The 70,181-nt window shown below is 55.1% G+C and overlaps 1 protein-coding gene and 1 pseudogene across 1 annotated transcript; both read left to right on the forward strand.

Moving 5' to 3' along the window:
• Positions 1-893: 893 nt before the first annotated feature.
• LOC130024597 (CAP-Gly domain-containing linker protein 1-like) lies at positions 894-39,413 on the forward strand. Its single transcript, XM_056115305.1, is given in 15 exon segments — positions 894-997; positions 1,735-2,276; positions 3,229-3,353; positions 4,325-4,547; positions 8,050-8,224; positions 8,227-8,246; positions 8,601-8,704; positions 9,811-9,955; positions 10,161-10,970; positions 12,902-12,967; positions 13,191-13,406; positions 20,509-20,700; positions 38,315-38,441; positions 39,074-39,141; positions 39,393-39,413. Coding segments are annotated over 15 exon segments (2,919 nt in total). The 5' UTR covers positions 894-912.
• A 13,611-nt stretch (positions 39,414-53,024) lies between these two features.
• On the forward strand, positions 53,025-62,981 carry LOC130024598 (CAP-Gly domain-containing linker protein 1-like; annotated as a pseudogene).
• The last annotated feature ends 7,200 nt before the right edge of the window (positions 62,982-70,181 follow it).

Consider the following 70,181-nt stretch of genomic DNA (forward strand, 5'->3'; position numbering starts at 1 on the left):
TGTCTGCCTCAGTTCTGTGGGTTAAGAAATGGAGTTAATACTGGCTTGTGGTTATCCAACCTGGGCAGCGTCACAAGGAATGAAGGAAACGCCGAAAACTCCTTTGCTCCCCTTTGGCGCAATTTGTTTTTCTTTTTGGGTCACACCTGGTGATGCACAGTGTTTACTCCTGGGTCTGCACTCAGGAATCACTCCTGGCAGTGCTTAGAGGACCATATGGGATGCTGGGAATCGAACCTGGGTCGGCCGCGTGCAAGGCAAATGCCCTTCCCACTGTGCTATCGCTCTCCAGCCCCCCATGGTGCAGTCTTGCTGGGCCCATTTCCCTGGCAGTTCTCAGCCTATCGAAAAAAGTGTGCCTGTTGCTTGCCTTAGCTTCTGTGTGTAACCCCGGGCCTATCACACATACACATACGCGCACACACACACACAAGACCAGCCATCACTGCTGAGTCGCCTGCTGGCTCATCAGTGTCTGGACGGGGAGGAGGTCAGTGACACTCGCGGTGCTCAGGGATGATTTCTGGCTCCTGAATGTGTTTGGTGGTGGGAGTGATGGCAGGGAGGGCATGAGGTTCAGCTGCCCGCAGGGCAAGTACCTGTCCCCTCTGCTCTCTGGCCCTGAATCTGCAGTTGTTTGTTTGTCTGTTTTGGATTGAGTTTTTGCGCAGGAATGACACTTGGTGGGCCCAGGGGGCTGTGCGGGAGGCTGGGGGTCACACTCGGGGTGGTGAGTGCCAGACTGGCAGCTCTCTGGGCTCCGGAAGCTGCTGTGGTCGCTCCCCTGAGACAGACTCTCTCCTCTGCTCTTCAGAGATTTAGTCCTGAGAACGAGTGTGCCTCAGAAGGCCCCACAGTGGGCTCGATGGTCGGGGCCTGGTAGTGGCCGCGGCAGCGTCTGACCGCCTGACCATGAGTCTGCTGAGGCCCAGCGGGCTGAAGGCCCCCACCAAGATCCTCAAGCATGGGAGCTGGGCCCTGAAGGCACCCTCGGCCGGTAAGTGCGCTCAGACCAGGCCAGGGGAGACTCATTCCCACCCGGGAACCCCATCCCGAGTCCTCGCCCGGGAAGGGCTCCCTGAGCTGTAGACACGTTCGTGGCTCTGGGCACAGCTCTCACACACGAGTGTCACGTTCTGTGAGTTTAGTGTCATGGCAACCGGTGACAGCTGAGGCGACCAACACGCTCCCTCCTAACTGCTAGCTCCCTTGCCCGGGCTTGGGGACAGGCTTAGGGAGGTGGACTCACCTGGACTAGAGGGCCTCATTGCCGGCCAAAGCCACAGTACAGTGGGGATGGCAACTGGCACCCCATGTGACTCTCTACCCTCAACCTCACCATGAGGGACCCTGAGCGGAGAACCAGAAATAGGCCCTGAGCACTGGCTGGGGTGCTCCCCCCCAAAAAAAGAAAAAGAAGATGGGCCAGTGGACACAGCAGAAATAAGACACTGGGTTCGAGCTTTCACCTGGCTTGGTCTGTAGCATCACGGGGTGTGTCCAAAGATTTCCCCTGAGCTGCCCAAAGTATGACTGCGGCCTGGGATGCTGCGGTATGTGAGCACGTCCGCTTCACGGCTGGCCCGGCCAGGCTTCGCCACAAGCAGCCCCCGTCATTGGCTGGGAGTAGCCACGAGCACTGCTGGGTGTCCCTCCCCCCAACCACACTTTAACTGGACCTGCACAGGGCCTTCCTGTCCCTTCTGACCCTTCTGACCCTTTCTGTTGTTCCAGCGGCTGCTCCCGTTGAGAAGACCGTGCCTGGGGAGAAAACCCCCAGCGCCCCCTCCTCGGAGATGCAGGAGGAGTTTGTGGGCGACTTCCAGGTCGGGGAACGAGTCTGGGTGAACGGGAACAAGCCTGGATTCATTCAGTTCCTCGGGGAGACCCAGTTTGCCCCTGGTCAGTGGGCCGGGATTGTCTTGGACGAGCCCATCGGCAAGAACGACGGCTCGGTGGCGGGTGTGCGCTACTTCCAGTGCAAGCCGCTGAAGGGCATCTTCACCCGGCCGTCCAATCTGAGTAGGAGCTTACAGGCCCACGATGAGACCAACGACCAGCAGACAGCGCCTGCCGCCTGGGTCACACCGCCCCTGTCGGCCTTCCCGGTCCCTGCCGGCACCCAGAAGGTGCCCCAGGCCCCCGCGAAGGAATCACCGGCCACCCCTCACATCAGCAGCCTGACCAGGATGGCCAGCGAATCCATCTCCAACCTTTCTGAGGCCGGCTCCCTCAAGAAAGCCGAGCGGGAGCTGAAGCTCGGGGACCGGGTGCTGGTGAGTGCCGAGGGCCGCGGTCGCAGGTGGCTGTCCATTCGCCTGTCTGGTCCATCAGCTCCTCCAGACTCGCGGTTTGGGTGGAAGCACGAGCAGCCGGGATGCCTGGTCCTGCAGTTTCCAGCATGATGGATGCGTGCGGGGATGCTGCCAGTTTTACCAGTTTAGCCAAAACAGGGTGGAGGGGTCATGCCGTGGGGAGGGGTCATGCTTGGCACGCCTCTGACCCGGGGTTTAAGTCTTGGTCCCATGTACTGTCCCCCAAGCACATCCCGGAGTGATCCCTGAGCACCAAGCCAAGAGTAAGCCCCGAGCACTCTGACTGTGACTCAAAAACAAACCAATGAACAAAGTTGGAAATCGGTTCTATTTCTCTGGTTTCCGATATTTTTGCTTGGGGCGTCACAGGGTGGTCGCACACAAAGCCAGTGCCCTTCCCCCGGTGCTACAGCCCTGTTTGTCAGCATTCCCGTCAGTGTCCTGCGCTGTGATTCTGTTTTGCTCTGTGTCCCGGGACCCCAGCGTCAAGCCAAGGCATAGTGAAGGAGAACTGGAAGATCGAACTCTGCTAAGATACGAGAACAGTCATTTTCCTTTAGCTGGTTTCTGGCTTAATTGTTTTCCAGCGGTGGGGTTGCCACTGTTCCGCTCCCACACCCACAGGGCAGCGACCCCCTCGCCACACCAGGTGGCTGGCCTGGGTCAGAGATTCCCGGGGGTGTGGTCAGCCAGGCCACCGGTGACAGCGAGTGGGTGTGAATGCCGCTGCCTTGCATGGACACTGAGCAGCAGCGTCTGCTCACCCTGTAGGGGTTGCGGGGGGAAATGGCACTTTGACCTTTGGGGTTTCTTCAGGAAATCCCAACTCTGAAGCCAGAATGTTCGTTTGCGGGGGTGGGGCGCTGTGCGCAGTCCAGGGTGCCTGACCCACGTCCCTCCATCCCTCCGGCAGGTGGGAGGCATGGAGGCCGGTGTGGTGCGCTTCCTCGGGGAGACGGACTTCGGCAAGGGGGATTGGTGCGGCGTAGAGCTGGACAAGCCACTGGGCAAGAATGATGGTGCTGTGGCCGGAACGAGGTGGGTCCCTCTGCCCCCCCAGACAGCCTGGGGCAATGCACGGTGCCCGGGAGGCGCTGAGGGGACTGCAGGCCACTTCACTTGGTTCTTAGGCGGGGCCACTTCCGGTGGCACTCGGGGACCCTGCAGGGATGTGGGGACAGACTAGGGCTCCCACATGCAGCTGTGCTCGGGCCGCAGGAACCCCCGGGCCTGCTGTCGCCCTTCAGATGCCGGGGAGGCTGCTTGGAATCGCCCTTGGTTTGCGTGGTGGTGGTGGGCGGCATGCGAGCGAGTGTTGGTGTGAATGTATGAGGGAGTGTGTATGTGAGCGTGTGAGTGTGGGGCTGTGAGAGTGTTGGTGGGGGCGTGGGCATGAGAGTGTTGGTGGGGGTGTGAGCGTGTTTGTGGGGGAATGAGAGCGTGTCAGTGTTGGTTTGAGAGCGTGCAAGTGTTGGTTGGGGTGTGCGTGTGTGTGACTGTGGGGCTGTGGGTGTGTGGGAGTATTGGTTGGGGTGTGAGTGTGTGGGTGTGGGAGTGTCGGTGGGGTGCGAGTGTGAGTGTGTGTTTGTTTGGGTGTGAGTATGAGTGTTTCTGGGGAATGAGTGTGTGTGAGTGTGGGGCTGTGGACATGTGGGAGTGTTTGTTGGGGTGTGAGTGTGTGTGTTTGATGGGGTGGGAGTGTGAGAGTATGGGACTGTTGGTTGGGGTGTGAGTGTGTTTGTTGGGCTGTGAGAGTGTGGAAGTGTGGGAGTGTTGGTTGGGGTGTGAGTGTGAGTGTGTTTGTTGGGGTGGGAGTGTGAGAGTGTGGGAGTGTTGTTTGGGGTGCGTGTGTGAGTGTGTTTGTCGGGGTGTGAGTGTGTGGGCATGTGGGGCTGTGGGAGCGTGTTTGTTTGTGGGGGTGTGAGACTGTGGGACTCAGTGGACTTCTGGGTCGGCGCTTGTGTCTCTTGCCGAAGGTGTTTTTGTCCCCCCCTCCTCGTTGTCCGCAGGTACTTCCAGTGTCAGCCCAAGTATGGCTTGTTTGCTCCCATTCACAAAGTCACCAAGATTGGCTTCCCGTCCACCACGCCGGCCAAGGGCAAGGTGGCCACCGTGAGGCATGTGATGGCCACCACCCCCGCCAGCCTGAAGCGCAGCCCTTCGGCCTCCTCGCTCAGCTCCGTCAGCTCCGGGGCCTCATCCGTGAGCAGCAGGCCTAGCCGCACGGGACTAGTAAGCAGCCCCCCACCACTGCGGGGTGCTCGGGCCCCCACAGACTCCCACAGCCCCAGGGGCGAGAGGCGGAGCAGGAGCACGTGGGCTGAGCAGCTCCGGGTGGCAGGCAATTGGTTTCCCAGCCACCACCGGTGACAGGAGCAGGGAAGGGCCTTTCCTTGGGTGCTCAGGGTTCCTCTCTTGTCTCAGGCCGCCTTAGGGATGAAGTGGGGTAGCGGAAGGGGGCTCCTGAGGGTCAGAGCAGGGCCCAGAAACTCTGGGGAATGCTTGGCACTTCGTCTTGCTTCTTTGCTCTCTCCGTCTCTCCCTGCTCCCTCCTGTCCCTCTGCACCCCTGTCCGACATGCAGAGTGGCCTGGACTTCTGTCCATTGCGGGGCCACAAGTCAAAGCTGGGGCCTCGTGGCTTCTCCTCTCACGTCTATCTGAGTCATAAACACTAAAGTGTGTCCGAATATGCAAGGGTTCCTGAGATATTGTCCACAGGAAAATGGGCCGACAATGGAGAGGGTGTCCCGGGGGGTTGGCTTTGCTGGGGGCTGCGCTTCCTGCCGCCGCCTCTGCTCTGTGCATTGACCCTCGATGCGGAAGAGGAGGGAGTGAGTGTGTGTGCAACGGAAAATACAAAACAGATGACATGGGAACGGGAGCCAGGAGGCCACGCGCCGTGGGCACAGGCCTAGGGCCAGTCTTGTCTTGCTCGAACACCACCAGGTTTCCCTGCCCCACCTACATCCTCACGTCCGACTCCTCCTTCCCTTCGCCTCACCATTTAGGAGGGGAGCAGACTCAGAAGCCCCTCTCCTTCCCTCGCGAGCCAGCCCATTTGTGGAATTTGGTTTTGTTTTTCTGCTTGACTGTGGACCACACCCTATAGTGCTTCGAGGGGCCGTTTGCAGTGCTGGGGTTGTGCCGGGGCCTCCCACCTCCAAGCAAGAGCCCTACGCCTGAGACGTATCTCCAGCCTCCCCCCGCTATCTTGTTTTGTTCTGTTTTGGGGTCACACTTGGCAGAGCTCAGGGCTTTCTCCCACCTCTGTGCTCGGGATTATTCCTGGCGGGCCTCCGGGATTGAGCCTGGACAGCGCTGGGGCTTCGCTCTCCAGCTCTTTGGCCCCTGCCTTGCATATCTTTATGCAGGGTGGAGCTCACTCCTAAACTGAACATCACCGTTGGCGTCTATGACAGGAATATAGAAAGATTCTGTGTGACTTCACGGAAGTATACCTCGACAACATAATTCCATAAGTGCACACACAAGCGTTCATACACACAGTCACTCATACATGTACACGTAGTGCATACCGTATATACACAGGCTTATGGGTATACACACACAGGCACATACATGCATAAACACAACGCGCGCATGCACACAGGTGCGTGTAGATATGCCCACCGGAAAATACATGCACGCATACATACATGTACACGGGTCCATGCGTGCCCTGTGGAGGCCTCCCTGTTCGTCTGTTGGCTGAGTTGCTCTTCTGAGGTACCAGGCTCCCACAGAAGGCCTGGCCTTGCTGGGATCGAGCCTGGGGCCTCACAAACCACGCGCAGGGCAGAGGCTTTGGCATCAGCATCCTGAGTTCAGCTCATGGCCCCGACGTTGCCCAGCACCTCAGCACGTGCCTCCCCCCATGCTAGGGGTGCTGCTTTCTCCCTGCTCCGGCGCCTGAACCTCACAGTCTCGTCTCCATAGTTGGCTGAAAGAAGCCCATCGCTCCTGTGCTGGTTTCCTCAGGGAGCTGTCTCGGGCCCAGGAAGCGCGTGCGTCTGGCCTGCCCCACCCGCTCAGGCCAGGAGGCTCAGGGAACACCGCCGCCCGCCTTTCCTAGTTTTTATTTTTGCTCTTTGGGGTTCACCTGGCAGTGCTCAGGGACTCCAGGCATGGTGCTTGGCGGCTGCTCCCGGTGGAGGGGGGGTTGAGCCCGGGTCTTGGTGTTAGAACCCCAAGGCTGGCAAGCTCTTCCCAGCCACCCCTTGAAATCCGAGTTGACTGCAGTTCCCGAGAGCACTGCACATGGCTGGCCCGAGAGCTCGTGTGCTCCTAGAAATTTTAGTTATTATTTGGTTTTGGGGCCACACCCAGGGGTGCTCAGGGCTTATTCCTGGCTCTCTGCTTGGGGGGTGGGGTCACTCCTGATGGTGCTGGATCTTGAACCTCTGCAAGCACCTTCCCCCACCCCCCCAACAGACTCTTTGGCCCTGGGGAGGGCATTTAATCGGACCAGATATACTTTAAGTGTATCGGGAAATCACGGCCAGGTCCTTATGCACAGGCAAGGATGATCCCGCTCTCCGGACAGAACCAGGTGGCTCGAGAGCTCCCAGCAGGCAAAGCAGCAGTGGACAGCCTGGGCCCTGCTGGGCCCGTCGGTCAGGAGGCGTTTGGCAGCAGCTCAGATGATGCGGGGAAGCGGCAAGAGAACCTGCGGCTGGACCGCAGCAGGGCGATGGAACAGGGATGGCCGGGCAGAAGGAGCGGAAGTCCTGGCCATCGCCGCTGCAGCCCCCGCCACCATGTGCCCGAAGAATGAAGATCAGGTCCCGCCTTGTCCCCTCCTGCAGGGGCCGTTGTGCAGAGAGGGATCTGGGTCTGCAGAGCGACCATGAGCGACCACGAGCCCAGGATAGAACGGACAGGACCCCCGGTCCCCGCAGCCCTTCAGCCCACTCCCCTCCCCTCCTCACTGTCTTTGCCTCTTCTCTCCTTCCCTTTGTGCTTGGTCTTTCCCTGAGCTGCCCTTGCTGTCCTGCTCGCTGGGCGTGAGCCCTCACACATTCGAACCACTTTTTCCTTTTTTTCCCTGGACTTTGGCCATGCCCCAGCAATACTCAGGACTTACTCTGGACTCTGCACTCAGGAGTCACTCCTGGTGGGCTCGGGACCCTATGGGGTGGGTACCTGTTATCCAGCTCGGGTCAGCGGCGTGCAAGGCCAGCGCCTTTCCCCCAACTTTATCATTCTAGCCTCTCATCTCCCATTTTCGAAGGCAGATGGCACAGGGGTCTTTTATAGGGTCACACCCAGTGACCTCCGGGGGCACGGGGCCATTCCCAGAGACAAGAGTCTCTGGTTACTGCTATTCAGGCATGGGGCGGGTGCCCGGGAGAGCGAGGTGAGCTGGAAGGAAGAGGAAGAGAGAAGGGACAGGCTTCCCAGGGAGACCCTGACGGACCTGCAAGGCTGAAGATGCTGGAGCTGGCCTCAAGCTCAAGCCAAGGGCTCATCCTTAAGGAAGCTCAGGCCAGAGCGGGCTGTGGAGGGGGCTGCCTCCGGCTCTGCAGAAGAGTCTCTGGATTCCCACGAGGCCCGAGGTCAGTGGAGCCCAGGTCCCGTCCAAGGATCTTCGGGAAGGTTTCATGACGTTTCTGCTGAGAGTCGCTGGCCCATATGCAAGGATGCAGCACTGCTCCATGTGCTTTGCCGAGGATCACCGCGAGCATGCCCGTGTCGGCCGGCCCCATCCCCTTCACGTCTCTTTTTCCTTTGCAGTTGCCGGAAACCTCCTCCCGCTACGCCCACAAGATCTCTGGCACCACCGCCCTCCAGGAGGCGCTGAAGGAGAAGCAGCAGCACATTGAGAAGCTGCTGGCCGAGCGGGACCTAGAGCGGGCGGAGGTGGCCAAGGCCACGAGCCACATGGGGGAGATAGAGCAGGAGCTGGCCCTGGCCGGAACGGGCATGACCAGGTGACGTCTGTGCAGACGGCAGTGCCGGGGCCGAGAGACGCCTGCGATAGAGGCTGGGCGCGAGCTTGGTGCAGGCGGTGCAGGCAGAGGCCGTGGGTCCCCGTCTGCCGTCGTTGCGGTGGCGTCCGGCGCGTGGTTTGATCGCATGCGCCTTCTGCTCGCCCTCTGGGGGTTTAGGGAGTGCCGAGTTGTCCGCGCCGGTGCTTTTGTGGTGTGGTTCCCCTCTGGCCTTCCAGAAATGCCGTAGCTTAGGTGGGAGATGCATTCAGCTTGCAGTGGTGACAGGTGGCGATGCCAGCCCACAGAGGGCTGTTGGGGGCGGGCGAGGCCACTCACGCGCCGTTGCCTCTACAGCACATCCTGGAGCTGGAGGCCAAGAACGACGAGCTGCGGGCCATGCTGGAAGCGACCGACTGGGAGAAGGTGGAGCTGCTGAACCAGCTGGAGGAGGAGAAGAGGTGAGGCCGTGCCCGGAGCTGGGGGCTCCCTCTGGTGGGGCACTCCTGGCCTTCCAGGGTTGTGAGAACCAGAAACCAACGGGTGCCCAGTTCTGAGCGCGGCCTCACCGGGAGGGCTGGGGGGGAGCTCATTGGAGCCCAGCCACCCCCGGCCCTCCCTGCTGTGTCCACCTGGCCTGGTATTCAGGAGGCCTGTGCTGGGTGGCAAGGAACTGTCCTAACCCAGTGGGGCCCTGTGGGAGTCCCTGTGGTTAAGTCCCAGGCGGGAGGAAACCCACAGTACTCATGGGGCACGACAGCAGACAGATAGGGCTCAGGCTAGGCTGCAGACAGACGGACGTGGTGCTCAGGCCGGGGTGTAGACAGACAGACATGGGGCTCAGGCCAGGCTGCAGACAGACGGACGCGGGGCTGAGGCCTGGCTGCAGACAGATGGACACGGGGTGCTGGCCGAGACTGCCTTTTCAGATGGGCTCCCGGCAGTGTGGTGCCCAGGGGCACTGCCAGTGCCTGGCTCAGCCCCTCAGCTCCACATGCTGACTCGACAGTCACTGGGAGCCCCTCCCCCCCGCCCCCCGCCCCCGAGTCATTGGCTGCTTCTCCCCCAGGGGCTCAGTTGTTGTCCCAATGTGGAGACAGGCGCTGGCTGGGAGGGACTGGCAGGCACCGCGGGTCAGTTTTTAACCACCTCTGTTAGCTGCGAGGCAGAATGGGTTGATATGACACTGCACCTGGCGTTGGCTCGGCTTAGCTTCCTCCTGTAGCCTGCGGGTCCCACCCAGTGCTCGAAGGTGAGGGGACTCGCTGACTTTCTTTTTTTTCTTTTTGGGTCAACCCAGCGATGCTCAGGGGTTACTCCTGCCTCGGCACTCAGGAATTACTCCAGGCATTGCTCCGGGGTCCATAGTGGTATGCTGGGAATTGAACCCGGGTCGGCCACGTGCAAGACAAACGCCCTGCCTGCTGTACTCTCGCTCTGGCCCTCCCCGACTCTCTCAGCCCTCCTGTGTGTGGAGCCGGGGGCTGGGTCAGGCGCACCTACAAGATGGTGGCCCTCATGGGGGGCAGCAGTGACGCCCCTCACAACGTCTCCCTCTCCCCCACAGGAAAGTGGAAGACCTCCAGTTCCGAGTCGAGGAGGAGTCCATCACCAAAGGCGACCTGGAGGTAAAGCCCGGGCAGGTCCCGGAGGCTTGCAGGGTGCAGGCAAGGATGCGGGGCGGCCTGGCCGACCCCGCCGGGACCACTTCTGCTTGAGACTCCGAATCAGACAGGGATACCTGGGGTCATGCACCTGGCAGGGCCCGGCTGACACATCTCTGCTCCTTGGGGCTGGAGGCTGCTCTTGATGAGCGTTTTTCTCTCGTTCTGACAGTCGGGTCTATGCCTTTGCCTCAGCTTTGATTTTCAGTCGAGCAGCACAAATCAAATCCTTTAGAACCCCATTTTTGGGAAGCTTTTCCTTAAAACAAGAAGAAGCAAAGAGTCAGTTTGGAAAAGAAAAATTTCTATTTCTGCTTCTTTTCCTTCCTGTTTTAAGTTCATGGAAATTTTGTTTTCCCACCAGAAGGAGGTGAAGTCCCTGCAGGCGGCCTCTGAGAAGCTCGCCAAGGAGAACGAGTGCCTGAGGACCAAGCTAGACCATGCCAACAAGGAGAACGCGGACGTGATCGCCCTGAGGAAGTCCAAGCTGGAGACGGCCATCGCCCCGCACCAACAGGCCATGGGCGAGCCGAAGGCATCCGTGAGCCAGGTCGTGGGCGCCGAGGCGGCCGAGCTGGCCGAGCTCAAGATGCAGATCGAGAGGCTACAGTTCGAGTACCAGCAGGAGGTGGAGAGCCTGAAGGCCCAGCAGGCGGCTGAGCGTGCAGCGCACGCCTCCGAGCTGCAGACGCTCAGGTCGCGGCTGTTCAGGACGGCCCAGGAGCAGAAGAACAGCCTGGAGGCCGCACGGGCCAAGCTCGAGCAGATCGAGGACCAGCACCTGGTGGAGATGGAGGACGCCCTGAACAAGCTGCAGGAGGCGGAGACGAAGGTAAAGCACCTGGACGGGTTGCGGGCCGTGTGTAGTCAGCAAGCCCAGGCCCTGGCCAATGCCACGGCACAGCTGGAGGCCACCCAGCAGAAGCTCTTGCAGCTCGATGGGCTCTGGAAGGCCAGTTCCGAAGGTCAATTGGGAATGGAGAAGCTCAGGCAGCAGCTCCAGGTGGCTGAGCGGCAGATTCAGGAGTTAGAGAATGCAAAGCGGGCCGAGAGCTGCAGGTTGGTGCTCGGGCGCCCTCGCCCACTTCCACGCTCGCTCCCTGCATGCTGTGTGTCAGTCTGCTCGCCGCCGTGTTCCGGCTTGGTGCTGACAGGTCTCCCGGTCACGTCCCGTGCGGTTCCCTCTGAGGGGACTGAGAAGGTGTCGGCACGATTCTGGGGCTGTCATTGGTTCCCAGCACCTGGATGCCGTGCTAGCCTTGGCCCCGGCTAATCGGGCCCGTCTGGGGTCTTTCTGAAACAGAGAATTCTTCACGAGGCCAGTGAGAAAACAAGATAGGAGCCCCCAGAGCAAACTCTGCCCCCGCCCCTTGGGCCCGCTGCATACTCGCCGAGTTCGCCCAGACACTTGGACTCGAGTCAGGCCGCGAGGGTCTTTCCCTGACCTTGCTGACCACCTGCTCGTGTGACGGGCTTTGCCCTCCTCTCCCCGGAGCGCCTCAGTTCCCAGCTGGTGCTCGATGCCTCTGAGCCTCTGAGCTCCCTCAGGGCTGGTAACGTGGCCCATCTTGGTATTTCTCATTGCCAGCCCCTCCCTCCCTGCAGCACAAGCCCCCACCCAGCCCTGCAGAGATTTCATCCCTTTCAGCCTCTAAGGGGTGCTTGGGCCAAGTCCGCCTTCCCGCATGGCCCTCTGCTGGCCACGGGCATGGACTCTCATGGTAGCCCTGACCCTGGGGAAGGACGAGACAGTGAGATCTGGGCCAAGCCGAGGAAGCTGCAGTTCTCACCAAGGACCCTCGAGAAATGCCCTTTCCCTCCTATAGGATTGTCGTGGCAGGGACGCTCCCTCACCCCCAGCGCCCCCCGCGCTGGGCACTTTGTTGGAGAAACTTCTCTGTTGGCCAAGATGGAAGGGCTGTGGGCTTTGTAGACAGGACTGACAGACATAACAGAAGGGCCCCGAGATCCCTGGGAGTTCCCTTCAGGACTCAGGACTCCTTGGCTGGCATTCCAGAAATACCGGCTGAAACAAATGGAATCAATTCCTGGGACACAGCAGGGGATAGCTGACCCACTTGTTCGCATCAAGATGTAACAAACGTCAAGTTCTGGTGACTGCTGTCTAGTGGATTAGAGGGTCTTCATTTTAAATTTCATATTGAAACCCCTCAAACTTTTAAAGTCACAGAAAAGAAACTACAAGAAAGTAAATCTTGGGGGCCGGTATGATAGTACAATGGGAAGGGCATTTGCCTTGCACGCGGCCCACGTGGGTTCGATCTCCGTCATCCCATAGGGTCACTGTCATTGTCACTGTCCTTCCGTTGTTTATCGATTAGCTCGAGCGGACCCAGTAGCGTCTCCATTGTGACACTTGTTACTGTGTTTGTCATATCGAATACGTCACGGGGAGCTTGGCAGGCTTTGCCGTGCAGGCGAGATACTCTCAGTGAGCTGGCCGGGTTACTGCCAAGGAGAAATTCCTGAGCACTTAGGGTGACCTAAAAGGACAAAAGAGAAAAAAAAAAAGATAACCTTTTCTTCCCTTCCTCCCCTCCCTTTCCCTTTCTTCCCTGTTTCCTCCCTCCCTCTTTCCTATGCTTAGCCTCCCTCCTCCCTTGCTTACTTCCCCCATTGGTGCTGCAGTTCCTACTCGGGCCTGGTGTATACTCCAGCCCTTTGTGCCGTCTCCTCGCCCCTGGAAAGTCAGTCTTTCTCAAAGGCTTTCTTATTTTCTGGCCACTCCAAAGTTAGGTCTAGAAAACGCCTCTGTTTGGGCTGTTTCAATAACCACTAGACAGTCATCACCAGAACTGCCGGCGCCAAGGCCTTGGCTTCACGAGCTTCAGGCAATCACACTCACCTCACGCCTCTGTTCTTCGGGGTTGTGTTGGGTCATGGGCTTCTCATACATGTTTTCTGTTTTGTTTTCCCCTTCCCATTCCTGTTTGTCTCCTTGGTCCATTCACTCCATCCTTGTGACTCTGGTAGGCCGATAGCCTGGCCGAAGAGCTGCAGGGGAAGGGGCTAGCGCTTCGTAGTCTTCAGGAAAACTTGAACGAAAGCGGCCGAGCTGAGGGACCGTGTGTGCGCGCGTGTGTGTGTGCATGTGTGTTTTTTGTGTGCATGCTGGTGAGCAGAGCAGAGGGGCCGTGTGTGTGCGGGTGTGTATGTTTGTGTGTTTGCGTTGTGTCTGTGTGTGTGTGTGCTCGTGTGTGTGCGTGTGTGCTGGGAGCGGGCAGGGAGCCGGCTGCTGACGGTGGCCCCTGGCTCCCCGCAGGAGGAGAAGGTGGACGTGAGCCGCAGCCAGTGCCAGGCTCTGCAGGCCGAGCACACCAAGGCCAGCGTGGAGAGCCAGGGGCAGTACGAGGAGGCGCCGCAGGCCCTGCAGAAGCTGCTGCTGCAGGCGGAGGAGAAGCTGCAGGCAGCGGAGGCGGAGAACGGGAGCCTGCTGCGACAGGTGGCTGAGCTGAAGTCGCAAGCCGATAAGGCCAAGGTGGGTGGGCGCAGGGCAGCGGCGCGGCTGATGGCGGCCGTCTCGGGGTCGGGCTCTGTTGGGGGGCCTCGGCCTGCAGCCGCAGACACCTCCCCCACCCGGCGGCGGCTGTGAGAGCAGGAAGGGGGTTGCTCCCGGGGCGCCCAGCAGATCATGCGGAAGCCCAGGGACCCCAGCTTGGGTTTTCCGTTTTGTTTTGAGCTTGTTCAGTAAGTTCAGGCCTTCGTGTTTTCACTTGATTGCTCAAAGGCATTTTTTAGTGTGTATCAGAGAAATGTTAAGGTTTGAGGCTCAGTGGAGAGAAATAGAGCGGCTGGAACTAGTGCAGCAAGAGGGCACTTGCTGTGCACGTGACCCACCGGGGATCCCCAGCATCCCCCATGGTCCCCCAAGCACCCAGGAGGAAGCCGTGACCTCTTCCGGGTGTGAACCCCAAAACAAAAAGGAAAAGAATGTACACACACATATATGTGTGTACATACATAACATGTACCTATGTGTCCATCTTTATATACATACAACAAGTGCATTTGAATACATATGTACGTATTTGGATACATTTTTAGTTTTACATGCTTTATATCATGTATAGTTTATATATTAATGTGTATGCATATACATATATGTGCTTGTATGTATATGTGTGTATACATATCTATAAGCCAATGGAAAGAAAACGGAAGCGGGGTTACATCAGAGGAAACCAGGGCTGCTGAGTGGCGGCCGTGGCCTGTGTGTGTGTTGGTGCCCGGCCTCTTTCAACCACGCACCGCAGCCAGGGCTACGTCTCCTCTCTGGACCACGTGCACGGCCCAGTTCTGTGGCCAGCAGCGTTGTGTGCATGCTCAGGTCAGTCCCATTCCAGTAACATGGCCGTCAGCGGTCAGCTGTCCAGCACACGCCAGTAGCCTGCTGCGGCTCATGGCTGCTGAGCTGGACAGAGAAGATAGCCCTTGCTGCAGAAAGTTCTGGAAAGTACATGGCGGTTCAACTGTGGTGTGCATTGAGACTCAGAACTGAAAACGCACAACCCGTTGCTGCCGGGCAGGGAGAGCAGGTGAGGGAGACCCTGACCCGTGTGCGGCCAGTCCTCCTGGAGCCCCTGGGACCCTCCCAAATGACTGCAAACACTGCCCTCCCATTGCTCATCGATTGGCTCGAGCGGGCCCACTAATGTCTCCATTTTGAGACTTGTTACTGTGTTTGGCAAGCAAAAACTGTTGGCTTCAGTCTCCAAAGCTTGGTGGATTCGTCTGGATTTTCTATAAAGTGTATAACTTTTGGGACTAAGTCCATTTCCTGCCTCTGTTTGTCCCTGTGAAAATCGTTTGAGAAGCAGTGGTTGCTCTTCCCTTCCCCTCCTGCACAAAGTTCCAAAACAAAATACTTTTTGTAGTTCTTTGAATTGTATTGAAAACTAGTTTTTGAATGCATCCCTTCTAGGACAGAGTGATGGATTTTATAATAGAAGAATTGAAGTGGGGGGAAAAACCTTATGCCCCAATGTCAAGATCCAACTGTACTTACACCTTCCGGGGAGCTGTCAGGAATCATTTCAGACGGCATTTCAAAAATCAAATCGGCTGATAGTAGAATGGGTAGGGTGCTGCCTTGTACTCGGCCAACCCGGGGTTGATCCCCAGCATCCTGTATGGTCCTCCGGCCCTGCCAGCAGTGATCCCTTAACACAGAACCCTGAGCGAGACCCGAACACCAGCAGGTGTGGGGCCCCCATCCACAAAATAGGCAGGTAGTTATGTTGACGCTAAGAAGCTAACTGTGTTTGAGCCTCTCCATCCTGAGTCTGTGTGTGCGTGTGTGTGTGAGTGTGTGCGCGTGCGCGTATACACGCGTGTGCAGGTAAGACTACTCTGCCATTTTCATTTCTGGTATTTAGGCCACATGAAGTGCTGGGCTTGCGTGTGCCTGCTTGATCTCATTCTTGTTTCAATTCTTCCCCGCTTTTTGTTTCTGCAGTCCTTAACTTGCTTATTAAGCTCGGCCAAAGAAGAGATGGAGCTGATGTCAGAGGATCGCAGGGCCCTGAGGTCAGAGAATGAATTGCTGGCGAAGGAGAAGCTCTGTCTGAAGTCCGAGAGAGGGTGGTTTCAATTGAAACTCAGAGAAGCGGAGAACAAAAACTCTTCGCTGCGGGAAGAGCAGAGGAAGCTCTGGCTGTTGAACCAAGCGATTCGGTTGGATAAGGAGAAGGTCATCGAGGCCAGGTGGGCCGCGGAGAAGCTCTGCCAGCAGGAGCGGCTGGACCGAGAAGCTCTCGAGGCAGAGAAAGAGAAAGTGCTGGAAGAGGGCAGGGCGGTGCAGGAGGAGCTCCAGAGGGTGGGCGCGGAGAAGGACGCACTGCAGGTCGCCAAGCTGGGGCTGCAGGCCCTGGTGGAGGAGCTGCAGATGAGCAAGAGCAGCCTGATGGCCGAGTGCAAGAAGGGCCTGGAGGAGAGGGGCCAGCTGGAGGAGCATGTCAAGAAGCTGGTTCTGGAGAACCTATCCCTGGCCAAGGACAAGGCCAACATCATCCAGAAGCTGCAGTGCTCCTACGAGGAGCTGGCTCGGGATCAGAAGTCGCTGGTGCAAGAGATCGAGGAGCTCACGGCTGAGAAGGAGGAGGCCGCCCGCGTGGAGTTGGCCCTGCGTGAGCAGCTGAACAGCCTTGGCTCTGAGAAGGAGCTGCTGGGCCAGAAGGCCACTAAGCTCCAGCGGCAGCTGCACTGGCTGCTGAAAGACCAGGCGCTGCTGGAGGCGCAGCAGACCGAGCTGCTGGCCGAGCGGGAGGTGTCCCTGCAGGCCCTGGCCTCCCTGGAGGACACCAGGAACACCAATGCGATGATGCAGAGTAAGGTGGGTGATGGTAGTGACCAGGGCTGTGTAGGCCCGGCCTCAGCCCTGAGAGAAACCATATCCTGGGCCATAGTGATAGCACAGCGGGGAGGGCGTTTGACTTACACACCGAATTCCCAGGTTCAATCCCCGGCATCCCATATGGTCCCCTAAGCACCGCCAGGAGTAATTCCTGAGTGCAGTTGTAGGTGAGCCAGTGCCCTCTGACCTCACAGCCCCACTTTCCTAGGCTCGAGTGACTGCTGACAGCCTGAGCTGTTCCACCCTAGCCAGGAGTGATCCCTGAGCACAGAGCCAGGGTTTAGTCCCTACCCCACCGGGTGTGGCCCCCAAACAAACCAAACTGACTACCACAAAGGTTCTAGATAAGCATGTATACATACACAGACATGTATATATGTATATATGCGTGTATGCTTCAAAAGAGTCGGGGAATATCTACCATTTAAAATATCCGAGAATGATGCCGGAGCAATAGCATAGCAGGTAGGGTGTTGGCCTTGCACATGGCCAACCCAGGTTCCATCCCCGGCATCCCATATGGTCCCCGAAGCACCGCCAGGAGTGATTCCTGAGTGCAGAGACTGGAGTCACTCCTGAGCAACGCCGGATTGTGACCCAAAAAGCCCCCTCCCCAAATTAATTGGTTCATTAAAATAACAGAAGCCAAAAAGAGGGAAGCTGAGGAAGAAGGGGCTGTGCTCCCCTGGCGCCCATGAGAACCAGGGGCCACGCACATGCTGCCGGAACCCCACCCCCACACGCTCCCAGCACAAGAGGTGATGCTTAAGGAGTGAGAGGCCCCATGGACAAGGACACATCCCTTCAGTTAATGGGCCATGTCCTTGCCAGAGCCCTCCAATGCCCTTCCTCTTGCTGCTCTCCCAGAACCTGGGCTTCGGGCTCCCATCAAATTGGCAAATCTTCACTTTGCCAGAGTCGAACACCACTTTGGAGGGCTTCTTCCCTGCCAGGAAGGTTCAGTCGCAAACGGAAACGCCCACCAGCATGTGGCTTTTCCAGCCTCTTTGCGCATGCTCTAGGCCCAGAGCTGGGGGAGTCTGGTCCTCTGGGCTGCCTTCCTGCTTCTTGCTCCTGTCAAGGGAGACAGGTGGGTGGGGTCCTCCGGGGTTTGCACACTTGGCTGCAGTCCAGTGCCCGCACCTACCATCACCAGGCTCGGGTCTGGCCTGCAGCAGGAGTCAGCCTTTGGGCCTCCTTGATGTCTCTCCTTCCCCAACGCCCCTTCCATCCCACCAGGGTTTGCAGCGCTTTATCGTTTGAATCCTCTCTGAGGAAGGGGACCATCTGGGTCCCAGTGCCCTGAGGAGTTCCCGCACACCCTCACTTCCTGCACTTCTGCACTTAACAGTGGGCTGAAGTGAACTTTGCACGTGGGCTGTGCAGGTGGATCCTGTATGGGCTTGTTGGGAACTGAACATTTCCATGTTTTTTTTTTTTTCAGCTGGAGGAAGAGAGATCTGTGTTTCTTGGCTGTAGTGTGGGATGGCCTGGGCACTCTCAGAGACTGGCCATCAGAACTTGCCCTGAGGGAGAAAAAGAATCAGTCTGTTTTTCTGGTTTTATTTACACTTTCTTTGGGGGCCACACCTGGCGATACTCCAGGCTTCCTCCTGGCTCTGCACTCAGGAATCACTCCTGGCTGCTCTCCGGTGGCCCCTATAGGATGCCAGGGATCAAACCTGGGTTGGCTGCGTGCGAGGCAAGCACCTTTCCGCTGTGCTATCACTCAGACCCAACTCGCCCGCCAGTTTTCAAGTGAAACATGAATGTTTGTGCCTACAGTCATGCTTACTTTTGTAAAGTGGGATTTCCCCCCGCCCCATTCATTTTAAAGAAGTGAGTCTGTCTTTGTCTCCCTGCTCTTAGAGGAACCAAGGGGTACCAGCATCTCCTCCTGGGGTCTTCCCTGGGCACCCGGGAGCTTGCGCTCAGGAAGGGAAAGGGGAGCTCTGGCTGCCTCCAACCCTGGGGCGGGGACTGGAAGCGGGGCCCAGCCTCCTCTGTGGCGGGCTCCCATGGCTCCCGCAGATGGCTCACCGTCTCACGCTCTCCTTGAACACAGATTGATTTCCTGAATTCCGTGATTGTGGACCTCCAAAGAAAGAATCAGGACCTCAACATGAAAGTGCAGATGATGTCCGAGGGGGCTCTCAAAGGGAACGGGGACGACCTCAACAATTACGACAGCAACAACTTCGGCCCGGCCACCTCATTCTCTGCACTGTGCAGAAATCTCCAGCAGTTCCTGGATTAGATAGCAAGCTACTTGTGAAACACCTGAAATAACCAATTTACTGTCTTTACAAAGTTTACTTTTTTTCCACTGTGGTTTTAGATGAATGTATGATGAGAAATTCAACATTAATAATTTTGGATTTTCTTATCAGAAAAAATTAAATGAAGGACCTGAACCATCAGAAGGTGATCATCCAGTCTGAATGTATTTATCTTCATTTGAATGTTTTCTAGTTCTGTAAAACGTGATAAATAATGTACCATCAGGGCTACATGGATTATAAGAACTTCTATAATTGTATATATGCTTTTGATGTATTTTCCTCTGGAGATTATCAAGTGTCTCACCAGTGAAAGATCGTAATCCATTGACATTTTGAGTAATAAACACGATGGAAATTGTTTCACAAACTATGTTAAGCAGTATTAAAATTTGAGCAAACAATGTTCTTTATCTACTTGAATAAAATTATTTCCTTTTTGCCAGTGATAACTGATTATTCTCCGGTTTATTTATAAAAGATTTTTGGCTAGCAATCAAGAACTATAGAGTCAAATAAGTCAAAGAGTTTCTACAATGGAATTCTGATACACCAATTTCTTTTTGTTTCTTTATGTTTGTGCCACACCTGGTGATGTCTTAGGGCTTATTCATGGCTCTGCACTCAGGAATCACTCCTGACAGTGCTTGGGCAGACCATACAGAACGTCAGGGATTGAAGCCAGATTGGCCAAAGCACATGCCCTACCAGCTGAACTATTGCTCTGTGCCTGTATACCATTTTCTTAAAAGTGTTTATCTTGGGCTAAAGAGGTAGTACAGTGAGTAGGGTTCTTACCTTGCATGTGGCTGATCTGGGTTCAATCGCAGGAATCTCATCCAGTCATCTGTGCCCTGGTAGGAGCAGTCTCTAAGTGCAGAGGCAAGAGTAAACTGTAAGAAGCACTGGGTTGGGGGTATGGTGCCACCAGCAGGTCAGTCTGTAGCTGTGAGGTGAGTGCATCAGCAGCCTGATGGCGCCTTCAGACTTCCAGGTACCCCCAAATTGCTGCCATGCCTTGGGTCATACCCCAAAAACGTGGGGCAGAGTTTACCAAGAAAGTAAACAGGCAAAAGTTACATACATAGCACAGAGGGTAGGGCGTTTGCCCTGCACGCTTCCTACACGGCCAACTAGAGTTTGATTCTTCCGCCCCTCTCGGAGAGCCTGGCAAGCTACCTAGAGTATGTCACCTGCATGGCAAAGCCTGGCAAGCTACCTGTGATGTATTCGTTATGCCAAATACAGTAACAAGTCTCACAATGTTACTGAGCAAAATTGATAAATTGATGAACAATGAGAGGACATTGACAGTGACATAAAATAAGAAGGGAGCCTGAGGCTAGTCAGGGTCGGATACACAGTATCCAACGGCTTCTTTCCTTTTGTTCCCACCTGCAGTGCTCAGGGCACGACTCTGGGTTGCTGGGGGCGTGGTTCTGTGGCCTGTGAGGAAGGCTGCGCTCCTGCTCCTCCTGCATCTCTCAGCCTCCTGCCCCGCCTGCCTCCCGCAGCCCTCCTCCCAGTTAAAACTGTGAGTTCCGGGGGCGGGGTGGGTGACTCTGGTGCCTGATCCAGGAGCTTGGAATCAAATCCGTGGACTCAGACCTGCAAGGCCGGTGCTCCGCCGCCCAGTTACACCCCTGCCCCCCACCTTTATCTATTTAGCTTGCCCACTCCTCCCATCTTGTTTTTTTCAAAATATTTTGTTTGACGTGCACACCCTGGATCTCGGGTCCAACCCCTGGCTCTGCGCTCAGGTCACTCCCAAGTCCCCTTGGGGCGTCCTTAGGGTGCCGGATGGGGGGGGGGCGGTGGATCCTGGTGGGCCTCGTGCAAGACAAGCGCCCTCCCCGCAGTAAATCGATTCTAACCCCGATGGACATCGCTCGGATGGAAGATGCCTGGGACCCCACAGGCCTGTTTGGATGCCTCGGGCCCCTACGCAGCGGTTCACCCATTCCCTGCTGGCCGTCTGCGATATCGCAGTTCGGAGCCCGTGTGGTCTCTTTGCCGCGGTGCGCCCACCCTCTGCTGGCCGTCTGCGGTATTGCAGTCTGGAGCGCGTGTGGCCCTTTGCCGTGGTGGGCCCGCCCCCTGCTGGCCGTCTTTGGTATCGCAGTATGGAGCATGCGTTCAAGGTGGGAGGTCTGTGAGTTGCGTGTGTGCCTGCAAACCCACCCAGCCTGCCTCCCATGGGTGCAGTCGCTGAGCCCACCCCTGCTTGCACCTACGGGAACCATAGTGACATTATGGACCTGAAAGGAGGAGACACAGGATGGAAGGACTCTTCCGTGTCTTTGGGCTCATAGATACCAGGAGTAACAGTGACACTCTCTGTGACTGTCCACAGCGCCCCACCTGCCCAAAGCTCACCGTGGTTGTCGTAGACTCTTTCAACAATCATTTATACTCTTAGAAACATGGGGCCGGAACGATAGCACAGTCGGAGGATTTAATCCTGACTCTGCATTCAGAAGTCGCTCCTGGAAGGCTTAGGGCACACCTGTGGGATGATGGGGCTCTAGCTCCAGACAGTCTCGTGCAAGGGAAACCCTCTACCCAATATGCTCTCTCCAGAACCTTCCTACTATGGTTCTTCCTTCCTTAGGAAGGGTTCTTTGGATATTGTTTTTGTATTTTTTTCTTTTTTGGTCAAAACTGCCCAGCTCGGGGGTTCTTCCTGGCTCCGCACTCAAGAATTACTCCCAGCGGTGCTCAGGGGACCCTATGGATGCTGGAAATCAAACCAGGGTTGGCCGCATGCAAGGCAACCCTCCTCGCTGTACCATGCTCTGGGTCCAGGCTCTGCAGAAGCGTCTTGAAGATTAGGGGTTAAGAGTCAGCTGAAGGGTTGCAGCAGAACCTAGGAAGGGAAGCCGTCTGAGCCCTGCCCTGTTCTGGCTCAGCTACTTTCCATCCTCTCAAGTCTCCATGCGTCCCCCAGCTCAGAGGCTCTCTCAGACCAGACAGTCTGAGTGTTCTGGAGCTTCAGTACATTGGCCCTTGGTGAATTATTGGGTCAAGCCCTGGGCAAATCCAGGGAGGTCTGGAAGATGCAACCTTTGTTTACTTTGGTTTCCCTTGACAAATGACCTTCACAACCTGAGTGATTTAGCGAATTTCCCAAAAGTGCTTCCTTCACAGAACCAAGAAAACTTCCCAGGGCTGGAGAGATAGTATTGGGTGAAGGTGCTTGTCTTGCTGGTGACCCTGAGTACAGAGCCAGAAGTAGCCTTGAGCATGGCTGGTGTGCCCCAAACTCCCTCCCCACGGAAACCAATCAGACAACAAAAGAAGCAAAGATAAATTAGAAAAAGCCCTTGCTGGGGTTCCCTGTGCTAGGAATAAGGGTAAATAAAGAATACGATTTTGTACTATAAATCACGGTATCAGGGAATTAGCTAAACAGGTTGGGGTGCAGGCTTGCTTCCCAGTATTCATGGTCCCGGAGAATAGCCGGCAGCAGTGCTTGAGCACTAAGTTGGGAGCAGCCACGAAGGACTGCTGGGGGTGGCCACATATTCTGGCCACACCACTGGGAGCTGCGGGGGGGGTGTATGTCAGTATTAGAAAGGAGAGAAAGCATTGGGGTTTATTTGGTGATTTGGGGGAAGGGTCTGAGGAATTGGAGGCTGTGGTTGGTATCAACCTCAGGGGATTGGACCCATGCCGGTATGTGCTCTACGATGAAGCCACACACCCCCATCTCTCAATACACTTATCTGGTTCTAAGGAGAGGTGAGACTCAGCTATCATTGCAAAGAAGCAGCAGTTTCCGATGTTGGCGGCGATAGAGGGAAAGTGGGCTTTCATCGGTGGCACTAGGCTCCTGTTGGTTTGTTGCTGGTTTGCTGCATTTTTCCAGAGTCTCAGGGAAACATGATCTGGGCTTGGAAGTCTGTGGAACTGTTTATGTCTAAAAGAACAGCAAGAGCCAGAGAGAATTACAGAAGGCAGGACTCTTGCTTTGCACGCAGCTGACCCTGGTTCTATCCCCTGAATCATATGTGGTCCCTGATTCCTGCCAGGAGTGATCCCTGAGCACACCCTCCCAAACAAAACAAAACAAAAACAAGACCAAATATGTTTGCTCTGTCAAATAGATTGTTTTCTTCTAGGACCTCAAGTAACTTTGATAGGTCATTGTAAAAAGTCCAAATCTGGGGTAATTTTTATTCTTGGCTGTAGTTGAGGAGTGGTAAAAGTTTCTTCTTCTTTTTTATTGGGGGGAGGGGAGTGAGCACTCGTGGCAGGGGTCAGAGGACCTGGGGATAGAACCCAATTGATGTTTTAAGGCCATCACCTTACTGAATGTACTGTCTCTCTAGCTCCCAAAGATTTTTCAGAACTTCTAGGACCTCAAGTAACTTTTGCACCAAGGAAGTCATATGTAGGCTGGAGAGACAGAACAGGGCTTAAGGTTCTTGCCTTATGTGGGCCCAATCCCAGGTTCATCCCCCACGCCTCGTGTGGCTCCCTGGGCATCACCAGGAGCAATCCTTGAGCACAGAATGAAAAATAACTCTTGAGCACTGTGTTGTCAAGTATGGCCCCCTCCACACCCCAAGTGGAAACAAAATGAAGTAGTAGATAGATTGTCAGCAGGAACCCTGGGCAATGACTTCTTGGGAAGTAATGAAACCAAGATGGGGTTTGAAGAAGTGACTCTTTCTCCAACTCTAAAGTAGAAAAACATATTATGGCTGGACCCACTTTGTGGACACAGGAACTAAGGCCTGATAAGACTCTAACTGGCACCAGCCCAGGTCCAGTAAAGGCTGGACCCGTTTTTGGAAAGAAGATACAGCAGAAGAATGTGATAGGAAATGAAGATGGACCATCGAAAGTTTCAAATGTTGGGGCCCAAGCTATAGCACAGCGGGAGGGCCCTTCCTTGCACAGGGCCGACCCCAGTCCGATCCCAAGTGGTCATCCGAGCCCCACTAGGAAAGATTCCTGAGTGTAGAGTCAGAAGTAAATACTGAGTACCACTGGGTGTGGTCCCAAAACAAAAACAAGCAAACTGAAAATTAAACAAAACAAAACAACAATACCAAGGTATTTTTTAAATCTAGGGTGAAAATCCCACACATGGTGGTTTGAAAATCCCACACCTATACAATCATTCCGCAAGGCCAGTATCGTGCCCCCAATACTGTGTGTGTGGGGGGGATGGGGTGGGTAATATAGGGTGGCTGACTAAAAAAGCCCAAGTTCTCTCTTGAATGCATCTCTCTCTCATTCACTTTCTCTCTCTCTCTTTCTCTCTCTCTTCTCTCCTCTCTTTCTCTCTCCCCTTTAACTCTAAGTTAAAACTTTTTGACTTCACTATTTGTCTCTTTCTGAAATTCTTTTCTGGGAGGGAAGGCAGCATTCCTGGTCAGACTTAGGCCTGCCTTTCTTTTCCTGCCAAGAGTAACCCCTCTCTCCACTCTGGGCCCCGCAGCTCCCAGAGCTGGGAGGTCGGGCCAAGTCCCTTGTAAATTCTTTCCCGCAACACTAATGCTATAGAAAATCAATGGTGATATGTGTGGTGTTGGAATTATGTGTCCGCAAAAGCACCAAGAACAGTGTTGTGAATCATAGAACTATCATCCAAACAAATATATTACAAATAATATAGTTTTGGGCTGGAGTGATAGCACAGTTGGTAGGGCATTTCCTGTGCATGCAGCTGACCCAGGTTTGATTCCCAGCATCCCATAGAGTCTCCTGTGCACTGCCAGGAGTAATTCTTGGCATTTATGATGAAAACCCTCTCCAAAATGGGGATAGAGGGGACTTTCCTCAATATAGTTAAAGCCATTTACCACAAGCCTACAGCAAGCATCATCCTCAATGGGGAAAAACTGAGAGCCTTCCCACTAAGATCAGGGAGGAGACAAGGATGCCCACACTCTCCACTGCTTTTCAAAATAGTACTGCAATGGCGGTTAGGCAAGAAAAAGATATTAAGAGCATTCAGGTAGGAACGGAAGAAATCAAGCTCTCACTATTCGCAGATGATATGATACTATACTTAGAGAATCCTAAAACCTCTACTAAGAAACTCCTAGAAAACTCCTTACTAGACTTGTATAGTAAAGTTGAAGGCTATAAAATCAATACCCAAAAGTCCATGGCTTTCCTATATGCAAATTATGAGAGAGAAGAAAGTGACATGAAAAAAAACAATCCCGTTCACAATTGTGACCCAGCAAATCAAGTACCTAGGAATCAGCTTAACTAAGGAAGTAAAGGACCTGCACAAAGAAAACTACAAAACGCTACTTCATGAAATAAAAGAGGACATGAGAAAATGGAAAGATATCCCCTGCTCATGGATCGGGAGAATTAACATTGTCAGAATGGCAATACTTCCCAAAGCATTGTACAAATTCAGTGTGATCCCTATAACGATACTCATGACATTTTTCAACCAAAAATGTAGCAAACACTCCTGAAATTCGTTGGAACAATAAGCCCCGAAGAATAGCTAAAGCAATTCTTGGGAAAAAGAAAATGGAAGGAATCAACCTCTTTAACTTCAAACTCTACTACAAAGCAGTAACAATTAAAACAGCATGGTACTGGAACAAAGGCAGGGCTGCAGACCAGTGGAACAGAGTTGAATATACTGACAGCTTCCCCCAAACATATGATCATCTAATCTTTGAGAAGGGAGCAAGAAATGTGAAGTGGAGCAAGGAAAGCCTCTTTAACAAATTGTGCTGGCAAAACTGGACAGCTACATGCAAAACAGTGGGCTCAGATCTCTGCCTAACACCATGTACAAAAGTAAGATCAAAATGGATTAAAGATCTCAACATCAGACGGGAATCCAGAAGTATTGTCAGAATGGCATAAGGTACATTGAAGACAAGGTTGGCAAAACCCTCCATGACATCGAAGCGAATGGTATCTTCAAAGATGTCATGCCACTGGTCAAGCAAGTGAAAACAGAGATAGATAAATGGGACTACTTTAAACTAAGAAGCTTCTGCACCTCAAAAGAAACAGTAACCAAAGTACAAAGACAGTCTACAGAATGGGAAAGGATATTCACCCAATAGACATCCAACAAAGGGTTGATATCAAGGATATACAAAGTACTGGTTGAACTCCACAAGAAGAAAACATCGAACCACATCAAAAATGGGGCGTCGAAATGAACAGAAACTTTCTCAAAGAAGAAATCTAAGTGACTAAAAGGCACATGAGAAAATGCTCTACATCATTAATCATCAGGGTGATGCAGATCAAAACCACAATGAGATATCATCTCACACCACACAGAATGGCCCACATCCAAAAGAACAAAAGCAACCAGAGTTGGCGCAGATGCGGCGAGAAAGGGACCCTCCTTCACTGCTGGTGGGAATGCCGGCTGGTTCAGCCCTTTTGTAAAACAGTATGGTCGATTCTCAAAAAATTAGAAATTGAGCTCCTATTTGACCCAGCAATACCACTCCTGGGAATATATCCCAGAGAGGCCAAAATGTATACTCGAAGTGACATCTGCACTTGTTTGTTCATTGCAGCACTGTTTACAATAGCCAGAATCTGGAAAAAACCTGAGTGCCTGAGAACAGATGACTGGTTAAAGAAACTTTGGTACATCTACACAATGGAGTACTATGTAGCTGTTAGAAAAGATGAAATCATGAACTTTACATACAAGTGGTACTACATGGAAAATATCATGCTAAGCGAAATGAGGCAGAAAGAGAGAGACAGACATAGAAAGATTGCATTCATCTGGGGAGCATTAAGTAACAAAATAGGAGACTAACACCCAGCCTGATGGCACCTTCAGACTTCCAGGTACCCCCAAATTGCTGCCGTGCCTTGGGTCAGACCCCAAAAACTTGGGGCAGAGTTTACCAAGAAAGTAAACAGGCAAAAGTTAGGTATGTGGGAGACACACCCACAAACCATCTCCAGTTCAGCTATATATTTGGAGGCATCGCCTCTCTGGTTCCTGATTGAACTGCTTAACGGCCATGATACCAGACACTCAGAAACAAACCTCGAAACCCAACGGTTTTTGGCAGAAATGTGTCGAGTCCCTGCAGTAAGTTACAGGTGCTGGACCACTCCAGGTGGGAATAGATTTTGTGCCTTGGCCTGTTCCCCCTGGCAGCCTGCTGGCCGCCATCTTCCAGAGGCCACTGGACAATCAGGTTTGGGCCCACAGTGACGAGACACATAGGGCCTCATGGGATGGGGGTGGAACTGGCCCTTTCCTCTCCAACGAGATCCCAAGTCGTCACCCACAAACGGCCTCTCTGGCTTCTGATCAAGCTGTTTAACAGCCATGATCCCAGAGACTCAGAAACAAATCTCGAAACTCAGCAGCTTTTGGCAGAAATGCGTCAGGACCGCACAATAGGTTACTGTTGCTGGGCCACCGGAGGGGAGAAAGTGTGCTGTCCCTGCACCTGCTCCCCCTTGGCGGCTCAGTGGCCACCATCCGCCAGAGGCCACCGGACAGTCAGGTTTGGGCCCACAGTGACCAGATACGTGGGGCCTCATGGGATGGGGGTGGAGCCGGCCTTTTTCTCCCAGTCTCAACAAGACCCCAAGTCACCACCCACGAATGGCCTCTCTGGCTCCTGATTAAGCTACTTAACAGCCATGATCCCAGAGACTCAGAAACAAATCTCGGAATCCAGTGGCTTTTGGCAGAAATGCATCCAGACCCTGCAGTAGGTTACTGTCGCTGGGCCATTCCAGGGAGGAAAGGGTGCTGTCCCTTCACTTGCTCCCCCTTGGTGGCTCGGTGGCCGCCATCCTCCAGAGGCCATTGGACAGTCAGGTTTGGGCCCTCAGTGATGAGACACGTGGGGCCTCACGGGATGGAGGTGGGACCAGCCCTTTCCTCCCCATCCCAACAAGACCTCTAGTCACCGCCCACTAACGGCCTTTCTGGCTTTGATCAAGTTGCTTAACGGCCATGATCCCAGAGACTCAGGAACAAATCTCGGAACCCAGCAGGTTTTGGCAAGAAATCCCTCCAGATTTAATTGTTAAAATTTTGGAATTCCAAAATCTCGCAACCACTACTGCAGCCACATGACATCATATGTTATTTAAAACCAGGAATAGAAAACAAATTGTCTACTGTTGCCTTTTCAGGAGATCTGAGTGTTGGGGTAAAATCCAAAATAATAATGGTGGGTCCCGTGTCAAAATTTTGAATGTAATCAAAGTAGAGAGAGAGTAATGTGGAAATCATTTCCTCCACAGGTAAGGAGAGGGTGTGGGATGGGGGTATACTAGGGTTTTTGGTGGTGGAGAATGGGTACTGGTGAAGGTATGGTGTTTCATTGTATGACCAAGACTTAAACCCGAAAGTTTTGTAACTGGTCTCATGGTGATTCAATAAATAAAATTATAAAAAATGAAAAAAAAAGAACCACTGGTGAGGTTTAAAGGTAAAAAAAAAAGCCAAAACAGGGGGCTGGAGAAATAGCACAGTGGGTAGGGCGTTTGCCTTGCACGCAGCAGACCCGGATTCAATTCCCAGCATCCCACAGGATCCCCTGAGCACCGCCAGGAGTAATTCTTGAGTGAAGAGCCAGGAGTAACCCCTGTGCACCACCAGGTGTGACTCAAAAAGCAAAAAAATAAAAAACCCAAAACAAATAAAACCTTTTTTGTATTATTGCAAAGCTTCCAATTCAACGTAGCCTAAAATGAATACCTTCAGTGATTCTCCATAGCGATTTCACGAGATGAAACTAAAAAGACACCATACAGTACAAACACCATCAATCCATAAAGTCTGGGAAAGAAACTGGAAGTTGCTATATCATTAACCCAAATTAACAGATTCAAAGATGTTTATAAGCACCAACTCCTGTACGTTTGACGCACGTCTCCTCAGGTTGATTTTTCTAGAGAAAGAGCTTGAGCAAGACTGTTACTTTTAGCCTACATAATACCCAATAGCAGTCCTTGACTTTAGAATCTATGGTAGGGAATCCAAACGGTCTATACATGAATCATGGTTACTTTTCAGGATATCCAAATATTACATCGTACTGTGAATATTCTGTAATACTAGGTTGTAAGTCAGTAAACTCTAGATTGGAGAGAGAGCCCTGGGGCAAGGCTGATGCCTAGCAAGCAGCAAACCCAGATTCCTTTCCCTGGCACTTCATAGGGTCCCCAGTATCCCCTCCAGGAGTGATGCCTGAGCAGAGCCCGGAGGAGCCTCAGCACTGCTGGATATGATTCCCAAGTCCCTTCACAAATATAAGTAAGCACCCATTTTGTGGAATATAATATATATGGTCACGGTCCTCCCGTTGTTTACCGATTTGCTCGAGCGGGCCCAGTAATGTCTCCATCGTGAGACTTGTTGTTACTGTGTTTGGCATATTGAATATGTCACAGTTAGCTTGCCAGGCTTTGCCTTGCGGGCGAGATACTCTCGGTAGCATGCCAGGCTCTCTGAGAGGGGCGGAGGAATCGAACTCGGGTCGGCCATGTTGGCTGCATGCAAGGCAAACGCCCTACCCACTGTGCTATGGCTCCAGCCCATAATACACACACACACACACACACACACACACACACACACACACATGAGATTGATATCCAAGGCTAGGAAAATGGGGACCAGGAGGCCATGTCAATGGTTGGAAAAAAACACAAGTGTAGGGCACAGAGGATACTTAGGATAGAGTAGGGACCAGTAAGTCAATAATGGTTGTGATGTAGGCAGGTAGATAGGGAAAGGCCCTTTGCAATGAAACAAAGTTTCATGGAAGAAGATTTCTAGGAATGAGCCACCTTGTGGATACAGAAAGCAAAGGCCCGATAAGACCATCCGCAGACCCTGAGGATATAGGCCTCCCCATGAAATTCCTCTTTTTGGACCTCCCTGGTAACCTCCTTAGCAACAGACTTTTACCTGGGAAGAAGCCTCAGGTGGGGGCAGGTTGGAGAAACCCTATAAAGGCCACCTTGAACAAAGGAGCCCATGTGCTGCTTGCGCCCACGTGGCCCAGCTCATGTGGTGCCCGAGCACATGTGTCACCCGCATCTCCCCTCTTGAGATGTTTACTTTCATGCTTTCGTGTCTAATGCTGGGATGTGTGCAGGGGCTCTCTCTACCCTCGGAGAAGCCCGCGTTCTCTCTGGACCCTATACTCTCTCTCTCTTACTCTCCATTCCCCCGCTTATCTGCTTATCCCTTTCTCTCCCTCTCCAAAAATCCTCCAGATAAAATCTATTTGTTTCACTGCTTGTCAACTCCTGAAATTCCTTTCTGCGAGGTGAGACAAGAACCCAGTAATACTGGGTCCCGGGTGGACGAGGCGGCTGGGGAGAAAGTGACCGTCTTTCTCCTCCCCGCTTCACATAAGTCACCCGTGGGACTCACCGACATCAATATCACAGTGGGAGGGTCTTGCCTTGCTTTTTGTCTGACTCACGTTTGATTCCCGCACTCTGTATGGTCCCCCGAGCACCGCCAGGAGTGCTCTCTGAGCACAGAGCCAGGAGTAAGCCCCAAATACCGCCAAATGTGCCACAAAAAAGAACTATCTTGTTACAGATTCGTTTTCTACATTTACTGTTATGACTAAGGAGAACAAAAACTTCAACCAGAGTATCAGGAGAAAAAGACATAATTCAACAGAATGGAAAAAATCTTGAACTGAGGTGGAGCAGATAAGCCCAGAATTTGAACTTCCTGCAGAAATGCAAACGAAAGTCAGAATGAAAAGGACAAATAGGGGAATTGCAGGATAGCACAGCAGGCAGGGAACTTCCCTTGTTGGAGGCCAACCCAGTGTCGATCCCTGGAATCCCAGGTGGACCCTCCCCCCGCCAGGAGTGATCCTTGAGCACAATGCCAGGAGTAAGCCCCTCACATCACCAGGTGTGGCCCCAAAACAAAAGAAAAGAAAAAGGCAGATGGGCCTAAGCATACCTGAGCTTTGCTCTGAAGTCTGGGGCCACAGGGAGCACAGGCTTTGCAGGAGGCAGAGTTCCCTCCTTCCACCCAGCCCCCAGCAAGGAGCCAGGAGTATCCCCAAGGCCAGCCCACTGCCAGGCTGCCGAAGATGGAGGACACAAGGAAGGGAAATGCGTTTCCCATGAAATCTACTGTGCTGTAATTCCCTGTGACACAGCGCACCCCCGCCCCACCCCCACCATCTGTTCTGGTTGCGGGGAGACCCCCTCCTCTGTACTCTTGAGTGGCGATTGTCGGGGTCTGCTGCGTGTCCACGGTTGCCTCCCATCTCAGGTCCTTCCATCCGCTCATCCTCCCAGCCCCCACAGCTGGTCCCAAATGGTCGGTTCATCCCTGGTGCTATTTGCAGGAGACAACTCCCAAGTTGGGGGCACACAGACACCAGAGTCCCATCCTCTCCCGCGCTCCCCACAACGCACAGCCCGCCAGAATCAAGGCTGGCGCCCCTGGCTTGAGGAGGAACCATCCGTTAGAACGGGAAGCAGTTTTTTGTTTCATTTTGGTTTTGTTTTTTTAAGACACTCGTCTTGGCATGCAACTTAGTGCTGGAGCGGTAGCACGGAGGGGTAGGGCCTTGCACGCGGCCGACCCGGGTTCGATTCCCAGCATCCCATATGGTCTCCTGAGCAACACCAGGAGTAATTCCTGAGTGCAGAGCCAGGAGTAACCCTGTGCATCGCTGGGCGTGACCCCCGGCAAAAATAAATACATAAATAAATTCTAAAATCAAATGACCCATTTAACCACTTTTCCATTTCCCTCTGCTGTCTCATCACCTCTGTTCCCCTTCTCCCCCTATGTCCCAGGAATGTTTATGCAGCCATCTATGGAAAGTCACTCTTTCAGGGGCCGGGGAAGTCGTAGAACCGGTACTATCTTGTCTTGTACACAGCTGAGCTGGGTTCAATCCCTGGCACCCCATGTGGTACCCTGAGCCCAGAGCCAGGGTAAACCCTGAGCATGGCCATGTGTGCACCCATCCACCCCGAAGGAAAAAAACTTTCAGTGAATCTAAGGAACAAATGATGACTTTATTTTATTTTGTGGGAGTAATAAATTTTAAAACTATTAAAAAATTTTAAAACAAATATTGAACTGTTTCTTCTCGTTAATCATGGCAAGTTGTGTCTGATTCAGAAATCTGAAGACAACTCAATTGTAGCTAATCCCAGGATCTTCATCGCCAGGTAGAGATTGTAAAGGATTCAGATGTAGGTCTGAGTGTGATGGTACATAAAGTGCTAAAAGGAATTTGCTCTGCTCTCAGGTTGAAAGCCTAGAAGGGTTTAGGTGCAGTTTCCCTGGGTTCATGCAGAAACCGCTGCCTGCCCCCAAGGGCCTTGTTGGCGTGCAGTCCTGATGGCGGAGGCTCTCTCCATCCTGGGCTCCCACATGTAGGCGCAGAACTGCTGCCTCTGAGCGAGGTCGTCGGCTACACTCACCCAATCCCTGTGTTTGCTGCGGTTTTTCCCCAGACTGTTGTTATCTCCAGCTTAGCTGCACGCGATGTGTGCCAAAGGTGTGTCTCTGCACTTTGTGAAAGTCAGCATTTCTTTCGGGAGATTGTCTCCAAGTTGGGTTTTCAGACAGGTTCAAAACAGGTCCAGCTGCGGAAGGCAGGGCCAGTCCTGCCCTGCTCAGACCACTGCTAAAGCCCAGAGAGGATGGCTGGGGGGTGGGGAAAGTCCTGTTCAGAGTCCCCCACTTCCCTGACGGCCAGGGACAGATACCAGAACCAGAATGTCAGGCTCTGGCTTTGGTCAGGAACTCTGCGGGGCCGGGAGGCAGCCTCCATGGTCCTGAGCTCACTGTGGGTGCTGATGTCTGGCTGTCTCCGCGCTCACGCGCTGCCGTGCTCACCTCACCCTCTCTTTTTCCTCCCACTCCTGCTTCCTTTGCTCTATCTGTGTGTCGTTGATGGAAAGACTAAAGAAACTATCAACGTTATAATAAATATCATATATTTTTTAGTGTCTAATATTTGGTTCTTGTTTTTTGCATTTTGAAAGGCTGCCCAGTAACACTTTAAGGCATTTGCATCATGACTGAGATTTATTTCTTATGAAAGTCGTAAGGAAAGAATCTGGGTAGTGTGATCCCTTGGGAAAGGTTTCTGGCCCCGGACACCTCCCTTCCGGCTCTCCTCCCTCTGCTGTTCCTCATGACACCAAATCTAAAGCGTATTTGTGACTCAGGCATCGGTAAAGAGGCCCGATGTCCTCCAGTCACTTGTGGATTGCACGGTAGAAGTCAGAGCTGAGAAGAGACCAAAGGAATTAGCCGTGAGGACTGGTCAGCAGGAGCAGCTGCCGGGGTCTGTTTGGCCGTGTCCATGTAGTGGTCGCCACACGTGCCCACTCGAGGAAAGGCTGCCAGGTGATTGTGCAATGTTCCAGGCTTGTGTCAGGAACACGCCAAGGAATCTGCCGTCCCCTCCTGCCTCAGAGCTGATGGCTCAGGCTAGTTGGATAGTCCTGACCAAAGAATGGGAGTCTGGGACTGGAGCGACATTCCAGCGTGGAGAGCGTTTGTCTTGCACCCGGCCAACTTGGGTTCGATCCTTGGCATCCCATATGGTCCCCCAAGCACTGCCAGGAGTAATTCCTGAGTGCAGAACCAGGAGGATCCCCTGAGATCTCTCCGTATGACCCCCTCCCCCCAAAAAAAATCGGAATCTGCTCACGATCACGATCACAACCATCTTGTTGTTCGTCGATTGCCTCGAACAGGCCCCAGTAATGTCTCCTTTGTCCTAGACCTGAGAATTTTTTAAAAAGTGCCATATTCAAGGCTCTTTCAGGGTTAGTAGAATGAGCCTCATCATTGTTACTGGTATTTGGCATATTGGGTAAGCCACGGGGAGTTTGCCAGACTCTGCCATGTGGGCAGCTTACATTCGGTAGCCTGCCAGTTTGTCCAAAGAAAGAATGAGATAATAATATGCTTTAAGATTTAGAGCAAGGAACTCTTAAAATAATCTTATGGTGGGATCAGTTACCAAGTAAGTTTGTTTTGTTTTGCTTTGGGGACACAGTGCTCTTCAGTCATTCCTGCCTCCAGAGACCATGCAGTGCTGGGGACCAACCCAGCTCTCCTGTCTGTGAAGCGTAGACCCCAGCCCAGCCCCAAACACATGCCATAGGAAAGTCAAGATTCCTGACCCACAGGGTCGCATCAGAGATTTCCTTTCCACTAAAACGCTCTTATTTCCACCTAAACAAGATCCTATTCCTAGCGAGGTGTTGCTCATGTAATAGCTTAACAGCACAGAAGTCCACCCTTTCCGGTGTATTTCCAGCCCTTGGGTGTTGAATTCAGGAGATCTGTTAGTCTCAGATTCTTTGCTTTCTATTTAATGATCTGGAGTGTAAGTGTGAGCCACGCACTGAGATAAATACACACTTCTCTTTTCATCTCTGTGAGAATTCCCGTTTGCCGTAAACCCATGAGAATTCTGTAATGTGTGTGCGGGTATCTTGGGTCTCACTAACGAGACATACATTCTGCCATTTCTAACGTGGGCCTCAGTCTCCGATTCCTTCTGTCAGTTTTCGGAGGCATCTGACACTCGGAACATGCTCTTCGTTCACCCACTCACCCGGGGACCAGGGAGACTCGGCTTGTTGCTGTAAGTTACGCCTCATTCAATGTGTCACCTGCCCGCATCACTGGTGCTATGGCCCAGAGCATGTGATCTAAACATGCATGACCCAGTGCCGCAAGGTGGGTTGGAGGGAATACCCAGTGGCCCTCCCAGCTTCTCCCAGGGGTGCACATTCCCTCCATCCCCAAGGCACACAGATTCGAAGCACTGAGTAGGACACGAACATCCACTGCTGTCCTGGACCCCAGACTTTAATGAGATCCCCCACTTCACACGCACCTCTGTCTCTCTCCCAATATGCATCCCACGAGCCACACTTCTGTCCCCTCTCACGTCCTTTCCAGGCTGTGGCATTGCCCAGTCTTGACTGAACGTCCGTCCCCACCCTGTGCTACCCCCCACACGTCCTTTTGTGTGTGTTTTAATTGTTGTCATTGCTTGGTAATAATTTATTCAAGAAATAGCACTTCAACCTGGGATTAGGTGTTTCAAAGAATTCTTTTTTTGGGGGGTGGGGTGGGGGTGCAACAAGTTCTTTTTTCCTTTTTTCTTTCTGTTCTCCATCTCCCAAAGTTATTAACTTGTTTCTTAAAATTCAAATGGACACAATGATACGCGGGTTCTGGCATGTACACATAGGCAAACTTTTTCTTCCTCATACTCAGTAAAATTTCACTAAACTTCTGCAAGCATCAAAGCCTGGGCCCCTCCCCCCGCAATAGTCCTGGGAGCCGTTGAGCGTGGGTTCTAGGGCAGTTGTGCACTGGCCTCTCTCTGGGTTGATTTCGGGCACAGGAAGGGAAGTCGAGGCCCCAGGGGCTGTGAGGACCCGCGGGGCCCTTGACCAGCAGTCCGTGGCCGGAGGGTCCAAGGAGACTCAGTGGGCTGGGGGTTCCCGGAGGTTCATGCCCAGCCGCAGTAGCAGCAGAGCGCGGTGGGGAGAGGATGGTGGCCCCCTGGCCAGACCCGCCCCCGGAACGGCGGGCAGAGGTCGGGCCTCTCCTCCACGGAGAATGGGATGCAGGAGAGACCCCCGACCACGGGGTCAGAAGAAGCCGAGCCGTCTAGGCTTCGCTGCATACCTTTGAGCCCGTTTCCCCACCTGGAGTGGAGGCCGACCCCCCCCAGCAGGCGTGGGGGTGCGTGGTGAGTCTCGGGCAGGGGACGCTGCAGCGGGGACAGCCCCCCCTGCCGTCACGTGCGGGCCGCCCGGGCCTCCGTTGACCCCCATCTCCTTGGCCGCGCGGAGCCGGGCGCCCACGAGGAGGAAGACGCGGAGCCCAAAGCCTGAGCCCGAAGCCACCGCCGGACGGGACCCCGCGCCGCATGCGAGGGGCCCCCGCCCGCCCCGCCCCGCTCCACTGGCCAGACGCCGAGGCCGCCGTCTAGTCCTGCCGCCGCCGCCCCCGCCGCCCGCTCCCTCGGACAGACGCCTCCGGACTCAGACCCCCGAGAAGGAGGGGGGGGGGCCGCGCCCACGCCCCAGGACTCGCGCGCCCTGCACTCCCCGCGGCCCGCCCGCTGCTGCCCCCCAGGAAAGACAGTCACATGGCCTCGGGGTGCGCCTCGCTGGGCGCCGGGGGCTGGGGTCCGCCCCGCGTCGGGGAGACGGGCGCTGGGGGTCGCCCGCCGGGAGTCGCCGGCCCTGCTCCGGCCCCCGCCAACCCACCTGGCGCCACGGAGCTCGGGCATCCGGCCGGAGGCCCCCCAGGGACCGCTGCGCGGGCAGCGCCACTTCCTGCGGCTCCGCAGCCACGGGCCGGCCCCCGAGGGGGGGCGAGCAGGGAACCCCCGGGACGCGGGGACGCGGGCCTGAGCTAGGCGCTGTTGGGTGCCGGTGGGCGGGACCCCCCGCGCCAGGCAGGGCCCGGCACCTGTGCAGTTCGCACGGTGGCCAGCAGAGGGCGCCGCGAGCCGCTCACCGGCCTGCTGGGGCTGATGGTTGGTCCCTCACTGGGCAGGACCCGGCGATGGCCAGGGGAACCCGAGGACCCCCTGAGACCGCTCCCAGGAGCTGGGGCGGGGCGGGGGGGGGGGGACATGCCCTTGCAAGGCCAGCTGGCAGTGCAGGGGAGATGACGCCAGGGCGCCCTCATCCCCCCGCCCCCAGCTTCCCGGGAGGGTCCCTCGAGGGAGCAGAGGCAGCGCTGTGCCCCGGCTCTGCTGGGGGTCTGGGGGGTCTGTACAGCCCCCGGGGAGCGCTGAGTCTCAGCGGCCTGTGCCCTGGTTCGGTGGGTGGGGCACCCTCAGCGCCCCTAGCGGGACGGTGAGAGATGAGGGGAATGGGGCCCTGGGGTCAGAGCTGGGGGCTCTTCTGCTTCCGCATGGGGGTCACAGAGACCTTGGTGACCAGGGCCCTCTGGGCTGGGGCCCACCTGCAGCCCCTGCTGTAGTCTGGGCGGGCGAATCGCGGGGGCCATCCCAGCTGCAGCAGTGCTTGGGGACCATGTGGCGCAGACCCCTGTGCTGCCTCTCTGCCCCCATGTTCTTGGTTCTTTAAAAGAAGTGTGTGGGAGCCAGAGACACTACAGCAGACAGGGCACTTGCTTGGCGTGCAGAAGACTAGGGCTCAAATCCCGGCACCCCATAAGGTCCCCCAGGGTCTGCCAGGAGTGGCCCCTGAGCATCGCCAGGCGTGGCCCCAACAGTCCCCGTCACTGACACTGTTCATCGATTTGCTCGAGCGGGCCCAGTAACGTCTCCACTGTGACAATTGTTACTGTGTTTGGCATATCGAATAGGATACGTCACGGGTAGCTTGCCAGGCTTTGCTGTGTGGGCGAGATACTCTCGGTAGCTTGCCGGGCTCTCAAGAGGCAGAGGAATCGAACTCGGGTCGCCATGTTGGCCGCTTGCAAGGCAAACACCCTTTTTTGGACCACACCCGGCAGTGCTCAGGGCTTACTCCTGGCTCTGCACTCAGGAATTACTCTTGGTGGAGCTCAGGGACCCTATGGGAAGCCGAGGATTGAACTCAGGTTGGGTCATGTGCCAGGCAAACGCACCTCGGCATTTGGGCCTCTCCCTCTGCCCCCACCCCCAAGAAAGACCTTTTCTCCCTCACAGTCAGTAAAATTTCACTAAACTTCTGCAAGCATCAAAGCCTGGGACCCGCCCCCCGCAATAGTCCTGGGAGCCGTTGAGCGTAGGTTCTAGGGCAGTTGTGCACTGGCCTCTCTCTGGGTTGATTTCTGGCACAGGAAGGGAAGTCGAGGCCCCAGGGGCCGGGAGGACCCTCAGGGCCTACAACCAGCAGTCCGTGGCCGGCGGGTCCTAGGAGGCTCAGTGGTCTGGGGTTTTTCCCACCTGGAGTGGAGGGCGCCCCCGAGCAGGCGTGGGAGTGCGGGGTGAGTCTGGGGCGGGGGCGCTGCAGCGGGGACAGCCCCCTGCCGGCACGTGGGGGACGCCCGCGCCGCCGCAGACCCCCATCTCCTAGACCGCTATTGTTGAGGTCTCAGGCTATACGAGCGTTAGCTTTTGTGGCTTCAAGGCACAGTTTGCTGAGCTCCACATCCCTGGCAGGGACCATGCAGTGTCAGGTGTGGCCTGCGTGGGCCCTGGGCTCCCTCCCGTCCACATGGTCTCCCAGTGCTGCAGGATGTGGCTGTCACAGTACCTGGACCCACCAACCTGCCTTTTCTATTTTCCTGTGACTGTGGGATCTGGTTATAGCCTAATTCGTTTTGTGTCCATTTCTCACACTAAAAATTAAGTTGGGGGAGCCGGAGTGATAGCACAGCAGGTAAGGCGCTTACCTTGGATGCAGCTGACCTGGACTCACTCCCCAGCCTTCCATGTGGTCCCGGTGCATGCCAGGAGTGATCCCTGAGTGCCAGGCCGGGAGGAAGACCCGGGCACTGCCTTGCACGTGATTCAAACATGCCCTGGGCAACCCAAAGACCCAGACTCTTAAAAATGCACTCTTGGCAGCCAGGGCTGGGGCTGGGGCACATTGTGTGTGTGTGTGTGTGTGTGTGTGTGTGCGTGCGTGTGTGTGTGTGTGTGTGTGTGTGTGGCCTTGGGTGCCGTTCCCAGCACTGCTGTGGCTGTGACTGGGGCACGCCCCGTGTATGTGTATGTGCATATGTGTGTGTGTGCGCGCGCACACAAGCACACGCACAGGTGTGCGAGGCCCTGAGTGCTGTCCCCAGTACTATCGTGACCTTCTCCCCTCCCTCAGGAAAGGCACAACGCCAAGACAGTGGGCGACATCAAGCAGATTGTCTCCCAGCTACCCCACATGCAGGCGACACGGAGCTCCCTGGCCAACCACACCTCCATCGCCGAGCTCATCAGGGACGTGACGAGTGAGTGCCCTGTCCCGGGCTCAGGCTCAGGGTGTGTCACTGGCTCCCTGCTACTTCTGGGGGGCCCCGGCTACTGTTTCACTTTTGCATTGTTCCCTGTGCCAGCCGCTGTGTCCTCACAGAAATGTTCCGAGTGTGACTGTTGGGTTCTGCGGGGTCAGGTGGTGCAGCAGGACTCTCCCAGGCTCTGGGTGGCGCCAGCACTGCTTCGCCAGACCTGGCAATACTTGCTGAGGTTGGTTTCAGTCTGATGTGGCGAGGAGCTGGAGTTGGAGCGGTACTGCAGTGCCTGGCACACAGCCGGCCCGGGTTGGATCCCGGAGTCCCATATGGTCTCCGAAGCCTGCCAGGAGTGATCCCTGAGCACCACCGGGAGTGGCCCCCAAAGTAACCAAAGTAAAATGCCCTTGGGAAATTGCTTTAATTAGTGTGAAGGGGAAGCTGCTAGGGCCCAGGCCCTGGGGCTCTGTGCCTAGGCACACCTCGGGGCACAGGCTGTCAGCCTCTCTGTTCTGGAATGTGTCTTCCTGGCGATGACTTAAACTTGGTGCTTGCTTGCTACTTTGCATGCCTTTGGGAGAAAAGAGCATTTCTCCCACTTCTGAGTTGCTCGTGTGTTAATTATGTTTCAGCGTCTGAAGACTTCTTTGATAAGTTAACCGTGGAGCAGGAGTTTATGTCTGGAATAGACACTGATCAGGTACGTGAACACTAAAACCGTTTTAGCCGATAGTTAACGAGATTGGCAAACAGAACTCGAGGTAAGAAAGGAATCGCTTTGATTCCTGTGTCTGGTCTAAATACCTGTCAGGGCAGTGCAAAATGTGCGGAAAGAGATTCTGCCAAGGGATAGGTTTCTGTTGACCGGGGGTGGTGTGTGTGTGTGTGTGTGTGTGTGTGTGTGTGTGTGTGTGCGCGCACATGTGTTCCATTGCTGTTTGCTGTCCTCAGAGAAACAAGACCCAGCCCTGAAGCCCAAGACTATTGAAGCCCATCAGGGATTATTTAAGAGCATGGATTATATGATCCCTTTTCCTGTCTGCCTGTCAATAAATCCCGCATTCTCATTTGCAGCAAGCAAGAACCCAAATTCCCCACAGTCCCTGCTACTTTACTGATGCTGCTCAGGTGTCGCTGACAAGTGGGACAGTTGCACCCGCCGCCCGTAGCCCCTGGAGCTTAGGTTGTCCAGGGAGTGTGGGCAGGAGTGTGAGCCAATCTCCAGCCTCTCCTTGATTGGGCCTCTCAGGGGCCCGGGAACGCCCAGGCCTGCAGGCCCAGACCCGGCTCTCACGCATGAATCTGCCAGGACTCTAGGTCAACAGTTACATGGAGGACTGCATCGCCCAGAAGCATCCACTCATCAAGGTGCTCAGGCTCATTTGCCTGCAGTCGGTGTGCAACAGTGGGGTCAAGCAGAAGGTTCTGGATTATTACAAAAGAGAAATTCTCCAGGTCAGTGTTTCTAAGTGACTCATTTGCCAAGGAAGAAATTTATTAAAAAGGCAGTTGGCCTTGCATGTGCCCACCTGGGCTCGATCCCCGGCACCCATATGGGTTCCCTGAGCCCCACCAGCACTGATCCCTGAGCACAGGAAGTGGGGGGGGGCGAAAGCAAACAAAACAAAGGAGACATCTGGACAATAGCACGTCAGGAGGTGTGGTTGGCCTCCTTTTCTTACTCAGTTATTTCAGTACACTGTCATCTATCTTCCTTAAGGTGGGCCCATGCATTCTGACTTTAAAGTGAAAATGTGGGGTCCAAAGAGCTAGAAAGGGGCTGGAGCAATAGCACAGCGGGTAGGGCGTTTGCCTTGCACGCAGCCGACCCTGGTTCGATTCCCAGCGTCCCATACGTTTTCCTGAGCACCGCCAGGAGTGATTCCTGAGTGCAAAGCCAGGAGTAACCCCTAAGGATCGCCGGGTGTGACCTGAAAAGCAAAACAAACAAACAAACAAACAAGAAAAACAAACAAACAAACCAAGAGCTAGAAAGGGGTCAGGCACTTGTCTTGCATGCTGCCGGCTATGACTCAAAATCAAGAGTATCAAAATGAGAATGAAAATGTTTGCTCACTCTTCGGAAGTGGGAGATCTAGCAGGCTCCCCAACTTCTCTGGCAGACATACGGCTACGAGCACATCCTGACGTTACAGAACCTGGAGAAGGCCGGGCTGCTGCGGCCCCAGCAGTGGGGCAGGAACAGCTACCCCACCATCCGGAAGACCCTGCGCCTCTGGATGGACGATGTGAATGAGCAGGTGAGCCGAGTCTTCATGCACACGCATGCACATGCACGCCATCTAATAGGCGAGCTGAGCCTCCACGCACATGCATGCGGACCAACATACACACACAGACACATACATAGACATACACACACACATTTCCCCAGTGGTGTGGCATCCTGCTGGTGGGAAGGCGCTGCCCTTGCAGAAGCCAGGACTGAGAGGGGCTTTTGGGGGGATGCTCTTTGAAAATGGGGGCTGGGGGGTGGGAAGCGGGGCCCTTGTCCACTTAGGCCTCAGGGCGGGGGAGGCTGGTCTGCACTCAAGGAAGCCTCTGGTCAGGGAAAAGGCCAGCCTCAAGTAAGAGGATTGGGGACCAACACAACTGACTCACTGTGGGCAGTTTGGGCTGCTGGACTCAGAGTCACTGTGAGAGAGGGGGGGTTTAAGACTGGGGGTGACTGTGATGCTGGGGGCTGTCACTCTCACCCTTGGGAGATTTGGGCTTGGCTGTGCCCTGGGGCCTCGCCCCCTGGAAGAATGCCTGAGAGTAGCTTGGCTGGGTTTACAGCTCTCGACATTCCCTCCCCCCAGTGGGCCAAGTTTCTATCGGAGAAGTTTCTCACCAAATCGATGAACACTTTTTCTTCTGTGGGGGTCGGATGGAATCTTTCCCGGGCAGACAGTTGAATTTTCAGACCCAGCGGTGCTGGGATTTGGCCACGCACCTGCCCTCTGCACGTGCTGCCGGGCACTGGCACCTTCCAGCACACAGGGGCACCAAGCAGCTTTCTGAGATTGGTTTGAGACAGGACTCAGGGCCAGGAGAGGTGAGGGCAGAGCCATGCGTCAGCTCTGCACCACCAGGTCTGATCCATAAAGCTGTAGGGGCGGGGGTGGGGGGGAGAGAGAGAGAGAGAAGGATAGAAGAGAGAGATTGGGGAATTGGGTAGAGGGTGGAGATAGCAGGGCTGAGCAGTCTAGGCTGGAGCACACTGTGTTCCTCCCCAAAGTCAAATCCAGGATGGCAGCGTGGAGGACGTTTGCCTTTAATGCGGCCAACCCAGGTTGTGATCCCTGAGTGCTGCACCAGGAGGGAGCCCTGAGCACCGCAGGGTATGGCCTCCGCCGAAACAAACAAACAAAAAGAGATCCCATCGCCCATTGGGCAGAGAGGAGTTGGTTGACTCCAGGTGTCGCTCTCGAATCCTCCGCAGAACCCCACGGACATCTCGGCTGTGCCTCCCTCAGCATGCGGCTGGCCCAGCTGCTCTCCCGGCCTGGTTGGCGCAGAATCGAGTAATTTCTGCACATCCTCCCGTGTCCCCACTTCGAGGAGCGGCAGCCGCTGCCCAGGTGCCTGCAGAAGAAACGTAGGTTTGTGAGTGATTTTGTTTTCGTGAACCGCCTTTCCCCTTGATTGAGTCTTGGCAAGACCTGAAGACTCTTTTTCTACATTCTCATTTTTAGAAATAAAATTGCTTACATTTTTCATTCAAACTCTTGAGGTTCTGCAGTGTGACCTCAGGGCTGGGTGCAGGGTGTGCGGGAAATTCTGTTTGTCCCACACGCCCGTCCCAGCCCGTTTCCTACTGGTTATTTTCAGCACATATTTATTTGTTTGCTTTGCTTTGGTTTTTGCTTGGGGCTTCACCTGGTGAGGCTCAGGGATTACTCTTGGTGGTCCTCAGGGGTCCATATTTGACTCTTTGATGCCTGGGAAGCACCTTCGCACTGAACTATCTGTCGGGTCCCCGGGACATTTTCTTTTTTAAATGTTGTCTTTTTCTGAAAGGTGGATTTTTGTTTACAGATATGATTTTATATGTTTTGTTTACTATCTTTATGACAGGGAGCACTTCTGAAAAATTTCTCTTTCGAAGTGTCAGCTTGGCTCTTAGGGGCGCCCGGGCCAGAACTCTGACTCTATCTTCTGTGCGGTGAGGTTTCTCCATGCTTAGTCCCTTAAAAGTATCTGTAGACCCAAAAGCATTGATTTATGTGAGTTTTCAACCAGATGTTTTTCCTGTGGCATATTCTTCACTGGAAATAGGGAAAATTGGGCATGGCTGGAGTTCTGACAGGCCAAGTGAGACCCCCCACCCCCAAGTGGGTAACCCCCACCTAGAGTGTGCGACCCTCGGCCTCGGCGAGAAAGGGAGGGAAAGGGAAAATAAATACTGGAATGAAGGGGAAGATGCAAGGGGGAAACACATTGGCTTGATAATGTCTTCTAAAAACAGCGCCCCAGGGCCAGAGAGATAGTAAGGTGGGTAGGGCACTTGCCTTGCCCCTGGCAGACCCGGGTTCGTTCCCAAGCACCCCATACGGTCCCCCAAGCCCCACCAAGTGTCACCCCCAGTGCCAAGCCAGGGAGTCAGCCTGAACCCGTGCATTTCCCCAACGCTTCCGGTGCCTGTCTGCGCCCTCTGCGCCCTCTACCATTGGAAGCTTGTGCAGGTGTGTTTGAGATGTGACCGCGTTTCCCTGCATTCCTTGGGCATCTGAGTTGATTTGTGGTACTGCTGCTGCTGATATCAAGACACGACCTTTCTAGAATGCAGGTGCATCACCAGATTTCCGGGCACTCTTTCCCCTCAGCATGTTGGTCTCAGCAGCACCTTAAGAGAATGAACCCAGGCCTCGCTGTGCCATCGGCCCCTGTGATTAGCGTAAACAATTTTTTTCAATACGGAATTATGTGCTGGAGCGTGCGATAGCACAGCGGGTAGGGCGTTCGCCTTACAAGCGGCCAACATGGCCGACCCGAGTTCGATTCCTCCGCCCCTCTCGGAGAGCCCGGCAAGCTACCGAGAGTATTCGATATGCCAGACACAGTAACAACAAAGTCTCCAATGGAGACGTTACTGGGCCCGCTCGAGCAAATCGACGATCAACGGGAGGGCCTTTACCTTTACCTTTACGGAATTATGGCTGGAGCGATATTACAGTGGCAGGGCGTTTGCGTTGCACGCAGCCAACATGGCCGACCCGAGTTCGATTCCTCTGCCCCTCTCGGAGAGCTCGGCAAGCTACCAAGCGTATCTCGCCCGCCCGGCAGAGCCTGGCAAGCTCCCCGTGACGTATTCGATATGCCAAACTCAGTAAAAACAAAGTCTCCAATGGAGACGTTACTGTGCCCGCTCGAGCAATGGACGAACAATGGGAGGGCCTTTACTTTTTTCACTTTACTTACGGAATTCTGGGTGGTGTGGAGATAGCTTAGAGGGCTATAGCCCCAGCATCACCTGGGGAGCCCCGGGTTCAGGACAGGAGGGACCCACACACCACCAGTTATGACCCTAGTAGCTGTTAAAGAGGAATTGCAAGGGCTGGAGCTATATACATTCGGAGGGCATTTGCCTTGCACGCAGCTGACCCAGGTTCAATCCCCGGCATCCCATATGGTCCCCGAAGCACTACCAGAATAATTCCTGAGTTCAGAGCCAGGGTTATCCCCTAAGCCTCGCCGAGTGGGAGTTGTTAGAGGTGTCTCTGTAGTAATACGCCGTTTTTCAAAATGAATGTTTTGTTTGGGTGTTCGGGGCTGGGCAGGGCCGGGCAGGAGCCGGCTTAGCTGTCCACAGGCAGACACATTTCCCGCTCTGAACAGTCACCTGGGCCCCTGAGCAGTTCGAAAGATGCCCCCTAATGCTTTCCTTCCCCTGAATCATCCTCTCTACTCTGCTCCAATGCAGAGTTTCTGGTCCTTTTCTGAGGACTCTTTGGACATCCTGACCAGGGTGGCTTAGACTCAAGTGTGAGGCTGCACCCCAGACCTGGCGGACCCATCCTACGGAATCTTTGGGGATGTTATGCTCACTCTGGGCCACTCTTTGGGAGGTCTCCCTCTGCACCCCGCCCCCAGTCTGCACATCTCCACGGTGTTATTTTTTTATTGTTAATTTTTTCACCCGGTGATGCACAGGGGTTACTCCTGGCTCTGCACTCAGGATTTCCTCCTGGCAGTGCTCAGGGGACCATGTGGGGTGCTGGGATTCGAACCCACGTTGGCTGCATGCAAGGCAAATGCCCTCACTGCTGTCCTATCGTTCCAGCCCCAATACTAGAAGCTTCGACCTGGGATTCTTGTTCCTTCGGGTATTTTGCATGGAAGGGCGGGTGTGAGTCAGAACTGAGCGACTGTGGGCGTTGGGGGGATTCTATAGCATGTGGGGTGCCCGTGAGTCTTCCGAGGCATGTGAGGTCGCCCCTGGCAGGTTCTGCAGGGCAGCTGGGGCTAGGACCTGGGTTAGGCCAGAGACCTGCCTCACCTCCGGTCACCTTCTCTCAGTCCTGTTTGCCGGCTTGCTCTTCTCTTCGAGCTCTTGCTAACTCTGATTTTTCCTCCTTACATGTGACAATTTCCTCTATCTGGATATTTTGAAGTTGAATGCAAGCGTGAGGTGGGTGACTGGGCTGGCTGATGACAGTGAATAGATGCCGTTTGCATATGTCCTGTGCCTTCAGGCTATATATAGTCTTGAACTGTGTCTGCAGCTCCTGACATTTTGTTTGGAACGAAAGACTGATTTTTATGTAACTTCCTCATAGAACGGTGTGTGGTGCTGCCCATCACGCCACAGCTCCCAGGGCTGGTGTTTCCCTGCCCAGAAGACGCTGGACAGACGTGAGCCAAAGCTCTAGCTGGGAGGAAGCATTTGTACCGCGGGATGAAGTAGAACTGCCTTTGAGTCAAGCTGACATTTTCAAGAAATACAAAACAGACTTTTTCCCCCCAATTTTAGTACCAGAGAAGATAACCCCCAAGGTTATTTGCTTCCCTGAAAGATATTTAGCTTGCCCTTTCAAAGTTCATTTAGAGCAGATCTTGGCGTTCAATCAGAGTTGGGTGCTAACCGAGGTCAGAGTGTTTGCTTATTTGTGGCCTTCTTTGTCTCTTAAGAGGAACCGTAGTTAGAGGCCACCAGAGAAAACAAAACACAAGCACCCGCTTCCTCCCAGCTTGGTTCCTCAGTTCTCAACCCCTGGCCATTTGTGTATGCATCTTCCCCAGAACAGGCAGGGGACAGAGGTAGAGGGAAGGTCTGAGAAGCCCCTGCGTGATGCTCCCTGAGCAGTGCTCCCCATCTTTGTGGCTTCTGTTGAGGTTCTGCAATGAGTCATCAGGTGCTAGTGACAAATGTGTCATGTACGGCATGACACAAAGATGGAGTTTGTGCCATCAGTCCCCAGGGTGGGAGGAGGGAGCGTCGGGTTTTGGGGGTCAGTGGCAGGAGGATGTGACCCATAGCGTGTTGGCTTTATCTCGGGTGGGGGAAAACGGATCGTTTGGGGAGAAGTGTGCTTGGGGTACAGATTTTCCGCATTTATCTGGATTTCTCTCTCTCTCTCTCTCTCTCTCTCTCTCTCTCTCTCTTTTTATGTAGGAGTACTGCTATTTATCCAGCCACTGATTAGCTGATTGAATTGTGCATGAACTCCACCTTACTTTTTTTTTCACTTTTTATGATTTTATTTATTGAATCACCGTGAGAGCAGTTACAAAGCTGTCAGGTCTAAGTCTCGGTCATACAATGAAACACCCGTACCTTCACCAGTGACCATTCTCCACCCCCAACAACCCCAGTATATCCCCATCCCACACCCTCCCCCTACCAGTGGGGCAGATGATTTCCACATTACTCTCTCTCTACTTTGATCACATTCAATATTTTGACACCAGACCCACCATTATTATTTGAGATTTTGCCCCAACACTCAGATCTGCTGAAAAGGCAACAGTAGACAATTTGTTTTCTATTGCTGGTTATGAATAACATATGATGTTTCGTGGCTGCAGTACTGGCCGCACGATTTTGAAATTCTGACATTTGAACACTTAAATCTGGAGGGATTTCTGTCAAAACCTGTTGGGTTCCCGAGAATTGCTCCTGAGTCTCTGGGATCATGGTCGTTAAGCAGCTTGATCAGGAGCCAGAAAGGCAGTTGGTGGGCAATGACTTGGGGTCTCTTGGGGACAGGGAGGACAGGACTGGCTCCACCCCATCCTGTGAGGCCCAACAAGTTTTGTCACTGAGGTCCCAAGCCTGACTGTCCAGTGGACTCTGGAGGATGGCGGCCACCGGGCCACCAGAGGGAACAGGCCAAGGCACGAAACCGTGGGCCCAGCACTGCAGGGACCAGACGCATTTCTGCCAAAAGCCACTGGGTTTCGAGATTTGTTTCTGAGTCTCTGGGATCATGGCCATTAAGCAGTTCAATCAGGACCCAGAGAGGCCATGCCTCAAATGATCTAGCTGAGCCGGAGGTGATTTGTGGGTGTGTTTCCCACCTACCTAACTTTTGGCCGTTTACTTTCTTGCTAAACATTGCTCCAAGTTTTTGGGGTCTGGCCAAAGTCACAACAGCAATTTTGGGGTATCTGGAAGTGTGGAGGCGCCATCAGGCTGCTGATGCACTCGCCTCACTGGTACAGTGATTTTTGTTTGATGGTTTGTGTTTTTATGTAGGAGTACTGCTATTTATTCAGCCACTGATTAGCTGATTGAATTGGGCATGAACTCCACCTTACTTTTTTTTCCATAATTTTCTTTCTTTCTTTCTTTCTTTCTTTCTTTCTTTCTTTCTTTCTGTCTGTCTGTCTGTCTGTCTTTCTTTCTTTCTTTCTTTCTTTCTTTCTTTCTTTCTTTCTTTCTTCTTCTTATATTTATTTATTGAATCACTGTGGGAAAAGTTACAAAGCTTTCAGATTTAAGTCTCGGTCATACAATGATCAAACACCGTCTTCTTCACCCTTCACCAGTACTCATTTTTCACCATCAAGAACCCCAATATACCCCACCTCCCACCCACCCAATGCCTATGAGGCAAATGATTTCTAATTGACTCTTCTCTACATTGATTACATTCATTATTTTGACAAAAGATGCAGCATGATTGCTTAGAATTTACCCCCCAACAATCAGAATGGCTGAAATGGCATTGTGAAATACATTGTTTTCTATATAAGGTTCGGAGTTCCGGGGCTGGAGAGATAGCACAGCGGGTAGGGCGTTTGCCTTTCACATGGCCAACCCGGGTTCGAGTCCCAGCATCCATATGTTCCCCTGAGCAATGCCAGGAGTAACTCCTGAGTACAGAGCCAGGAGTAACTCCTGAGTGCAGAGCCAGGAGTAACCCCTGTGAGTGCAGAGCCAGGAATAACCCTTGTGCATCGCCAGGTGTGACCCAAAAAGCAAAAAAAAAAAAAAAAAAAAAAAAAAAAGTTTGGAGTTCCTCCCTTCCACGTTTCGCTGAGCAAGCAGAAGGAAAGCAAAGAGCTTGGGCCCTGTGGTTGATGCAGATTGCTGGGCCGGGCCGTCGATCAAGGGAGATTTGGGGATCTCTGGGACCCATCCTCGGGCCCAGTGCTCTCCGGGGCCCCTAGCTTGGTCGTGTCCTACGAGTTGGGGGCGAGCCTGGCCTTTGGGCTCGCGTTGTGTTTGGACGGGCAGGTGGGGTGTTCAGGGCCCAGCTGCTGACACCTGATTCCTCCCTGGCCAGGTGGGAGGACGGAGATTGGCGGCTGGCCCCTGAGATGCCCAAGATACACAGTCAAGGAGATAACCAGAGTCAATCCCAGTCGAGCTGGGTGATAGGCTGAAATAACGCACCGAGCCACTGAGGCAGATCCTGTCTGGAGACACTCGGGCACCTTGATCGCAGCAGGCCTGGCCTGGCGGGAGGCGGGGGCGAGTGGGCACCAACCTCAGCGTTTCCGTGGCTCGGAGCTTCCTTGCTCTTCGGCTTGCTCTGCTGTAGTTTTGTTTTTGGGTCACACCTAGACGTGCTCCGGGGTCACTCCTGGCTCTGCACTCAGGACTTACTCCTGGAGGTGCTCGGGGGTCCCTATGGGATGCCGGGATTGAACCCGGGTCAGTTGTGTGCAAGGCAAATGCCCTCCCCGCTGTACTAGACTTCTGGCCCCAAGGCCCAAAACTTAAAGAAAAATCCTTGCTGGGGTTTCCCCGTCCCTGACGTCCTGTCAGCCTCGTGGGTCTGCACACGGCTTGTGCGACTGCCTCGAGTGGCCAGTGAGAAGGGCCCCCGCGTGTCCTCCTGCTCCCCAGGGCTGCTCTCTGCCTGGTGCTCCCGGCCCTGCAGTCCTCATCTCCTGCCCTGAGTTCACTCCTCCTTTCTGTGGTGTCCCCCTCCTCTCTCGGTGGCCCTCCCCCTGGGGTCACCCCCCTTCCTGCGTGGTACTGGGACAGCAGAGCTACCGGGTTTGTGCCAGGTGCACGGTTGACCCCGGGGGCTTGGATTCAGGACCTCCTGCTTGTGAGTCAGTGCTCAAAACCCCCTCTCGTACATTCCTCCCCTCCAAGCTGAAGGAACGGACTTGACCCATGTTTAGTCTCACACTTCTGCTTCCTGCCCAATCACTGCCGGCCGCTAGCAGGCCAGGACCCATGTGCCACGCCTGTGTGAAGCAGGGACGTTCCAGGGCATGAGCCTGCTAGCGTCTTTGTCATGGAGGGATGGGGGCTTGTTCAGGCCAGAGACTCTACTAGGCTCACACACGGCACTGAGTGTTCAAGTCTCAGGGAGAGAGTGAGGCTCAAACACATTTTCTTTTGCGCTGTTTTTCTCTCTTTTTTTTTTTTTTGACTTTTTGGGTCACACTCAGTGATGCTCAGTGTTGCTTACTGACCAAGTAAAAGAATGCTTGATTTTTCATTCCCCCTTTGTCCTACTCAAAGCTGGGCAACCTCCCAGTACAGGAGGTTTCAGTTTGGGGAAAATGCACCCTCGTAAATGATTTGTAAATGATGTATGAGGAACAGCACAATCTTTGCAGATATGTCAAAGCTATATCAAAGCAGGTCGTTCTGACCAATAGCATTATGCCGAAAGGGTCACCAGGTGGCTGACCAACAGTGCATGGCTCTGCTCATTGTCCCATCCACTTTCCCACGTCCCATCCCCTTTCCTTCTTTTGGGTGGGCTGTGGAAACATACTTAAGTCTGTACTTATGCTGTGAATAAACGCACGCATTCATGCCATCTCCTGAATGACGGAACCCTGTGTGACTCGAGTGCTGATTTCACCCTGACGGCCCTCCCCTGGCTCGGCCCCGCAGCGCCGGACGTGGCACTCAGGAATTACTCCTGGCAGTGTTCAGGACTGGTGATTGAATCTTGGTCAGCCGTGAGCAAGGCAAACCCCTCCCCACTGTGCTCTCACTCCAGCCCCTCCTTTTGCATCTTTTTGTGTTTTTTCAGAATTGATTGATTGCCACGTAGCGTTTGCTGGCCCTGACGTTCTCTGTAGAGTCCCTTGTTGCACACTGTGTTTCGTGGGCACCTTGACATGAAGACTGGCGCTTGCCTGGTGCATGGCTGACCCCATAGGTACCCAGAGCACCACCAGGAGTGATTCCCGAGTGCAGACGCAGGAGCAACCCTGAGCACTGCCAAGTGTCCCAAAAAACAAAAGGAAAGAAAGAAAATAGGTATCCTTGCCCGGAAGTGTAGCCCAGGGGCAAGGAGCCTGCCTTGCCTGTGGCTGACCCCACCCCACCCTGTACGTCCCTCCCCACCCAGGTCCTGCCAGGATGAGATCCCATGACTGGATCAGAGTCAGCCCTGAGCACCAACAGATGTCCCGTCCTCAGGCCCCAGGTTAGGTCACTCCGCCCTCCCCACCTCCTCCCCACTCCCCGGTTCCCGCTCACTCATCCTCGAGGGGACCCGCACTCTTTCAGCTTGTGCTCCCATCCGGAGCAGGCCAGGCCATACACCTCTGTACATCTCTCAGGCCTTATTGGGCTGGGCCACTCCCTGGCCACGGTGCTGCCGGTGTTGCTCACAGCACTGGGGTCACAGAGAGCAGGGCTGTCAGGGTCGGGCTCAGGGCCTCTGCCCTGTCGCTCTGCCCATCCGCCCCCCCCAACCCCCCCCCCCACCCCGGCTCACAGATTTCCTGGCCCGGCTCCTGAGGAGGGCCCTGGGCAGTGTCACTGGGTCCAGGTCCCACTCGGGGGATGCTGAATGATCTCAGTTGGAGATCTGTAACTGACAAACATTTGTCAAAAGTTTTCTGAAACCACTTTCACAGGGCCCGGGGATCCAGAACTGGGCCCCGCAGGAAACAGAGGCTCGTTGGCCATGTAGTGCTGACATCTGCAGGGCAGCCCTCCGGAGCCTCAGCCAGACACTGACATCACGAAGGGTGGTGCCTGCCCCTTTAAGAATGGCCCATGATGCCCTCCTCCTTGCTGAATTCTACTTCTACCTCAGAACATTCTAGACTCCAACTGCCATTTTCAGTCTCTCCACGAGACTGGCACGAGCCTGTTTGGCAGAGCTCAGTACTGAAGCTGCGAGTGCAGTGTGACACAGGTGAATCTGAGTCTCTGGGCTTTCAGCCTGCGTGCGGGTTGCTTTTTTCTCTAACAGTTCTTCAGTGTATGATAGTTTTGAATCTTTAGTTAGTTTAAGTTTTTTTACTAGTTATATATATATTTTTGGGTGGGGTGGTGGTGGGGTGAGGTGGGGCGGCCATACGTGGCTGTGCCCAGGGGTGACCCTGGCCGGCTAACGTCCCTGTGCTGACGGAGATCGAGCCCCGGACAACTGGATATAAGGCAAGTGCCCTCCCCACTGTCCTGCCTCTCTGCCCCTTGCGGACTTCTCTATTGAAAGATGGAATGACTCTGAAGTCAGTGGGCCCTCATCGGGGGCTGATGAGAAGCAGAGGAGAAGATGTCACTCCCCTGGGACTGGCTGGAGCGCTGGCACTGCTGAGCGCGATGAGCCCCCCAGCCCCACGACGCCCACTAGACCTTCCCGGGGTCTTGGGCCGGAATGAGGGATTGCCCTTTTCAGGGAAAGGGAGTCGATCCTTGACTCCTCAGGCCCCCGGGCCTTTGTCCTACTCGCAGAAAAGCATTTCAAGAGATGAGCATGAAGCAGAAACATTTTATTTGGAGGCCTTTAGGAAGGGGAAGGAGGGAGGGAGTAACACGCTCGAGAGAGAGTGCGGCTTCTCCAGAGGTGCAGAAAGCCACTGAACATGTTATGTTGCTAGGTTGCATTCGGTTCGAAAGTCCACAGTTCAAGAGGGGAGAAGCCCGTGACATGACCGACCTCATAGGCAAGAGCAGTACCTGGGCTCGGGTACACATGAGCGCCCTCCCTTGGTTCAAGGTGGCTAATCTAGGGATTTCCCCAGGCTGCCTCTGGTGGGAGTTTCTAGCTACCTAGAGTCCGTTGCTAGGGTGGTTGCCAAGGGGGTAGAGTTGAGTGGTCCATGGTTCTCTTAGAAATTCCTTTCCTGGCCTTTGTTCCTATTCCCTCGGGGGATCCAGCCTGCTCTGGGCTTCCTAATGTGGGTTAATTTTGACCAGAACTTGGGTCCCGTGCCCTCAGGTGGTCTTTTGGTGGCCATGAAGCTTTTGTTGACTTTCTCAGAGTTCCATTGCCATGGGGACGCTTCCCCCATCTACCTGTCTGCCTCAGTTCTGTGGGTTAAGAAATGGAGTTAATACTGGCTTGTGGTAATCCAACCTGGGCAGCGTCACAAGGAATGAAGGAAACGCCGAAAACTCCTTTGCTCCCCTTTGGCGCAATTTGTTTTTCTTTTTGGGTCACACCTGGTGATGAACAGTGTTTACTCCTGGGTCTGCTCTCGGGAATCACTCCTGGCAGTGCTTAGAGGACCATATGGGATGCTGGGAATCGAACCTGGGTCGGTCGCGTGCAAGGCAAATGCCCTTCCCACTGTGCTATCGCTCTCCAGCCCCCCTTTGGCGCAGTATTGCTGGGCTCTTTCCCTTGCAGTTCTCAGCCCATAGAAAAAACTGTGCCTGTTGCTTGCCTTAGCTTCTACGTGTAACCCCGGGCCTCTCACACATGTACATAAGCACACACGCACACACAAGACCAGCCATCACTGCTGAGTCGCCTGCCGGCTCGTCAGTGTCTGGACGGGGAGGTGGTCAGTGACACTCGCGGTGCTCAGGGATGATTTCTGGCTCCTGAATGTGTTTGGTGGTGGGAGTGATGGCAGGGAGGGCGTGAGGGTCCGCAGGGCAAGTACCTGTCCCCTCTGCTCTCTGGCCCTGAATCTGCAGTTGTTTGTTTGTCTGTTTTGGATTGAGTTTTTGCGCAGGAATGACACTTGGTGGGCCCAGGGGGCTGTGCGGGAGGCTGGGGATCGCACTCGGCGTGGCGAGTGCCAGACTGGCAGCTCTCTGGGCTCCGGAAGCTGCTGTGGTCGCTCCACTGAGACAGACTCTCTCCTCTGCTCTTCAGAGATTTAGTCCTGAGAACGAGTGTGCCTCAGAAGGCCCCACAGTGGGCTCGATGGTCGGGTCTGGTAGTGGCCGCGGCAGCGTCTGACCGCCTGACCATGAGTCTGCTGAGGCCCAGCGGGCTGAAGGCCCCCACCAAGATCCTCAGGCATGGGAGCTGGGCCCTGAAGGCACCCTCGGACGGTAAGTGCGCTCAGCCCTGGCCAAGGGAGACTCATTCCCACCCGGGAACCCCATCCCGAGTCCTCACCCGGGAAGGGCTCCCTGAGCTGTAGACACGTCCGAGGCTCTGGGGACAGCTCTCACACACGAGTGTCACGTTCTGTGAGTTTAGTGTCACGGCAACCAGTGACAGCTGAGGCGACCAACACGCTCCCTCCTAACTGCTAGCTCCCTTGCCCGGGCTTGGGGACAGGCTTAGGGAGGTGGACTCACCTGGACTAGAGGGCCTCATTGCCGGCCAAAGCCACAGTACAGTGGAGAGGGCAACTGGCACCCCATGTGACTCTCCACCCTCAACCTCACCATGAGTGACCCTGAGCGGAGAACCAGAAATAGACCCTGAGCACTGGCTTGGTGTAACCCCCCCAAAAAAGAAAAAGGAGATGGGCCAGTGGACACAGCAGAAATAAGACACTGGGTTAGAGCTTTCACCTGGCTTGGTCCGTAGTATCACGGGGTGTATCCAAAGATTTCCCCTGAGCTGCCCAAAGTATGACTGCGGCCTGGGATGCTGCGGTAGGTGAGCACGTCCCCTTCACGGCAGGCCCGGCCAGGCTTCGCCACAAGCAGTCCACGTCATTGGCTGGGAGTAGCCACGAGCACTGCTGGGTGTCCCTCTCCCCCAACCACACTTTAACTGGACCTGCACAGGCCCTTCCTGTTCCTTCTGACCCTTTTGACCGTTTCTGCTGTTCCAGCGGCTGCTCCCGTTGAGAAGACCGTGCCTGGGGAGAAAAACCCCAGCGCCCCCTCCTCGGAGATGCAGGAGGAGTTTGTGGGCGACTTCCAGGTCGGGGAACGAGTCTGGGTGAACGGGAACAAGCCTGGATTCATCCAGATCCTCGGGGAGACCCAGTTTGCCCCTGGTCAGTGGGCCGGGATCGTCTTGGACGAGCCCATCGGCAAGAACGATGGCTCGGTGGCGGGTGTGCGCTACTTCCAGTGCGAGCCGCTGAAGGGCATCTTCACCCGGCCGTCCAAGCTGAGTAGGAGCTTCCAGGCCGATGATGAGACCAACGGCCGGCAGCCAGCGCCTGCCGCCTGGGCCACACAGCCGCTGTCGGCCTCCCCGGCCACTGCCGGCAACCCGAAGGTGCCCCAGCCCCCCGCGAAGGAGGCACCGGCCACCCCTCACATCAGCAGCCTGACCAGGATGGCCAGCGAATCCATCTCCAACCTCTCTGAGGCCGGCTCCCTCAAGAAAGGGAAGCGGGAGCTGAAGCTCGGGGACCGGGTGCTGGTGAGTGCCGAGGGCAGAGGTCGCGGTTGGCTGTCCATTTGCCTGTCTGGTCCATCAGCTCCTCCAGACTCGCGGTTTGGGTGGAAGCACGAGCAGCCGGGACGCCTGGTCCTGCAGTTTCCAGCGTGATGGATGCGTGCGGGGATGCTGCCAGTTTTACCAGTTTAGCCAAAACAGGGTGGAGGGGTCATGCCCTGGGGAGGGGTCATGCTTTGCACGCCTCTGACCCGGGGTTTAAGTCTTGGTCCCATGTACAGTCCCCCAAGCACATCCCGGAGTGATCCCTGAGCACCAAGCCAAGAGTAAGCCCCGAGCACTCTGATTGTGACTCAAAAACAAACCAATGAACAAAGTTGGAAATCGGTTCTATTTCTCTGGTTTTCGATATTTTTGCTTGGGGCGTCACAGGGTGGTCTCACACAAAGCCAGTGCCCTTCCCCCGGTGCTCCAGCCCTGTTTGTCAGCATTCCCGTCAGTGTCCAGCGCTGTGATTCTGTTTTGCTCTGTGTCCTGGGAGCCAAGCGTCAAGCCAAGGCATAGTGAAGGAGAACTGGAAAATCGAACTCTGCTAAGATACGAGAACAGTCATTTTCCTTTAGCTGGTTTCTGGCTTAATTGTTCTCCAGCGGTGGGGTTGCCACTGATCCGCTCCCACACCCACGGGGCAGTGACCCCCTCGCCACACTAGGTGGCTGGCCTGGGTCAGAGATTTCCAGGGGTGTGGTCAGCCAGGCCATCGGTGACAGCGATTGGGTGTGAATGCCGCTGCCTTGCATGGACACTTAGCAGCAGTGTCTGCTCACCCTGTAGGAGTTGCGGGGGGAAATGGCACCTTGACCTTTGGGGTTTCTTCAGGAAATCCCGACTCTGAAGCCAGAATGTTCGTTTGCGGGGGTGGGGGCGCTGTGCGCAGTTCAGGGTGCCTGACCCACGTCCCTCCATCCCTCTGGCAGGTGGGAGGCATGGAGGCCGGTGTGGTGCGCTTCCTCGGGGAGACGGACTTCGCCAAGGGGGATTGATGCGGCGTAGAGCTGGACAAGCTACTGGGCAAGAACTATGGTGCCGTGGCCGGAACGAGGTGGGTCCCCCTGCCCCCCCAGACAGCCTGGGGCCATGCACGGTGCCCGGGAGGCGCTGAGGGGACTACAGGCCACTTCACTTGGTTCTTAGGCGGGGCCACTTCCGGTGGCACTCGGGGACCCTGCAGGGATGTGGGGACAGCCTGGGGCTCCCACATGCAGCTGTGCTCAGGCCGCAGGAACCCCCCGGGCCTGCTGTGGCCCTTCAGATGCCGGGGAGGCTGCTTGGAATCGCCCTTGGTTTGCGTGGTGGGGGTGGGCGGCGTGTGAGGACAAGTGTGGGTGTGAATGTATGAGTGTGTATGTGAGCGTGTGAGTGTGGGGCTGTGAGAGTGTTGGTGGGGGCGTGGGCATGAGAGTGTTGGTGGGGGTGTGAGCGTATTTGTGGGGGAATGAGAGCGTGTCAGTGTTGGTTTGAGAGCGTGCAAGTGTTGGTTGGGGTGTGCGTGTGTGTGACTGTGGGGCTGTGGTTGTGTGGGAGTGTTGGTTGGGGTGTGTGTTTGTTGAGCTGTGAGAGTGTGGAAGTGTGGGAGTGTTGGTTGGGGTGTGAGTGTAAGTGTATGTTGGTTGTGGTGTTTATGTGTGGGAGTGTTGGTTGGGGTGTGAGTTTTTGTTGGGTTGTGAGTGTGTGTGAGTGTGGGCTGGTGGAGGGTATGATATTTGTTGGGGAGTGAGTGTGAGTGTGGCGCTGTGGAAATGTGGGAGTGTTGGTTGGGGTGTGAGTGTGAGTGTGTTTGTTGGGGTGGGAGTGTGAGAGTGTGGGAGTGTTGTTTAGGGTGTGTGTGTGAGTGTGTTTGTTGGGGTGTGAGTGTGTGGGCATGTGGGGCTGTGGGAGCGTGTTTGTTTGTGGGAGTGTAAGACTGTGGGACTCAGTGGACTTCGCGGTTGGCGCTTGTGTCTCTTGCCGAAGATGTTTTTGTCCCCCCCTCCTCGTTGTCCGCAGGTGCTTCCAGTGTCAGCCCAAGTATGGCTTGTTTGCTCCCATTCAAAAAATCACCAAGATCACTTCCCGTCCACGACGCCAGCCAAGGACAAGGTGGCCGCTGTGAGGCATGTGATGGCCACCACCCCCGCCAGCCTGAAGCGCAGCCCTTCGGCCTCCTCGCTCAGCTCCGTCAGCTCCGGGGCCTCATCTGTGAGCAGCAGGCCCGGCCGCACGGGACTAGTAAGCAGTCCCCCAGCACTGTGGGGTGCTCAGGCCCCCACAGACTCCCACAGCCCCAGGGGTGAGAGGCGGAGCAGGAGCACGTGGGCTGAGCAGCTCCGGGTGGCAGGCGAGTGGCTTCCTAGCCACCACCAGTGACAGGAGCAGGGACGGACCTTTCCTCGGATGCTCAGGGCTCCTCTCCGGCCTCAGGTCGCCTTAGGGATGAAGTGGGGTAGCTGAAGGGTGCGCCTGAGGGTCAGAGCGGGCCCAGAGACTCTTCATCTTGCTTCTTTGCTCTCTCCGTCTCTCCCTGCTCTCTCCTGTCCCTCTGCACCCCTGTCGACATGCAGAGTGGCCTCGACTTCTGTCCATGGCGGGGCCTCGTGGCTTCTCCCCTCACGTCTTTCTGAGTCATAAACACTAAAGTGTGTCCGAATATGCAAGGGTGTCCTGAGATATTGTCCACAGGGAAACGGGCCCACGATGGAGAGGGTGTCCGGCGCGGCTGGCTTTGCTGGGGGCTGCGCTTCCTGCCGCGCCTCTGCTCCCTGCATTGACCCTCGATGCGGAAGAGGAGGGAGTGAGTGTGTGTGCAACGGAAGATACAAAACAGATGACACGGGAACGGGAGCCAGGAGGCCACGCGCCGTGGGCACAGGCCTGGGGCCAGTTCTGTCTTGCTCGACCACCACCAGGTTTCCCTGCCCCACCTACATCCTCACGTCGGACTCCTCCTTCCCTTCGCCTCACCATTTAGGAGGGGAGCAGACTCAGAAGACCCTCTCCTTCCCTCGCGAGCCAGCCCATTTGTGGGATTTGGTTTTGTTTTTCTGCTTGACTGTGGGCCATACCCTACAGTGCTTCAAGGGGCCGTTTGCAGTGCTGGGGTCGTGCCGGGGCCTCCCACCTCCAAGCAAGAGCCCTACGCCTGAGACGTATCTCCAGCCACCCCCAATGTCTTGTTTTGTTCTGTTTTGGGGTCACACTTGGCAGAGCTCAGGGCTTTCTCCCACCTCTGTGCTCGGGATTATTCCTGGCGGGCCTCTGGGATTGAGCCTGGGCAGCGCTGGGGCTTCGCTCTCCAGCTCTTTGGCCCCTGCCTTGCATATCTTTATGCAGGGTGGAGCTCACTCCTAAACTGAACATCACCGTTAGCGTCTATGACAGGAATATAGAAAGATTCTGTGTGACTTCACAGAAGTATACCTCGACAACATCATTCCATAAGTGCACACACAAGCGTTCATATACACAGTCACTCATACATGTACACGTAGTACATACCGTATATACACAGGCTTATGGGTATAAACACACAGGCACATACATCCATAAACACAACGCGCACATGCACACAGGTGCGTGTAGACATGCCCACCGGAACATACATGCACGCATACATACATGCACACAGGTCCGTGCGTGCCCTGTGGAGGCCTCCCGGTTCATCTGTTGGCTGAGTTCCTCTTCTGAGGTACCAGGCTCCCACAGAGGGTCTGGCCTTGCTGGGATGGAGCCTGGGGCCTCACACACCACGCGCAGGGCAGAGGCTTTGGCATCAGCATCCTGAGTTCAGCTTGTGGTCCCGAGCTTGCCCAGCCCCTCAGCGTGCGCCTCCCCCCATGCCAGGGGTGCTGCTTTCTCCCTGCTCTGGCGCCTGAACCTCACAGTCTCGTCTCCATGGTTGGCTGAAAGAAGCCCATCGCTCCTGTGCTGGTTTCCTCAGGGAGCTGTCTCGGGCACAGGAAGCGCGTGCGTCTGGCCTGCCCCACCCGCTCAGGCCAGGAGGCTCAGGGAACACCGCCGCCCGCCTTTCTTAGTTTTTATTTTTGCTCTTTGGGGTTCACCTGGCAGTGCTCAGGGACTCCAGGCGTGGTGCTTGGGGGCTGCTCCCGGTGGAGGGGGTTTGAGCCAGGGTCTTGGTGTTAGACCCCCAAGGCTGCCAAGCTCTTCCCAGTCACCCCTTGAAATCCGAGTTGACTGCAGTTCCCGGGAGCACTGCTCATGGCTGGCCCGAGAGCTCGTGTGCTCCTAGAAATTTTAGTTATGATTTGGTTTTGGGGCCACACCCAGGGGTGCTCAGGGCTTATTCCTGGCTCTCTGCTTGGGGGGTGGGGTCACTCCTGATGGTGCTGGATCTTGAACCTCTGCAAGCACCTTCCCCCACCCCCCCAACAGACTCTTTGGCCCTGGGGAGGGCATTTAATCGGACCAGATATACTTTAAGTGTATTGGGAAATCACGGCCAGGTCCTTACGCACAGGCAAGGATGATCCCGCTCTCCGGACAGAACCAGGTGGCTCGAGAGCTCCCAGCAGGCAAAACAGCAGAGGACAGACTGGGCCCTGCTGGGCCCGTCGGTCAGGAGGCGTTTGGCAGCAGCTCAGATGATGCGGGGAAGCGGCAAGAGAACCTGCGGCTGGACCGCAGCAGGGCGATGGAACAGAGATGGCCGGGCAGAAGGAGCGGAAGTCCTGGCCACCCCCGCCGCAGCCCCCGCCACCTTGTGCCCGAAGAATGAAGATCAGGTCCCGCTTTGTCCACTCCTGCAGGGGCCGTTGTGTTGAGAGGGATCTGGGTCTGCAGAGCGACCATGAGCGACCACGAGCCCAGGATAGAACGGACAGGACCCCTGGTCCCCGCAGCCCTTCAGCCCACTCCCCTCCCCTCCTCACTGTCTTAGCCTCTTCTCTCCTTCCCTTTGTGCTTGGTCTTTCCCTGAGCTGCCCTTGCTGTCCTGCTCGCTGGGCGTGAGCCCTCACACATTCGAACCCACCACTTTTTCCTTTTTTTTCCTGGACTTTGGCCATGCCCCAGCAATACTCAGGACTTACTCCGGACTCTGCACTCAGGAGTCACTCCTGGTGGGCTCAGGACACTATGGGGTGGGTACCTGTTATCCAGCTCGGGTCAGCGGCGTGCAAGGGCAGCGCCTTTCCCCCAACTTTATCATTCTAGCCTCTCATCCCACATTTTCGAAGGCAGATGGCAAAGGGGTCTTTTATAGGGTCACACCCAGTGACCCCCGGGGGCACGGGGCCATTCCCAGAGACAAGAGTCTCTGGTTACTGCTATTCAGGCATGGGGCGGGTGCCCGGGAGAGCGAGGTGAGCTGGAAGGAAGAGGAAGAGAGAAGGGACAGGCTGCCCTCGAGACCCAGACGGACCTGCAAGGCTGAAGATGCTGGAGCCGGCCTCAAGCTCAAGCCGAGGGCTCAGCCTTAAGGAAGCTCAGGCCAGAGCGGGCTGTGGAGGGGGCTGCCTCCGGCTCTGCAGAAGAGTCTCTGGCTTCCCACGAGGCCCGAGGTCAGTGGAGCCCAGGTCCCGTCCAAGGATCTTCGGGAAGGTTTCAAGATGTTTCTGCTGAGAGTCGCTGGCCCATATGCAAGGATGCAGCACTGCTCCATGTGCTTTGCCGAGGATCACCGCGTGCATGCCCGTGTCGGCCGCCCCATCCCTTTCACGTCTCTTTTTCCTTTGCAGTTGCTGGAAACCTCCTCCCGCTACGCGCACAAGATCTCCGGCACCACCGCCCTCCAGGAGGCGCCGAAGGAGAAGCAGCAGCACATTGAGAAGCTGCTGGCCGAGCGAATCTAGAGCGGGCGGAGGTGGCCAAAGCCACGAGCCACGTGGGGGAGATAGAGCAGGAGCTGGCCCTGGCCGGGATGGGCACGACCAGGTGACGTCTGTGCAGACGGCAGTGCCGGGGCCAAGAGACGCCTGCGGTAGAGGCTGGGCTCGAGCTTGGTGCAGGCGGTGCAGGGAGAGGCCGTGGGACCCCGTCTGCCGTCGTTGCGGTGGCGTCCGGTGCGTGCTTTGATAGTATGTGCCTTCTACTCGCCCCATGGGGGTTTAGGGAGTGCCGAGTTGTCCGCGCCGGTGCTTTCGTGGTGTGGTTCCCCTCTGGCCTTCCAGAAACGCCGCAGCTTAGGTGGGAGATGCGTTCAGCGTGCCACGGTGACAGGTGGCAGTGCCAGCCCACAGAGGGCTGTTGGGGGCGGGCGAGGCCACTCATGCGCCGTTGCCTCTACAGCACGTCCTGGAGCTGGAGGCCAAGAACGACGAGCTGCGGGCCATGCTGGAAGCGACCGACTGGGAGAAGGTGGAGCTGTTGAACCAGCTGGAGGAGGAGAAGAGGTGAGGCCGTGCCCAGAGCTGGGGGCTCCCTCGGGTGGGGCACTCCTGGCCTTCCAGGGCTGTGAGAACTAGAAAGCAACGGGTACCCAGTCATGAGTGCGGCCTCCCCGGGAGGGCTTGGGGGGAGCTCAGTGGAGCCCAGTCACCCCTGTCCCTCCCTGCTGTGTCCACCTGGCCTGGTATTCAGGAGGCCTGTGCTGGGTGGCAAGGAGCTGTCCTAACCCAGTGGGGCCATGTGGGAGTCCCTGTGCTTAAGTCCCAGGCTGGAGGAAACCCACAGTACCCATGGGGCATGACAGCAGACAGAAGGGGCTCAGAATAGGCGGCAGAAAGATGGACGTGGTGCTCAGGCCGGGGTGCAGACAGACAGACACGGGCTCAGGCCGGGCTTCAGACAGACGGATGCGGGTCTGAGGCCTTGCTGCAGACAGATGGACACGTGGTGCTGGCCGAGACCGCCTTTTTAGATGGGCTCCCGGCAGTGTGGTACTCAGGGGCACTGCCAGTGCCTGGCTCAGCCCCTCAGCTCCACATGCAGACACGACAGGTACCCTGGGAGCCCCTCCGCCCTCCCTCCCCGCCCCCGAGTCGTTGGCTGCTTCTCCCCCAGGGGCTCAGTTGTTGTCCCAATGTGGGGACAGGTGCTGGCTGGGAGGGACTGGCAGGCGCTGCGGGTCAGTTTTTAAACACCTCTGTTAGCTGCGAGGCAGAAAGGGTTGATATGACACTGCACCTGGCGTTGGCTCGGCCTAGCATCCTCCTGTAGCCTGCGGGTCCCACCCAGTGCTCGAGGCTGAGGGGACTCGCTGACTTTCTTTTTTTTCTTTTTGGGTCAACCCAGTGATGCTCAGGGGTTACTCCTGCCTCGGCACTCAGGAATTACTCCAGGCATTGCTCCGGGGTCCATAGTGGTATGCTGGGAATTGAACCCGGGTCAGCCACGTGCAAGACAAACGCCCTGCCTGCTGTACTCTAGCTCTGGCCCTCCCCGACTCTCTCAGCCCTCCTGTGTGTGGAGCCGTTGCTGGGTCAGGCGCATCAACAAGAAGGTTGGCCTCATGGGGGGCAGCAGTGATGCCCCTCACAACGTCTCCCTCTCCCCCACAGGAAAGTGGAAGACCTCCAATTCCGAGTCGAGGAGGAGTCCATCACCAAAGGCGACCTGGAGGTAAAGCCCGGGCAGGTCCTGGAGGCTTGCAGGGTGCAGGCAAGGATGCAGGGCGGCCTGGCCGACCCCGCCGGGACCACTTCTGCTGGAGACTCCGAATCAGACAGGGATACCTGGGGTCATGCACCTGGCAGGGACCGGCTGACACATCTCTGCTCCTTGGGGCTGGAGGCTGCTCTTGATGAGCGTTTTTCTCTCGTTCTGACAGTCGGGTCTATGCCTTTGCCTCAGCTTTGATTTTCAGTCGAGCAGCACAAATCAAATCCTTTAGAACCCCATTTTTTGGAAGCTTTTCCTTAAAACAAGAAGAAGCAAAGAGTCAGTTTGGAAAAGAAAAATTTCTATTTCTGCTTCTTTTCCTTCCTGTTTTAAGTTCATGGAAATTTTGTTTTCCCACCAGAAGGAGGTGAAGTCCCTGCAGGTGGCCTCTGAGAAGCTCGCCAAGGAGAACGAGTGCCTGAGGACCAAGCTGGACCATGCCAACAAGGAGAACGCGGACGTGATCGCCCTGAGGAAGTCCAAGCTGGAGACGGCCATCGCCCCGCACCAACAGGCCATGGGCGAGCCGAAGGCATCCATGAGCCAGGGCGTGGGCGCCGAGGCGGCCGAGCTGGCCGAGCTCAAGATGAAGATCGAGAGGCTACAGTTCGAGTACCAGCAGGAGGTGGAGAGCCTGAAGGCCCAGCAGGCGGCTGAGCGTGCAGCGCACGCCTCCGAGCTGCAGACGCTCAGGTCGCGGCTGTTCAGGACGGCCCAGGAGCAGAAGAACAGCCTGGAGGCCGCACGGGCCAAGCTCGAGCAGATCGAGGACCAGCACCTGGTGGAGATGGAGGACGCCCTGAACAAGCTGCGGGAGGCGGAGACGAAGGTAAAGCACCTGGACGGGTTGAGGGCCGTGTGTAGTCAGCAAGCCCAGGCCCTGGCCAATGCCACGGCACAGCTGGAGGCCACCCAACAGAAGCTCTTGCAGCTCGATGGGCTCTGGAAGGCCAGTTCCGAAGGTCAATTGGGAATGGAGAAGCTCAGGCAGCAGCTCCAGGTGGCTGAGCGGCAGATTCAGGAGTTAGAGAATGCAAAGCGGGCCGAGAGCTGCAGGTTGGTACTCGGGCGCCCTCGCCCACTTCCACGCTCGCTCCCTGCATGCTGTGTGTCAGTCTGCTCGCCGCCGTGTTCCGGCTTGGTGCTGACAGGTCTCCCGGTCACGTCCCGTGCGGTTCCCACTGAGGGGACTGAGAAGGAGTCGGCATGATTCGGGGGTTGTCATTGGTCCCCAGCACCTGGATGCCGTGCTAGCCTTGGCCCCGGCTAATCGGGCCCGTCTGGGGTCTTTCTGAAACAGAGAATTCTTCACGAGGCCAGTGAGAAAACAAGATAGGAGCCCCCAGAGCAAACCTCTGCCCCCCACCTCTTGGGCTCGCTGCATACTCGCCGAGTCCGCCCAGACACTTGGGCTCGAGTCAGGCCGCGAAGGTCTTTCCCTGACCTTGCTGACCACCTGCTCGTGTGACGGGCTTTGCCCTCCTCTCCCCGAGGTGCCTCAGTTCCCAACTGGTGCTCGATGCCTCTGAGCCTCTGAGCTCCCTCAAGACTGGTGACGTGGCCCATCTTGGTATTTCTCATTGCCAGCCCCTCCCTCCCTGCAGCACAAGCCCCCGCGCAGCCCTGCAGAGATTTCATCCCTTTCAGCCTCTAACAGGTGCTTGGGCCAAGTCCGCCTTCCAGCATGGCCCCCTGCTGGCCACAGGCATGGACTCTCATGGTAGCCCTGACCCTGGGGAAGGACGAGACAGTGAGATCTGGGCCAAGCCGAGGAAGCTGCAGTTCTCACCAAGGAGCCCCGAGAGATGCCCTTTACCTCCTATAGGATTGTGGTGGCAGGGACGTGCCCTCACCCCCCCCCCCCCCGCTCCCCCCCGCGCTGGGCACTTTGTTGGAGAAACTTCTCTGTTGGCCAAGATGGAAGGGCTGTGGGCTTTGTAGACAGGACTGACAGACATAACAGAAGGGCCCCGAGATCCCTGGGAGTTCCCTTCAGGACTCAGGACTCCTTGGCTGGCATTCCAGAAACACCGGCTGAAACAAATGGAATCAATTCCTAGGACAGAGCAGGGGATAGCTGACCCACTTGTTCGCATCAAGATGTAACAAACGTCAAGTTCGGGTGACTGCTGTCTAGGGGATTAGAGGTTCCTCATTTTAAATTTCATATTGAAACCCCTCAAACTTTTAAAGTCACAGAAAAGAAACGACAAGAAAGTAAATCTTGGGGGCCGGAGTGATAGTACAGTGGGAAGGGCATTTGCCTTGCACGCGGCCCACGTGGGTTCGATCTCCATCATCCCATAGGGTCTCTGTCATTGTCTCTACCCTCCCGTTGTTTATCGATTAGCTCGAGCGGACCCAGTAACGTCTCCATTGTGACACTTGTTACTGTGTTTGTCATATCGAATACATCACGGGGAGCTTGGCAGGCTTGCTGTGCAGGCGAGATACTCTCGGTGAGCTGGCCAGGTTACTGCCAAGGAGAAATTCCTGAGCATTTAGGGTGACCGAAAAAGCCAAAAGAAAAAAAAAAGATAACCTTTTATTCCCTCCCTCCCCTCCCTTTCCCTTTCTTCCCTGTTTCCTCCCTCCCTCCTTCCTATCTTTAGCTTCCCTCCTCCCTTGCTTACTTCCTTCTTCCTTGCCAAGCCATGCTCTGGGCTCTGGGGTCCTCCCGCCCAGCAGTAGTGGGCTTTTCAGCTTGGGGACCGATCTCAGTCTCGCCCAGTGGTGCTGCAGTTCCAACTCGGGCCTGGTGTGTACTCCAGCCCTTTGTGCTGTCTCCCCGCCCCTGGAAAGTCAGTCTTTCTCATAGGCTTTCTTATTTTCTGGTCACGCCAAAGTTCAGTCTAGAAAACGCCTCTGTTTGGGCCGTTTTCAATAACCACTAGACAGTCATCACCAGAACTGCCGGCGCCAAGGCCTTGGCTTCGTGAGCTTCAGGCAATCACGCTCACCTCACGCCTCTGTTCTTCGGGGTTGTGTTGGGTCATGGGCTTCTCATACGTGTTTTCTGTTTTGTTTTCCCCTTCCCGTTCCTGTTTGTCTCCTTGGTCCATTCACTCCATCCTTGTGACTCTGGTAGGCCGATAGACTGGCCGAAGATCTGCAGGGGAAGGGGCTAGCGCTTCGTAGTCTTCAGGAGAACTTGAACGAAAGCGGCCGAGCTGAGGGGCCGTGTGTGCGCGCGTGTGTGTGCATGTGTGTTTGTGTGTGCATGCTGGTGAGCAGAGCAGAGGGGCCGTGTGTGTGCGTGTGTGTATGTTTGTGTGTTTGCGTTGTGTGTGTGTGTGTTCGTGTTTGTTCGTGTGCGTGCGTGTGTGCTGGGAGCGGGCAGGGGGCCGGCGGCTGACGGTGGCCCCCGGCTCCCCGCAGGAGGAGAAGGTGGACGTGAGCCGCAGCCAGTGCCATTCCGGTAACATGGCCGTCAGCGGTCAGCTGCCCAGCACACACCAATAGCCTACTGCGGCTCATGGCTGCTGAGCTGGACAGAGAAGATAGCCCTTGCTGCAGAAAGTTCTGGAAAGTACATGGCGGTTCAACTGTGGTGTGCATTGAGACTCAGAAATGAAAACGCACAACCCGTTGCTGACGGGCAGGGAGAGCAGGTGAGGGAGACCCTGACCCGTGTGCGGCCAGTCCTCCTGGAGCCCCTGGGCCCCTCCCAAATGACGGCAAACACTGCCCTCCCATTGTTCATCGATTTGCTCGAGCGGGCCCACTAATGTCTCCATTTTGAGACTTGTTACTGTGTTTGGCAAGCAAAAACTGTTGGCTTCAGTCTCCAAAGCTTGGTGGATTCGTCTGGATTTTCTATAAAGTGAATAACTTTTGGGACTAAGTTCATTTCCTGCCTCTGTTTGTCCCTGTGAAAATCGTTTGACGAGCAATGGTTGCTTTTCCCTTCCCCTCCTGCACAAAGTTCCAAAACAAAATACTTTTTGTAGTTCTTTGAATTGTATTGAAAACTAGTTTTTGAATGCATCCCTTCTAGGACAGAGTGATGGATTTTATAATAGAAGAATTGAAGTGGGGGGAAAAATCTTATGCCCCAATGTCAAGATCCAACTGTACTTACACCTTCCGGAGAGCTGTCAGGAATCATTTCACACGGCATTTCAAAAATCAAATCGGCTGATAGTAGAATGGGTAGGGTGCTGCCTTGTACTCGCCAACCCGGGGTTGATCCCCAGCATCCTGTATGGTCCTCCGGCCCTGCCAGCAGTGATCCCTGAACACAGAACCCTGAGCGAGACAGGAACACCAGCAGGTGTGGGGCCCCCATCCACAAAATAGGCAGGTAGTTATGTTGACGCTAAGAAGCTAACTGTGTTTGAGCCTCTCCATCCTGAGTCGGTGTGTGCGTGTGTGTGTGAGTGTGTGCGCGTGCGCGTATACACGCGTGTGCAGGTAAGACTACTCTGCCATTTTCATTTCTGGTATTTAGGCCACATGAAGTGCTTGGCTTGCTTTTGCCTGCTTGATCTCATTCTTATTTCCATTCTTCCCCGCTTTTTGTTTCTGCAGTCCTTAACTTGCTTATTAAGCTCGGCCAAAGAAGAGATGGAGCTGATGTCAGAGGATCGCAGGGCCCTGAGGTCAGAGAATGAATTGCTGGCGAAGGAGAAGCTCTGTCTGAAGTCCGAGAGAGGGTGGTTTCAATTGAAACTCAGAGAAGCGGAGGCCAAAAACTCTTCGCTGCGGGAAGAGCAGAGGAAGCTCTGGCTGTTGAACCAAGCGATTCGCTTGGATAAGGAGAAGGTCATCGAGGCCAGGTGGGCCGCGGAGAAGCTCTGCCAGCAGGAGCGGCCGGACCGAGAAGCCCTCGAGGCGGAGAAAGAGAAAGTGCTGGAAGAGGGCAGGGCGGTGCAGGAGGAGCTCCAGAGGGTGGGCGCGGAGAAGGACGCACTGTAGGTCGCCAAGCTGGGGCTGCAGGCTCTGGTGGAGGAGCTGCAGATGAGCAAGAGCAGCCTGGTGGCCGAGTGTAACAAGGGCCTGGAGGAGAGGGGCCAGCTGGAGGAGCATGTCAAGAAGCTGGTTCTGGAGAACCTATCCCTGGCCAAGGACAAGGACAACATCATCCAGAAGCTGCAGTGCTCCTACGAGGAGCTGGCTCGGGATCAGAAGTCGCTGGTGCAAGAGATCGAGGAGCTCACGGCTGAGAAGGAGGAGGCCGCCCGCGTGGAGTCGGCCCTGCGTGAGCAGCTGAACAGCCTTGGCTCTGAGAAGGAGCTGCTGGGCCAGAAGGCCACTAAGCTCCAGCGGCAGCTGCACTGGCTGCTGAAAGACCAGGCGCTGCTGGAGGCGCAGCAGACCGAGCTGCTGGCCGAGCGGGAGGCGTCCCTGCAGGCCCTGGCCTCCCTGGAGGACACCAGGAACACCAATGCGATGATGCAGAGTAAGGTGGGTGATGGTAGTGACCAGGGCTGTGTAGGCCCGGCCTCAGTCCTGAGAGAAACCATATCCTGGGCCATACTGATAGCACAGCGGGGAGGCCGTTTGACTTACACACCGAATTCCCAGGTTCAATCCCCGGCATCCCATATGGTCCCCTGAGCACCGCCAGGAGTAATTCCTGAGTGCAGTTGTAGGTGAGCCAGTGCCCTCTGACCTCACAGCCCCACTTTCCCGGGCTCGAGTGAAGGCTGACAGCCTGAGCTGTTCCACCCTAGCCAGGAGTGATCCCTGAGCACAGAGCTAGGGTTTTTCCCTACCCCACCGGGTGTGGCCCCCAAACAAACCAAACTGACTACCCACAAAGGTTCTAGATAAGCATGTATACATACACAGACATGTATATATGTATATATGCGTGTATGCTTCAAAAGAGTCGGGGAATATCTACCATTTAAAATATCCGAGAATGATGCCGGAGCAATAGCATAGCAGGTAGGGTGTTGGCCTTGCACATGGCCAACCCAGGTTCCATCCCCGGCATCCCATATGGTCCCCGAAGCACCGCCAGGAGTACTTCCTGGGTGCAGAGCCTGGAGTCACTCCTGAGCAACGCCGGATTGTGACCCAAAAACCCCCTCCCCAAATTAATTGATTCATTAAAATAACAGAAGCCAAAAAGAGGGAAGCTGAGGAAGAAGGGGCTGTGCTCCCCTGGCGCCCGTGAGAACCAGGGGCCGCGCACATGCTGCCGGAACCCCACCCCCACACGCTCCCAGCACAAGAGGTGATGCTTAAGGAGTGAGAGGCCCCATGGACAAGGACACATCCCTTCAGTCAAGGGGTCATGTCCTTGCCAGAGCCCTCCAATGCCCTTCCTCTTGCTGCTCTCCCAGAACCTGGGCTTCGGGCTCCCATCACATTGGCAAATCTTCACGTTGCCAGAGTCGAACACCACTTTGGAGGGCTTCTTCCCTGCCAGGAAGGTTCAGTCACAAACGGAAGCGCCCACCAGCATTTGGCTTTTCCAGCCTCATTGCGCATACTCTAGGCCCAGAGCTGGGGGACTCTGGTCCTCTGGGCTGCCTTCCTGCTTCTTGCTCCTGTCAAGGGAGACAGCTGGGTGGGGTCCTCTGGGGTTTGCACACTTGGCTGCAGTCCGGTGCCTGCACCTACCATCACCAGGCTCGGGTCTGGCCTGCAGCAGGAGTCAGCCTTGGGGCCTCCTTTATGTCTCTCCTTCCCCAACACCCCTTCCATCCCACCCGGGTCTGCAGCGATTTATCGTTTGAATCCTCTCCGAGGAAGGGGACCATCTGGGTCCCAGTGCCCTGAGGAGTTCCCGCACACCCTCACTTCCTGCACTTCTGTACTTAACAGCCGGTGGCCCTGGAGGGCACTTGTGGGCTGAAGTGAACTTTGCATGTGGGCTGTGCAGGTGGACCCTGTATGGGCTTGTTGGGAACTGAACATTTCCATGTTTTGTTTTGTTTTCTTTTGTTTTGTTTTCAGCTGGAGGAAGAGAGATCTGCGTTTCTTGGCTCTAGTGTGGGATGGCCTGGGCACTCTCAGAGACTGGCCATCAGAACTTGCCCTGAGGGAGAAAAAGAATCAGTCTGTTTTTCTGGTTTTATTTACACTTTCTTTGGGGGCCACACCTGGCGATACTCCAGGCTTCCTCCTGGCTCTGCACTCATGAGTCACTCCTGGCTGCTCTCCGGTGGCCCCTATAGGATGCCAGGGATCAAACCTGGGTTGGCTGCGTGCGAGGCAAGCACCTTTCCCGCTGTGCTATCACTCAGACCCAACGCGCCTGCCAGTTTTCAAGTGAAACATGAATGTTTGTGCCCACAGTCATGCTTGCTTTTGTAAAGTGGGATTTCCCCCCGCCCCATCCATTTTAAAGAAGTGAGTTTGTCTTTGTAGGAGAGGGAAGACCCCTCTTGACTCCCTGCTCTGAGAAGAACCGAGGGGTACCAGCATCTCCTCCTGGGGTCTTCCCTGGGCACCCGGGAGCTTGCGCTCAGGAAGGGAAAGGGGAGCTCTGGCTGCCTCCAACCCCGGGGGGAGGGGGGACTGGACGCAGGGCCCAGCCTCCTCTGTGGCGGGCTCCCATGGCTCCCGCAGATGGCTCACCGTCTCACGCTCTCCTTGAACACAGATTGATTTCCTGAATTCCGTGATTGTGGACCTCCAAAGAAAGAATCAGAACCTCAACATGAAAGTGGAGATGATGTCCAGGGCGGCTCTCAAAGGGAACGGGGACGACCTCAACAATTACGACAACAACAACTTCGGCCCGGCCACCTCATTCTCTGCACTCTGCAGAAATCTCCAGCAGTTCCTGGATTAGATAGCAAGCTACTTGTGAAACACCTAAAATAACCAATTTACCGTCTTTACAAAGTTTATTTTTTTCCACTGTGGTTTTAGATGAATGTATGATGAGAAATTCAACATTAATAATTTTGGATTTTCTTATCAGAAAAAATTAAATGAAGGACCTGAACCATCAGAAGGTGATCATCCAGTCTGAATCTATTTATGTTCATTTGAATGTTTTGTAGTTCTGTAAAACGTGATAAATAATGTACCATCAGCGCTACATGGATTATAAGCACTTCTATAATTGTATATATGCTTTTGATGTATTTTCCTCTGGAGATTATCAAGTGTCTCACCAGTGAAAAATCGTAATCCATTGACATTCTGAGTAATAAACACGATTGAAATTGTTTCACAAACTATGTAAAGCAGTATTAAAATTAGAGCAAACAATGTTCTTTATCTACTTGAATAAAATTATTTCCTTTTTGCCAGTGATAAC

This window comes from Sorex fumeus, unplaced genomic scaffold, assembly GCF_029834395.1.
Source record: "Sorex fumeus unplaced genomic scaffold, SorFum_2.1 ptg000029l, whole genome shotgun sequence".
NCBI lineage: Eukaryota > Metazoa > Chordata > Mammalia > Eulipotyphla > Soricidae > Sorex > Sorex fumeus.